At 35.4% G+C, this 60,948-nt stretch overlaps 1 protein-coding gene, 1 long non-coding RNA gene and 1 other non-coding gene across 3 annotated transcripts; 2 read left to right on the forward strand and 1 right to left on the reverse strand.

Annotated features, from left to right (window-relative positions):
• Positions 1-39,460: 39,460 nt before the first annotated feature.
• On the forward strand, positions 39,461-39,545 carry TRNAM-CAU. Its single transcript is given in 2 exon segments — positions 39,461-39,498; positions 39,510-39,545. It is a non-coding gene; the product is annotated as a tRNA-Met (tRNA).
• Positions 39,546-46,847: 7,302 nt separating this feature from the next.
• Positions 46,848-48,051, reverse strand: LOC121252934. The gene is made up of 2 exons (XR_005938306.1): positions 47,910-48,051; positions 46,848-47,835 (listed from the first exon to the last, which is right to left on the reverse strand). It is a non-coding gene; the product is annotated as an uncharacterized LOC121252934 (long non-coding RNA).
• Positions 47,215-49,013, forward strand: LOC121252933. Its single transcript, XM_041152789.1, has 2 exons — positions 47,215-47,359; positions 47,444-49,013. Exons 1-2 carry the CDS (start codon positions 47,324-47,326, stop codon positions 48,680-48,682), a joined length of 1,275 nt encoding a protein of 424 aa, XP_041008723.1. The 5' UTR covers positions 47,215-47,323; the 3' UTR covers positions 48,683-49,013.
• The last annotated feature ends 11,935 nt before the right edge of the window (positions 49,014-60,948 follow it).

A 60,948-nucleotide genomic window follows, 5' to 3' on the forward strand; every position in this document is an offset into this window, starting at 1 on the left:
TCACAATACACTATGGGGCGTCTATTGTTCAACACACATGATGCCACAAGTCAAAACATTAGGTATTTATACTTCATGCGGCAGAAACCCTAAAATTTCAGTAATAGTGATGTTCACTCGAGCAGCGTGTCAAGCCTACATCAATCAAACTTTTTTCCCGCAACTGCTCGAGCCATGTGTCGAGCGGCTCTTCGACCGAACTCTCTGACTTGCATATGCTCAAACTCACTGTCGAGCTGTCTTGAGCAAATTCTCTAACTTGCCTCCGCTCGAGCGGGGTGGACCGAACTCCACAATAATCAACATTTTCTGTATCCATTTCTTTTTATAATTAAATAAATCAACTAATATTAAATGGGAATGAAAGACCATTTTCTCAACCATGGCATCAAGTTGTTTAACCAATATCCTATATATGTACATGATTAGGTCCTCAGCTTATGTTCAATAATTTAACAACCTGCTCATTTAACAGACCGTGGCATATATATGTTAAAACAAAAAATACATTTCAGCAAACATGCACATGTAATGGACATAGGTGTGCACCAAAAAATATACTACATTTTTGGCATGCATAAGTGATCTTTATAATATATGTTAAAACAAAAAATACTTTTTCAGCATGGACAGTTGATAAGGACATAAACATGTAGCTAAAAATATAATTCATATACAAATTTGGAACATATATTAAGATATGTTCATCCCAATATAATCGAACCCAAAGCACAACTTCTCATATTTATAATTTAAATGTAACATTGTGATTATTAGGTTTCAATTTCCCACAACATTTGTAACTTTCTCTTAAATGAAATATACTCTATGTCATTCAAAAAAATCTTCTACCTTTGTTGCATTCAACCAAAATGTGAAGCAGAAAAAATAAAGGGACAAAACACCTTCCCTTAAAGCAAGCAACAAGGACACACCAACCCATATTTCATTGCAATTTAAATCACATACTAATAACACAACAACTTCAATCTTCTATCCCATAGATACATCCAACCACTAAAGATCTAGTTGTCTTCCCTCAACTTCAATAAACAGCTGAATGGAAACCCTGTTAACTAAATTAGTGCTTGTGTCTACTCAGAGAATTTGTTATAGTCTAATACTGGATTTGACAGGCCATATACCAATGTCTATAGAAATAATCAGCCCAATATATAGATGATGCAATTAAAAACTAACATTAATCATTTTAGCTTTATATCATGAGGTATTGATAGATACCTGTTTGGAAGTGTTGTGACCCTTGTAAAAGTTGATGTAACAAGTAACTCGGATGAAACAGGAAATCAGCCAACTCTTGTCCCCCTAACTGGCTCCAAGTGTGAAATTCAAGCCCATCTCATCAACATTTATGTCTTCCTATTTTTCAGTGTCAATCCATGATAACCATGCTTGGTCTATACTATTCATGCATTTACAAGTGCTAATAATAAAAGCCCACTTCAACCCACAAATACATACCAAAACCTCCCCCTATACACTAATATTTCTAACTATTACCTTCAAAATGTATCCTATCTCCTTGAATCCTAACAACGAAATTCTTGCACCCTCACCATATAACAATAAAAGCTGACAAGTGATCACAATTTTGAACCATCCCAACCATGCCTCTAGCAAGCCACTCACAAAAATATTTGATCTTCCTCGTAGCCAACAAAATGCTTTATCCAGTGACCTTCCAAAGCTAAAAAAAACCCCCAAAAGTGGTTAAATCGTAGCAAATTTAGATAGCTCAGGGAGTCTCCCTTAAAGACTCCACCTGAAATTGTTGCTGTGACATTGAATATGTCATCAACTTGTCGAATTCTGCTTCCTTTACTAATATTTCATTAACATTGGCCTTCAGTGCCTCAAACTGGGCCTTGTAAAATTGTGCATCTTCTGACAATACTCCTCCATTGTCATAAGCAAATGTTTTGACTGATGTTTTGGGAATCACCTTCTCGTCACAAACCCATTCTTCTTCTTTGACCATCGAGTTTCCTTAAAAAATTTCACCAAATTAGTACACTTTCACGCTAAAACATCCAATTAAAATATCATATATCAAATATATCAAATGTTTTGTGCTATCTTCATCCCTACGAATCATTATGATATTGAAAAATTTATTAAATGACATTACCGCAAAATTTTATTATCTTCTCTTCGAGTATTCAAACAAAAGACTTCTTGCCAACAGTATGGTTAGTCTGTTGTTGCTCTTTATTCGCCTTGTTCTGCAGTGACTGAGCCAACTCCAGAATAATGCATGCCATGAAAGTTAAACAAATTCCATGAATTAGTTTTATATATATCATGTACTTACAAATGCATTAAACAATTTACCACAGACCAGTTTAAGATGTAGTTACCTTGAACTCCTTGCTACCCATTGTATGCATAATTTTTTCCAAACCTCCACACCCACCATATTGGTGCCTTTTGCTTGAGCCATTTTATGACTTCCAAAATTTTGTACATTTTGTATAGATCGTAGTGAAAAGAATTGAATATCCTACGTAGTTGGTCGGTAACTGTCTTTCGATGGTTTGGCTTTTCCCATTGTAGGATAAAGTTAGCCTAAATGTCGTAGCAACTTGTGTCAATATATGCAAGAAAACTAATGAAGAAAATATCATCTAAAAAAATTACTAGTGATACTCAATCTTGCTTACATGAACACAACTACACAACTCCTCTTGCTCAACATCTGGTACATCATTCCAACTAGCATAACTCATGTCAGCATAATGTTTGATGATCCATGTCACTCTTCCATTGAATATGCTTGCATTCTAGCATGAAACCTTTGTGTCTCCATCTTTTATAAGCAAAGGAATCGGGCCAATCTTGCTAATCATATCAAATTTTTTCATCTTTGCCCGTCTACGGCCATGCTTCTTAGTCACTGAAACTAAATGTGGAGCTCAACCACAAATATGTCAATATTATATATGTATCTCAAAAACACCATTGCTACATAAGGGAAATTTTTTATAACATATTGTACTTTTAAAGATAAGCATATGTACCTTACTATCCATATGGTCTAGAAACTCTGTTTCAAGTACGACATCGGGTGGTTGGGTTGAGTCATCCGATGAGGACTCAGTGTCGTCTCTTAGTGTCGATACATTTTGTAGTGGTGATTGATCATCTTGTATAACTGGCATGTGCACTAAAACGTCCCTAAAGCTAACCCATCGTCCACGAACTCCTTTTCTTATACTTCAAACCATGTCTATTAATTGATTTAAAAAACCATGTCTATTAATTGATTTAAAAAACTAGGTTGCCCCTTTAACTCTTAATGCCATATTCATAAAGACATTATATCTATGTGGAAACATCAAATTCTATAGGCAAAATGATTTAAATAAATTCCCTACTAGCTTATAACCTGATCGAGCATGTCATACTTATGACATGATTGATTAACTAGGAAAACTTACATGAATTTGCCCTCTGTCCAAACTGCTCAACACCATAGGATATGACATATCATATATCCAATAAGGGCTGGGCTTTAACAAACAGATTGGGTAATGCTCTATCTTAAACATATTTATGCAACCCAAATAGTCAACGTTAAAACTGTAATAAGTAGCAGGAATATATCACACATTCATAGGGCAGAATCAATGTCAGATGGTTGTCATTCAACTTTATGATCCTTAGTGTGCTGTGATGTGTTATGGAATTTTAGGACATCATATCTTTTAAAATTCCATTTAAATAAAATGAGAATGCATCTGAAAAACCATTACAAAATTTTTGAAATGAAACAATGACATATATAATAGTGTATAGCCAGAGTTGAATAGAGCCCAAAGTTTCAGAGTAATGTCCCAACACTAGAAAGCTCAAGACTTGGGATTACATAACCATGTAATCTTTCCAAGCAGATATTGAACAATTGAAACTACTTTTATATGTGTTTTTCACCTAAGGAACTAAATAGTACCTAGGATTTCAAACAATCCTCCTTCAACAGGACCATGGGATTATCTCCCAACCCATTACTTTCATTTGGCGTAGACAGTTTTCCTAGGAACCCATGTAACAAGTTTGAGTAGATTAATATAGTTCGTGTTTATGGATTTCTCACACATTTTTGTGACCCACAAATGATGATTGTCTCTGCTAGAGTTTAAAAATACATTATAATGGCACTGACACGTGACATCCATGTCAAACCCACAAGAAAGATGAAGTTTCATTCCATAAACCTAGAAGAAAAAATGAAATATACTCATCCATAACACCATGTATCGAAATAGCTCAGCGGGCCATGCATTTAGTTATCATCAAACCATGGAAAAACCATAACAAAATCCATCAAACATCATGCATTAATAGATAGAAAAGTAGGTATGATTTTCAAAAAAAAAAAAACACAACTTTCCTTTACCGATCGATGAAGTTCGAACGCATCATCACTAGAGTGAAGCTTGGAATCATTTGTGGCTGGGTTTCTCTTTAGCAAAGGACGATTTCAGCTAAGGGTCAGGAAAGTAGCACTCTTAATGCCCTTTCATGTTGTTCCCTGGCACTTTAGCATAAATTATAAGTCCATTCCATATAAAGTAAAGAGTGTAGAAGGAAATTGGGCCAAAAATTACACATTTGACCTTACTTTTTTGCTCCCCACCCACCATTCTCATTTAAGTTTCCCGCCTAACTTCTGTGATGCATGTCATCCTCAGTGCAGCTCAATGGATTTTTGTAACCTATCTTAGTACACGGGCTCAATTCTTATAAATATTTTATATAATTAGTCCACCATGAAGATAAGTATTTAAAATAAATATTAAGCTTAATTACAAGTATTCCAATATTGAACTTTATTATTAAAGTTAAATTTATCAACACCTATCAACTTAGTGGTCATTTTGAAAATACCATCGAAGTAGGTAGACCAAAAATAATTTCAATGACTCTTTAAACGTAAATAATAATTTATATAATAACCACTTTAGGATGTAGTGTACCAATTAAATGACTCCTAACTGTTTTCCTGTTCACGTGTGATAGGTTGTCACAATATATGGTTAATAGAGGTTGTATGTTTGTGAAACACCATCATTGAAGTTGTTAGAAAAATAAAATACTTTTGACTCAATTATTACACTACTTGGTTGAGTAATTTGTTGCTTATTAAAAATACCACATAAATGAACCGCCCTTACATATATAGCTAGAGACATACCTTTTTGTACATTTACAAATTTGTTTTAAAAAGTTTGTTGAAAAAATATGTTAGAATTTATAAATTCTTTGTTGCACTTTTGCCAAACAAAAGTGCAACAACCAGCATTTGAGTTAACAGATTGGGCATGAACCTCCCTATAGTAGAACACCTGATTATCCAAACATTAATATTGTTAATCGTATGGTTATCGAATCTCCACGAACTTATATCCACCTAAGCTAAATATTTCATATATGAGAATCACAGGTTTTCAATTAGAATTTATAATCTCTCATTTAAAATGTCTACCATGCCAGCATAATCAATACATTAAGAACATGATTGAGATGCGGCAGGATAATAAAAAGTGACAATCGACTCTATTATCGATATTATCTCCAACCCTGTCAATGTTCAAAGCATCCCTAAACAAAATAATAAACTACCATCACTGGAAACATGATCAAATAATGACCATGTCTCCATTGGTAGTGACTAATTAATCTTCTTCAAACTGCAACAATAATTGTTCGAGCATCTTCTGTTTATCCTCCACAATCCTCAACTTGTGAAGCTGCAGCAAACCTTGGTCATCAATAGGGGCATGTAATAACTAGTAGAAATATAAACAAAGATCGGAGTCTTAAATCCAAATGAATCATTTATTGTTTATTGGGTCTGTGATTACCTATACAAACCCATGTACTTGTAAAACATGATATTTATACATCCTCCTAACTCAAATTTTAAAAATGTGCTATATATACTGGCATGATAGTAGATAAGTGCCTGAAATTTCATAAGTTTAAAAATCCCAATGATTTAGCGTAATTCGAAACTTTCTGAAAAACCATGTCTTCTAGTGCAAAACAACCACGATTGTCAGCTAAGGAACCCAAGGTCATTGCCATTGTCGTAATGACTCACAAATTGTAGTAGATAAGCATTTTGAATCAATTAGTTGAGGGATGTAAGATGGATATGTCATAGTGTATTAGATTACCTACACAATATGTTTCTCTTCCCTAGCAGCAAGTTCCCCACCACTTTCCTTTATAAATTCATTTCCTGAACATTTGGCTTTTTTAGGTGTTCACATGTTCCATTGCTCCTTCAAGTTGATGCAATAAACAATCTGCAAGCATTGGTCTGTCATCATAAGTTCATTTTCCTCTTAAGAGACATTGAATAAGGATGCTGCAAACTTCGGCATCATATGTATTGTAACTAAGTAATTAAAATATTGAACTTCATAGTGCTCCATGCTCTAGAAAGAGTTATAATATGTGCACTAAACTCAACAAGGCATTTGTAAGGGACATTTATAAGTCAAATAATTAGTTGCCCTTTAGTTGAGCTTTTGAAACGGAAACTAATAGATTTTTTTTAATATATAAAAAGAGTTACAATATGTGCACTAAATAAGGGACACCCATAGCAATGCATGACTATGCTACATAATGGCATAAGGGGCTAAATAATGTTTCATTGTAGTGCTATCTTATATGGGGAAGGTGAACTTAGGAACTTACTTTCAATGACTTATTCGATCAGTGTCATCCGAAGAACTTATGTCATCATCGGTCTCTACATCGATGTTGATATAGAGATCTTCATTTATGGAAGCAAGTGACACTATATCACTGCAATCAGATTCTGACTCCTCCAAAATACCGTTTTCATCATGCTAGTCATCAAGAATGTCATTACTACCCCAGAAATAATACAATAGCAAAAATGGTGTTGGGCTCAACGTCTGATGGTCCTTACAGTCATTGTTTACATCTCTGTAAATGTCAAAACATTGTTCCTCATTATATACATTGGGCTCACTGACTTCATCCCCATCAAAACTTGTTTGCAATTGTGTGACCTCATAGACATTTTTATATGTGATCTTCTGAACAACGTGCCAAGACGCAGACAATTTTGTGTCTTCAAGGTAAAAAGCTTGTGAAGCTTGGTATGCCAATACAAAGGGCTCATCCCTATACCAAGTTCGAGATATGTTGCACTTGTAACATGCTTACCAACATGTATCCCTCAAGTGGTATCACTAACATTAAACTAATTGCAAATAAACAACCATACACGCCTCCAACCCATGTACCACACCTCCAAGATGTCATTGAGAACGCCATAGAAATCCACCATAGTTCCCTGATGCTCACTAGTAACGTGGACACCACTATTTTGTATCCTACGATTCAGTTCCCTTTCCTTTGTATGAAATCATATACCGTTCATTATACACCCAGCATCTGAACCCACCCAAGGTTTAAGACTAGAAGCTATTACGTATAGATCATCAGCAACTTTGTCAGGGTGCCTCGCATGGAGCACTTGAATCTAAAATGATGACACCAAGAGAACATGACGAAATGCCAATGAGTAATATTATATTTCAGAGGAAAGAAGCTTAGTAAATAATAATTCACATGGGTTTAGTTACACATTTCCTAAACCATGATGGACATTCAGCTTCAATAGTTTCTTCTCTAGGTAGATAGTATGCAGTTACTGAGTGGGTGCACTTTTTGAGAAAAAAGTGGGAAGGCAGATCTCTCAGATGTTTGCACTCCTACATCAATGCTTTGATCCTCAATAGTGAATCTAGTTGGTACATCATGCAAATAGATCGATGATAATGTCAAGCATTTTACATGAATATATGCCTCCGTAATGGATCCTTCTAGCCAGGCTTTGTTTTTAACGTACGATTTAAATCTTCCAAAATACCTCTCAAACGGATACATCCATCAGTACTGAACTGGTACTGTGGGCAACAACTTGCGAGGTAAATGGAGAGCTAGGTGGACCATTACATCAAAGAAGTTCAGTGAAAAAATCTTTTCCATTTTGCAAAAGATGAGGAAAATGTCAGTCTCAAGACATTTCACTGTTTCTTTCTTACATGTTTGTGCACATAATTCCCTAAAAAATGTGTTCAATTAAATAAATACCCTCTAATTGCCGCTGACAGTAGCCTCTGCATGAATATGTGGGCATCATGACTTTTCAAACCCGATATTTTATGGTCATTAACACTAACACATCTCAAAATGTTAAACGCAAAACCATTAGAAAATTTGTCAGTTTTCAACCATGCATAAAATTTTTTCCTTTCATCCCCATGTAACATGAAATATGCATGAGGGATTATAACACGATCACCAACTTCGGTCAAATGTAAGTCTTTTCTTATACCGAATTCAGCCAAGTCTCATATGGCATTCATACCATCTTTTGTTTTACACAGAATATTCATCAAAGTATCCAACAAATTGTCATAAATGTTTTTTTCAATGTACATCACGTCGAAATTCTGTTTAAGTTTCAGAGATAACCAATAAGGTAGATCGAAGAAAATAACCTTCTTTGTCCAATTTAACTCCTCAAGATTGTGTTTTCTCCTCTTACTACATTTTCCAAAATCAACATGACCCATGGTATTTAATTGATGCATTATATCTTTTGCCAAAGGCTGTGTAGGTGGCATCTGGTGATCTTTTTTGTCATTAAATACATTTTTCTTGGTTCTTCATATATAACCTACTGGTAGGAAGCGGCGATGACCCATTTAACAATGCTTCTAACTATGTCTCAACCACAAAGATTCTATATCTAGATTACAAGAAGAACATGCCAATTTTTCCTTAGTGCTCCACCCAAAAAGGTTACCGTATGCAGAAAAATCATTTATTATTCACAATAAAGCCACGTGCAATTGAAGTCTATGACCAACCATAGCATCATACGTATCAACCTCATTTTCCCACAAATCAACTAGTTCATCAATTGAAGGGCGTAAGTAAACATCAATTTCATTTCCAGATGATTTAGTCTCAGAAATTAGCATAGACAACATGAAGAATGGATCTTTTATATATAACCATTGAGGCAAGTTATATAGAACTAGAATAACTGGCCATATGTTGTATGGTTTGCTCATATTAATGAATGAGTTGAATCCATCACTAGCAAAACCGAGCCTCACATTACGAGCATCCTCAACAAACTAACTATGCTCCATGTCAAATGAGGTCCATAGCTCAAAGTCTGCAGGATGCTGCAAAGTGTTTTCATCATAAACCCTTTCTCATTGATGCCACCTCGTGGATACTGTATTTTTCTTCGACATAAATTGTCTCTGCAACCTTTGCTTTAGTGGAAAATACCACATAACCTTTTGGGGAACTGCTCGTTTAGATGGTGCGGAGGACAACCATCTAGATGGCCCACATTTATGGCACTTTTGTTTGTTGGTATTTTCTTTCCAAAATTGTATGCAATCATTTGGGCATACATGTATTTTGATGTGTCTAAATCCGAACGCTCTCTCCAATGAACGTGTCTCATGGAATGGTCTGGTAAGATGGAGTCAGGAAAAGCTATATTCAAAAGTTGTAGCAGCATGTCAAATGACTTTACACTCCACCCCCAACAGATTTGATGTAGAGCAACTTCACAATGAATGAAAGTTTAGAAATTGTTGTGCAACCATCGTAAAGTGGACGTCGAGCATCTTCCAACAGCTGCTCAAAAGTGGTTGGTTTGGGTTCAACCGTACTAGTCCCCACTGTACGTGTAGCGAGGTCGTCATCAAGACCTACGGTGGTTGTCGCAAGAATGTGTCCCAACATATCGACAATGTCATCAATGTAACCATCGTCACCAATATCATTATCATCTTCATTCTCGCTTGTCAAACTCATGTATTCTTCCTCCCCATGAAATATCCACTTAGTGTAGCTTGGATCTATGCTTGTAATAAATAAATTTCATTCGACTTCTCTTATAGGTAGGAATAAATTATTACGACATCTACGACATGAACATTTGACATTGTTCTTTCCATGAGCATGAGCTCGAGCCATTGTGAGAAACTGCCTAACCTCTTCACCATATTCCCTTGACCTAAACCTATCGGCGACATGCATCCAAATTTTATCCATATGAAAATAATTTAATATCAGCAGTAGGTTTATTATCATAGACATCCGATGGAATCTCAAAATATATTAGAGTTAGTATACAAAAGATACAACACCTGAAAATAATTTTAATACCTTCCCTTAATCATTACATTAAATTGACGATATCACAGAGCTGTCATTAAGCATATTGAACAAGTTTTCATGTCGCCATGAAAAATGTGTACATTTGAGAAATATCAAGATGGGTTTGTTTGAAATGGATCTATAGGCAAGGCAATGGGAATAGTTCGAATAAGGAAGGACAAGCATTAAAGAGTATTCATTACTTCGTGCTCATCCTACCACCAATTAAAATTAATCTATAGTGCTAATCATTTTCAATGTGTATAATTATTGGGCCAAGATTTATATTCCCCCAACTTTGACGATTTTTCTAAACGAAGAAGTATCGGATCTTAATTGTTAGGTGGTGTAGAAGCATGCTTGGTATTAATTAGTAATGTAGTCATGCATTGGTTTTTAATTAGTCTCCATTCTACAATAATTGGAGACTTGTTATACCATCTTTACAAGATGAGGTTGTTATATATGTATATAGTTATAAGCTATGTACATTGTTAATTGGTAATAAATCTATGCCCATAAAGTGAAATATTAAGGTGTATTTTTTGACTTGTTTCTGTCCACATTCAAAAAATGGACAGTCCACATGGAAATTTCTGCAATATAGATGAAGGTCAGGCACTAAAGTAGATGCAACCAATAGTTTGTCTAGAACTATCTCTAATGTGAAAACAAGTTTTAGAAGCACATTTGCTCATCCATAACTGGTAAAGGCAGCAAATATTGTGAATAAAAAAAAAAATTGGAAGTAGAGGTAGGGCCTGAGGTAGATCGTTTCAGAAACTAGCCCTTTGCTTCGTTGGAAAAATATTTTGGTGTTTTCATATCAATGCCTCGTTATGTGATTAGATATTCTAGTTTCTCCAATGATATTTTTATAGACATCCGATCGTATATACGTTTGTTTGGAGTATGTAAAGAAAATATGTAGAGTATGTAAAGAAAATATGTAATACTAGAACATAATGTTAATACATTCCTTTAATCATTGTGATTTTATTAAAGGTAGCACACAACTGTATTATAATAATCATAGTGTTCAAATGATAAAGTCTATAAGTTGACAAGGTTGAATGTTTGGGAGTTTTTAAGTATCTATCCTTTCCAAACCAAGGAACTAAAAAGGCTGCAATTGGGTCTAACACACTAGCATTACAGCCAGCACTAATATCTAAATTCTCATCTACGACATGCATCGCTGGTTTATTCCATAGGTTGTAATACATTATGCTTCATGCAATATGTCGACCCAGTGAGAGGCTTGTACCTATGTGATTTTAATTGGCTTAAATCAATAATCACTTATATATTTTGCATATCCTAATTTAAATGCAAAAGAATTTTAAAGAACAAAAAGGAACAAAGAGCCAAAGTCATGGATCCATGTCTATGTCTACCCATTTTCAGATTCTTGATTTCCCAATGTACAAATCATCATGAGCAATTAACTTTAATATCCATCTAATCTCATACTAACCAAATACAATACAATATACAAAGTAAATTATAATGATAGTGGGCGAGAAAAATGGAGAGAAGGGGTTTGTGGGGACAGAGCTAAGTCACGACAAATCCGTGACAAAATACCTTGTTTTGTGGCACACGATTGTGGGGTAGAGTAAATCCCTGGAAGAACTGAAGATTGCTGGTCCAATCGGCAAGATGAAAAATAGAGAGAGAGAGAGGAGCAAAGGGTCAAACCATTACAAAGAGAGATAGAGAGAGAGAGAGAGAGATACTTACCGGCGACGACGACACGGCAACGGTGCGGCATGGGAAGGGGCTGCAGTGGTCACTTTGTGCAACAGAGAGACACAGACGTTGAAGTTAGAGGGGTTTTAGATTATCGAACTAGGGGAGAAGAAAAATTAGGGAGTATATAAATGGAACATTTATTGCGATGAAAACATTTGCTGCAACACAATTATCCCTTCAAACTTTATTGTGTCGATTTGTCATCGCCATCATGTACACATCAATCATCAAACAAATATTTTCGCATTGAATTTATAGCCAACGACAGAAGATTCGCTGCAATAAAAACCTATAACATCGTTGTTGTGGTCAACGTAAATAAATGGACTTGGTTAGCTACTTGCGTCAAACTATGCATCGATGAAGTAGAGAGGTTTACAACTCAACAATCTACGGATCCATATAATAAGATATTGTTTAGTGTTTACGATTAGATCTTGGGCTTAAAAGTGAGTTTCTAATTTAATTGGGCTCCAACTTAACATCTAATTTATAATGCACGAATGAACAGTTGCAGAATTTAGGGGTGGACAGCGGGACCCTGCACCCCGCTACCCTATGGGGGCGGGTGGTCCCTTCTGCATCTAGTGCCTCCATTGCCATTCGCCCGTCGAACGCCTAGTTTGTCACTAAAGGTAAGTTCCCCATTACCAATTCACATGCATGCCGATTATTTTTTTTTTTTTTTTTTTTTATTTTTTGAGTTATGGAGAATGGGAGTAAATTGAGGAGTTTGAGGATGACATTGTAAATTGTGTGCTGTGGAAGATTGAATTGTGCATGTGTTTTGATGTTTAAAATTTTTAGACTAATAATTTGAAATTATTTAAGGTTTCATATTAGAACCCTAAATTAGTTTAGGGTTTCAATCTGAGATCCTGAATTATGCTAAATTAATTTAGAGTTTCGAATTGGAACCCTAAATTAGTTTAGGGTTTTAATTCGAAATCCTTAATTATGTTAGGGATTTCAAGATCAAAATCCCTAAATAAATTTAGAGTTCCAGATTGAAACCCAAAATAAATTTAGGGGTTCCAATTTGAAACCCTTAATTAATTTAGGAGTTTTGATATTGAAACCCCAATCTGTTTTGGAGTTCAAAACCCCTATCTGTTTTGGGATTTTGATTTCGAAACTCCAGAAGGCGCATATTGGATCCATTCCGCAGTTCAATGTCTGCTACCACTGTGGATGCATTGATTTGCATACAGAATTGGATCAAAAGGACTCTAATTCATGTTCCAGATGTTCTTGACTTTAATGAGTCCGACGAGGAGGAAGGTGATGATCAGCTTGGATCTGGTAATCGTGGATTTCATTTTATTATTTTAATTTATTTATATTCATTTAATTTGTATTAATTTCAAATTTAATTATTGTAGCGATACATGAGACGACGTCTACGACTACCTCTGTTACAGTATGACTTCGTGTGTATTGGACCCACCATTGCCATTTGTCATTAGTTGTGCAATTTGTGTCTTAATTATTTTTTGTATTTATATAATTTTTGGTATCTAATTATTTTGCTTGTATTTTTTTTTAGTTTTTATAATCTCAATGTGATATGTCGAATCCTAATCTTAAGATCCCAATGATCTATTCTAATCCTGATCCCAATGACCCAATCTCAAATTTGGTTAGTACTTTTAATATTTGTAATTTTTACATTTCTAATATATGTTTTTATTTTTAATTTTGTTTCTTGTTTATAATTCTAATTTGTTTTCCTTTTAAATTATTAATGTTTCTGGTTTTATAATCTCGATTCTCACAGTCTCACAGCAATTAGCAGAGCTCATTAACATTTCTACCGTCATGACCACCCAAAATTCCATTGAAATGTTATTCTTTTGTTAATTTACTTAATTAGTTAATTGTAATGTTGCTACAATAGTACAATTTGTAATATTTTTAGATGAATTTGTGATTTTGTAATAGTTTTCTCTTAATTTGTATCATTGTAATAGTTTAGTTTTGATTATTAGTTAATAGTTATAACTTAGTAGTATATAATTTATATTATTGTAAACTATTTTTTGTTTTTATAATTTTTAATTTTTTCTTTAGTTAAATTTTGGGTCATTTTGGACCTAAAAACATGCTTCGGGCCAATGATCCATTTATGCAGACGGGAGTAAGGGCGGATGAATGGGGTGTCCACCCCCACATCCTGGTACCCGGAGGGAATACCCCGCCCCCAATTTGTGGGGCGGGTTCTAGGGAGTGCTACTCCGCCCCGTAGACTAGCATAATTTTCATTTCTTCAAGTCAAAAAGTCAACGTTAGGTAAATCCTCTCTGTGTTTGCACTGTGCAAGAACACAATTAAAAGTCATGTGCCCTAAGAGCATTGTCATTGAATTAGCCAAATGTTTTTTCATGTTCAAATTTAGTAAATATCATCCATATTTGCTCCACATTGAATTAGCTAAATTGTTTTCATCCAAACTATAAACTACAGTAAATCTATTCTTCTTTTCAAATATGAAAAAAACTATAGCAAGTCTAAAAGTATTTTTTGAGATTATTATATTATAGATATGAGATTTTTATTCATATGAGATTTTATCATCTATATACATATAAGATTATTATATTATAAATTGTTAGATTGTGAAAATGAAAATGAATATGATTGTTGGAGGTTATTGAAGATTATAAAAATAAAATATAAATTAATTGAAAAAATATAAATAATAAAAAATAATAAAATTTTATTATTATAGAGAGTGTGATGACTAATCTAATGTAGATTTCAAGTTTTGAATGATTAATTAAAAGTGAAAAAGTTATATATTAGTCAAAATTTGAAGAATAGAATGGTCAATCTAATACTAATGCTCTAAGGTTTTGTAGTGTGGAGACAACGTCCCATCGGCTGTAATAGGGTATTGACTATTACATATTATTTTTATTTTTATTTTCTTAATTTTTTTAATTTTTTTAGATTTTATTCTTCTTAAACTAATTAAATTCTTATATTCATTATACATACTCTACATATCTATTTAGTAATATAAAAAAGTTAAAAATTAAAAAATTATGTATAATGTATAGTGTGAAGATGATGAGTAGAATTTTTCTTTTTTCAAATGAAAGAATTATAACCATAAATAGATTTTATAAGAATAAATTTATAAATTGATATAATTTTATATGATATATTAGATTTTATTTTTATTAAAAAAATTTTATCTAAAATATTTTTCTTTTAAAAAAATTTAGTAGTTGACTTTCGAGCAACCTATCTATTGCGTGGTCCGTGCCAAGATTGTGTTCTTCTATCGAGGTGATTATTGAATTTCAGGCCAATATATTCTCCTAAAAGAAGATAAATATTTTATTTCGTACATTTGTTATTTATTATTAATACATTTATTTTTATTTTATTTTTATAATAGGGTATTAAACTATTAATATTTTATTTTTATAATTATAATTAAACTATTAATATTTTATTTTTATAATTATAATTACTTTCATTTCTAGCTTCCTCCCTATTGGCCATACATAGGAGGCAAACAGATGGCTCAATTTTAGCAGCTTACTTTTCAAACAATGCTTTTAAAGACAAGTGTTACAATAAAAAATGAATTATATAAAATAATTTTATAAATTGATTCGTAATTTTTATTTTATAATAAAAATAATTTTATAATCTTATAAATTATATTAATTTATAAAATTATTTTTATATAATTATTTTATAATTAAAATATTTTTACTTCTAAAAGGTTGACTCGCTGTACCACGTGCTCTCTCTCTCTCCTTTACTTTTTTTATTTTTTTATTTTAGATTGTAGTAGCGCTGCTCATTATTCAAAAATTTGTTTCTTTAGAGCATTAGCAATGATCAAGTCTAAAATTTAGCTAGAATCTTAACTTTTAGCTATAGTATCAATTTTTGGCTAAATGAATCTACATTGAACTAGCTATTTTAAAGTTAAAATAATACTATAATATTATATTTTTTTTTTCAAATACAATTCATATATTTCTTAAATCTTCATGATTTGTAGAAATAATGTGTCTACTCTATCAATATTCACAATCAGTAGAAATAATGTACATGCCATGCATGTTTTACCATTCAAAGAGAGAGGGAAGTGATGAAATAATAAAATATTACTTTCCATTGTGAATAGTAGCTAGCCATGTTTAGAGATGACTTAAGATTTATTATAACTCAAGTCTCTTTGGACTATTGGCTAGTCAAATGTGGAGGCATTTTCTCACATCTAGCTAAAGTTTGGACTTGCATTGGTATTTGACTAGTCCATTGTCAATGCTCTTATTACTGAGGTACTGCTAGTTAAACATTTATTTATTTATAATATTTTTTTAACACTCTTAGTTATTAAAAAAATACAACTATATTAATAATAGTTATCTCTTTAATAATTAAATAAAAAAATTAAAATAATAAAATAAAATACATAAACAGTAAGATTGAAGGGACAAACTATGAATTCATTTAGCATTTTGCTTTGTTTTCCTCCAAGCCAACCACATCTTTCACACCTTGTAATTTCAATACCCTTTTCCATTCAACCCAGCGATTATATATAGCCTACGTAGTACGTAGCCGAAGGACGTTATACGATCATGTGAATATGGTTTTTCTCCTAAGACGCTGAAAATTAAAGAAGAAGCTTCTTGTTATATTATAAAATAACTTAGACTTATATTGCAATCTTTATTTGAAGATTGTACCTAACATTGCTCTAAATTAAATTAAGGAGCAAATCTTGAACCAATATTTGCTATAACCTAAATTCTAGCGAGCCCGTAGTTTATCAAGCCGTAACCGACGACGTTTAGCGAAGTGTAACAATATTTATATAGCTATTTAATTACAATTCATTTAATAATTAATCATTTTGATATTAATTAATTTCACTTCATTAAATATATTGAAATGCTTTACTTAAATTTCTAATTTTAAATAGCTGTCTAGTCTTCTGATTAAAATATCGGATCTTACCCGATCATTAATCAAATCAAACCAATGGTTTATAAGTATCCTGTTACCAGCATGAGAAAAAGGGCAGGTTTAGGATATGTAGTCAAGAGAATTTTTCAGGCTAGACCAAAAGTAATTAAGTTGATAGTTTTCAAAATGTTCTTTCAAAACAATTTTAAACTTGCATATACAAATTAATCTTTAACTCTAAGGTTTTGTCTGGTTGTTGAACTAAACTCAACTTATCTCAAACTAATTATTAATGAGACCCACAACTTTTTCAACTTTTCATAAAGAAGTTAAATTTATCTCAACTTACTTCATATATTTAAACCTAAAAAGTTAAGGATATCAATCTCAACATAAAAAAGTTAAACACATCTCAATAAGATCTACAAAATATTACTATTCATAACTCAATTCATTCCAACATCTAAACGTAACCAAAGACAAAAAAAAAATAAAAAAAATAAAAAAATAAAAAAACCAAAATCATCTTGTAAAAGTAATGATCATATTAAGGCTATACAAGAAACCGATGAACCGACCGACTCAGACCGGCTGCCGGAGCTAGGAACCAGTCGGCCGTCGGTGGTAAATTAACAAAACCGGCGTCGGCCGATTCAATCCCGATTTTAACCAACAAAAAATCGATAAACCAGCCGACATCAGCAACCCTTTTTTTAATATATTTACTATTATTAAACGATGACGTTTCACTTAAATAAGTAAAACGGCGTCGTTTTGCTTCTTTAGTTTAAAAAAAATAAAGGGAACGGCGTCATTTGGCACGCCATTTCTACCTAAGGCTTATTCAAATTCCCTCCCTCTTCTTCTCTTCTCATTCGAGCCCTCAGCTGTCGCCCTCCATTCCACCCTCTAGCGGCAGCAGAGGCATCGTCAGCTGCAGCGGTAGCAGCCTAGCCTCCACAACGTCCACGTCCCTCCAGCGAATAGCGTTTGCGCGCTGCCAAACTAGCAAATTTTTTTTGTTTATTTCTATTTTCTTGATTATGTTGTTTACTATTTTCTTGGATTCTTAGATGATTACGATTTATCTAATTTCAGAATTGTTGTAATGCTGTATATTTTTAAATTTTGAGCTTGGATTGAAATTCTTAGATGATTAGAGATTATTCATTGAATGGCTACTTTGTTCAGTTGAACTGCAAGACACCGAGGCAACTGATTTACAACAAACCACCAAACCGACCGTGAACTGGCAGGCATGGTTGCCTTCTAGTTTTACGCCTTACACGGTCAGTTTGCTAATTTTCTTCCCCAAGACATCAATTTCAATCGATTTCAATTTTTGCACAAAACTGAACCAAGGGGGCGATTATTCACCCCTAGATCATGTAGTTAGTACTATACTTTATTACACAATTATAACACAGCTATCATCATCTACAAAATATTTCTCACTTGGACTAAATCACATTATTTTATAATCAACGGTTCAAAAGTACTAAAAAATCAATTTTCTAATTATAATTATATTAAAATTATATAAAATTTGTAATTCTATCGTTTTCTTAATTGACGAGGATATATACTAGTAGGGCTGTTCATCCGGGTTCCGACTCAGGAATCCGGGTATACCCGGACCGGAATCCAGATTTCAAATCCGGGCTGGGTTCTGGCCCAGATTAGTCCAGATCATACCTAGGCCAGAACCCGGATGAATCCGGATTTTAAATCCGGAACTCGGATTTAACCCCTTTTTTTTTATTATTAACAGACAACTACCATTCACGCTCTAATCTATGTTCTGCTGCTTTTGCTAACTTCAAACCAAAGAGTTCATGAAGATTGCTGAGATCAAAGAAAGACTCAGGCATTTTTTTTGTATTCAATCTTTGTGGATTTTTCGAGGAAATGGTTTTCAGGATTTTATTTGTGTAAAGCAAATCAAAGTCATTTCTGCTTGAGCTTTCTCCTTTTTCAGTCCATGGAGATGTGCTAGAATGTTATTGGAGCATATTTTTCTTTAAAATCCATGATTACCTATAAAATAAAACAACAGAGCAAAGCTATACCTTGGAAGAATGGAGGAACGTGAGAGAGACACACCACAACACCAGCCATTGGAGGCTGGGAATAAACCATCAACAGAATGAACGGGAGGCCTAACACACCAAGCGGTAAATATAGGATTCCAAAGGCCACCCAGTTACCCATTGTACGTGGAAAAAAGAATCGCAAGAAATGGATTTGACGTGGGACTCAAAACCTGCTAGATTAATCGGCTTGTAGATGGGCGGCGCCTCTGAGACCAATCAAGTCAACCCAGCCAAGCTTAAAATCGAAGCTAGGCCAGCTGACCATATGGACTTGACCTGGGCAAAACACAATGAAGAACCCAAAGGGACAAGTAACGATCGCCGATCGGTGAAGAACCAAGCAACGAGAGAAAACCCATGCACCTGGACTCGATTGGGGATGAAAATACAAAAAAACCAGTTGACAAAAGATTGTTGTGCACAGTGCTGTTGTGCTTGAGAGACGAGAGAGAGAGAGAGAGAGAGAGAGAGAGGTTGAGACTTGAGATTTGAGAGTTGCGACGCATGGGAGATACTTGAAGTGACGAAGTCCATAGGAGAAAACCTAAAAAGAATTTCTGTTTTGTTTAACGCTATCACTAGGCGTCGTGGACTCGTTTGATAGTCTGAAGTTTTTTTTAAAAACCCAAGTTCCGAGTTTCAAATCCCAGTACCGGGTTTTAAATCCGGTACCCGGCCCAGGTGAACCCGGGTTTAGTCATACAGGTACCGGCCCGGATTAAATCTGGGCTGGAACCCGGTTATCCTGGTTCCGGTAGAAGACTCTCCACCGTCATAGGATTAGGTGGGAAGCAACCTATGTGCAGTCACCACCCCTCCAAAGAGAGGAAAGTTGTAAGAAAAAATTTACACAACTTTTTACTATTCACACAATCTTTACATACCACATTTTTTTTAATTTGTATTATTTTTTTATTTTATCAAATATTTAATATATGAATAATGAATAGAAGAATTGAATTAGTTTAAAAAGAATAAACTCAAAAAAAAATTTTAAAAAAAATATGAAAAAATTTTAAAAATTTTAAAAATATAATGTGTAGAGGTTTGAGAGATTGTGTAGCATTCCTCAAGTTGTAATAGGGTTTGCCATCTTTCCATTAATATGTCCCTTTTCCCAATATTTTTTCCATAAGTCATTTTATCCCTCTCAAAAGCTCTTCTAAACTCACACTTCTAAAATAATAATAATAATAATAATAAATAAATAAATAAAATTCCCAAGACATTTTTGAGAAATCAGGTCTCTTTAAAGCAATGTATCTCATAAATGCATATTTAATGACTAAACTTTTGTTTTTTTATGTTATTATAAAAAAATTCTATTCATAATTTTTATATCTTACATATAACATATAATTTTTAAATGTGTGGCATATAGTCAATGAGTAAAAAAATTTAATTAATTTAGAAAAAATAAAATAAAATATAAATAAATATAAATATAATATATAGTGTATTGAGATAATGAGCAACAAAAACCATTAAAAAATACAACTTTTTTCTAATTTAGAGAGTGATAGAGGTGCTTACGTCAGCTCCACATCAGGCTTAGTAGAAGGGAGACAGGCTGATTATTAACTCAGTGCGGAGGCGGAGGGAAGGCACACGTGGGAGGTATTTATTGATGGAAGGGATGGGCCCCACATAAGAGTAGGAGGGGGAGGTTAACGTGTCACCATGAATATCGATGATGATGGTAGCCTGTCCACGTCACCCCTCAAGTGGAGAGGAGGAGAGTACTGCTGTACGGACTCTCATTGGCCCAACCGGGCGGGTCCCTTTCACAGTCTACTTGCTTACAAAAATAACAGTGGGTTTTTCACTTTCACTTTTCATTGCTCATCTGTCCACGTCTTGTTGGTTGAAATATATTCTTTGTATTTTCCAATTCTTCCGAAAATAAAGATTTTTTCTTTTTTAATTTACATGGCTGGCTGCTTCTCAGCTTATTTGCTTTAGTAATACATTATTCTGTCATTATTATCTTATTCTATTCGCTAGGTTTCAACCTTCATTAGTTCAAATTATTATAATAATAATTAAGTAATGATTTAATTTTACTGAATAATAATAGCAATTAAAGTGTTTTTTTCTAGGCGGAATTACCCTTTTTTTTTTTTTTTTTTGACAGTAGAATTACCCATCTTGATATCATGTTTAAATACCAGTGGCGTCACCAAGCCTTTTCGTTGATATATAAGCCCATTTTGATTTGAAAAATAATTTAGTCACAAAAAGATTATATAATAAATTTATAAATTAATATAATTTGATGTGGTACATCAAATTATAAAATTATTTTTATTATAAAGTAGTTCTCATGAATTTTATGAAGTTACGTCAATTTATAGATTTATTTTGTATAATCTCTTTATATATATAATAATTTTTTATTATTTTACCCAGAATTGAAGAAAGTCAACGACATCATGGTAAGAAGTGGATTATTTGAACTAAAAGGATTGATTTGTTCATCGTGTGTAGCAACAATAAATGATAACAAGCATGCCATGTTGAACAGAAGCATTAATAATGGTATTTTATACCACCTAAATCTAAGTTGGATAGACACAACCACAGGATTCTTATTTGTTTTTCAGTTTTTATTTTGTCATGATTTTTTCATCAATGCTGCCCAGTCGAGTCTCCTCCATCTGGTTCTAGGTATACTACAACTAACATGACTACACCGCCACCATCATCTTCTACCTCGGTCAATGGATGGCACCAGAAAACCGAAGGTTCCAAAAGACGTTCGTCATTTTTAATTATACTTACCGATCAATATCCATTTAAGGGGTTCACATGTAAAGACAGTAGGTGACAAAACTAGGATGAAGGCACGTCGATCTTCAAGCTAGCAAGCTCTAGAGTTGGGTTCTCAAGTAGAAACGAGGACATGAGCATGATTGATAAGCTGGGCCTCGGGCAGAAATGAAAATCTTTTGACATCAAAGAGAAGTATTGGGCCCAAAAATAAAACCCAAAGCTCCTTAGGGGCATAGTCCTTTTGACATCCAATGTCAATTTTTTTACCTTATGTCCATGCATGCACGGTTATCAAGGTATCAATTATATCTACGTCTCAATCCCAATTAGGGCACAATTTGATCCATAAATTAGTCATTTCCTTATCATATGATCATTTAAATTATCTACTTATCATGGTGCAGCCTAGTAATTAAAAAGGAGGTTTAGATAAGTTGTTTTGTGATATTCCATATGATCAGAATAAAGTTAGGTGGTGAATGAGATCTCACAATGTTTGGAAAAGAAAATTTCTTGTTCGTTATAAAGTTTCAATATGGCTCCAATTGTATTATTGACTAGTCATTTTAGAGTATAAGACATGTGATTTAGACCTTCTATTGAAATGTTACATTACTCATACATCTTTCGTTTCCCTTTATATTGAAGTTTTCCTAAATTAAAATTTATATATATATATATATATATATATATATATATATATAGTTTTGATATATGAGATTATGTATCTGGGATTTACTCTGCTACATCGTAAAGAAAAATCCAACTCTAAATAATTGAGCCATTAATTAAAGTCATGTTATATACAAGCTAATCTGTGAAAAGCACTGTTTATTTCAAAGATTGTTACACCTATAAAAAATAAAATAATATTTATTAAGTGAGGTGTCAAGTTTTTACCTTGTTTGTATCATTGATATGTTTTGGCGAGCAGCCAAAGCTCCTAACCCCTCGAGCTATTAATTAAAGAAAAAGTCTACTTAATATATTGCTCGGTTTGACCGTTTGGTTTTTTTTTTTTTTTTTGTACCAAATGATAAAAAAAAATGATTTTAGATATATTGATATATTTTTTTATTTTTTAAAAATATTTAAATATATTAAAAAATGTGAATAGAAAAATTAAAAAAAATTATTTTTACAATTAACGGTAACACCGAGCGGTCTTAATTAAAAAAAATCCTCAAGCTATTTTCATTCCTCAAAATATATAATGACAAAATAATTGTCGGAATTTAGTTTACGTCTCACTTACCTCCCTCTTTTTCTTCTGTTTCTTCCCCCCCTAGCTCGTGGCCATAGCTCTTCTTGTTTTATTATTCTCTTTTTTCTTCCTACTTCTCTCCCGTTTGGCTCGGCTCTGTTCCTCATTTATTCATTATTGCATAGTTTAGTTAATCTTTTTCTTTTTGCTTTTTTGTACATACAGCACATGCACGATTCGAGGGAGGGGGAAGAGACACGTCATCCACCATCTCTTTGTTCTTCTGTGTCGCCTTTTGATTCATTGTTTATAGACATTATCTATGCGGGAATAACATGCATGGAAAAAGAAAGAAATTGTTTTTAAAAAACAATAAAGGAAAAAAAATAATAATTATTGGGTCATGGCGAGTGAACCCAGCGAAAATCTTATATGGGTCCCAAAAAGAGGAGCCCGATAATGACCTTGTGAAGGGTATAATACAAGCCTCAAAATGGTTTTTAAAGTCCAATCTATCAAAGAGTCATCACTAAAAGATACAATAAAAGAGAGAGAGAGGGGACAAGAATGAAAAAGGATGTGACGGTGTCAGATGCAGGGGATGTCAGGAGAAGGTAAGAAATGGAGAGACGGTCAGACACACAAAGCAGATATCCCTCACCACAACCGAGGCGTACACGGGAAAATGTTCAGATAAAAGCAAGCGGCCAAACGACTCGAATGGGGCTTCTGGAACTTCTTCTTCAACCTTTGGACAGAGAGCTCTGGACAAAACATCTTCTTCAGCAAGTAGATTTTCAGCTCTCATTCTACAGTGAAAAATGAGAGGCTTTGAGAGATTGTAAACAAGTATATTATAGTGAAATATTCCCTCCCAAAACCCCATAGATGTAGGCCAAATGCCAAACCACGTAAATCTGTGTGTCCATCTCTTCTTATTTTCTCCGCATTTAAATATTGTTCACAGTCATAAACGTACGCACAAACACTGTACAGCCGCACCGAATCACTGCCGGAGGCTCCACACCTCACCGATCGAGGCCCAGCCCACTCAACGCGCCCGAGAATGGATCTTTCTCCCCTTCCAGACTGCGCCATTTTTGGGCGTTAACAAATCCGAAAACTGAAGCTGCTCTCTTACTCACCCCCTGTATGAAGTAGAGGATTCTGACTCTCTAAGTAGAACGGAGCAACTCGAAAATGAAATCAGAGATAGTGATGTTGGTGCTAGTGAATTTGGCTGGTATAACGGAGAGCGCCAACAAGGCCCTATTGCTAGGGGGTGTACAAAGAGGTCAGCAAAGTTCTGCACATCGACCCAACTAGGTTGCGTTCACTCACTCTGTTTCGATCCATAGTGCAGTCCTTTTTGTTACCCATTAGCTACGTACCTGGCTCTGCGCCATAATCGTGGCCATTGTTCTGAAAAACGATGACAAAAATGAAAGTAAATAAGAAAAGAACATCAAACAATCACACGATACAAGATTTACGTGGTTCGGCAACTTGTCTACGTCCACGGAACTGCAAATGATTTTATTTGTTGAGGAATCACAAGTACAATGTATGGGGTGACTATTGTGCACTTTCATACGGCTACGGTAACACAAAATAACATTTAAATAGGGTACATAGCAGAAACCCTAATTTCTTAAAATAAGTGATGTTCGCTCGAGTGGCGTGTCGAGCACACATAAAGCAAACTTGTTTATTGGTCATTTGCTCAAGGCATCTGTAAAGTGGCTCACAAGCGAACTCTCTGTCTGAACTCCGCTCGAGCACCATATCGAGCGAGTGTCGAGCAAGCTCTCCATATCAAATCCGCTCGAGCTCCCTGCCGAGAATATCACGCGCGAACTCTCTGTCTAGCGTCTCCGCTCGAGCGGACTAAACCAAACTCCATAATACTCAACAATTCTCCAACTTGGAGATTGGTACAACCATTGTATCACCTTCTTTCTCAAACATAATGTCCTCTATCTCTACAACTCATTACCCCTATCTTCATGCTAAAAGACCAGCTGAAGTTGTGCACAACTTAAGTTTCTCAAGTGTAACACCCTTTATCAACATATCAGCAGGGTTCTTGCTTCAACAAATTTTCTCAAGTAACAATTGGCCATCATCTAGTAATGATCGAATAAAATGATACTTGATCTGAATGTGCTTGGTCATAGAATGAAATGCTGGATTGTTAGCAAGGAATATGGCACTCTAACTATTATTGTAAAGAGTGTCATTCTGATTCTTCTTACCCAATTCCTCCAAGAAACCTTGTAACCAAATCATCTCATTTGAAGCTTCTAACACTGCAATATACTCAGCTTCTGTAGTAGACAAAGAAACTGTTTTCTGTAAATTAGAACCTCAAGATACGGCAGTACCATCCAGAGTATAAACAAAGTCTGTGGTACTCTTTCTACTATCAGTATATCCAGCCAAATCAGCATCAACATAGCCATACATCTCTAAGCTCTCTCCAGAGAAGCACAAGCACGTTTCTGATGAACCTTTTAGATACTTCAGAATCCACTTCACAGCATCCCAATGTTATTTGTCTGGGTTACTCATATATCTACTCACAACTCCCACTACAACTCCCAGTACATGGGCAATATCTATTCTTGTGCAAACTATAGCATAAATAAGTGAACCAATAGCTGAGGCATAAAGAACCTTACTCATATAGTCTTGTTCATTTTCTTACTTATGTGACTGATCCTTGCTGAGTCTGAAGTGACTGCCCAAAGGTGTGCCAACTGGTTTGGCCTTGTCCATATTGAACTTGTTAAGTACTTTTTTCAAATACTTAGCCTACGAGAGTCTCAATGTGCCCTTGACTCTGTCTCTGACAACTCTCATGCCAAAGATTTGTTTTGCAGCTTTCAAATCCTTTATTGCAAAGTGTTCAGATATCTGCATCTTCAGATTATTGATCTCATCAATGCTAAACCCTGCAATAACCGTATCATCCACATACAATAGCAGGATAATGTAAGAATTGTTAAAATGTCTAATATAGTAACAGTGATCTGCCTGACATCTTATGTACCCTAAGTTGCACATAAAACTGTCAAACTTTTTGTGCCACTGTTTTGGAGCATACTTTAGGCTATACAAGCTCTTCTTCAGTCTACAAACTAAACTCTCATTTCACTGTACTACAAACCCCTTAGGTTGATGCATGTAGATGTCTTCTTCGAGGTCTTCATGAAGGAAAGTTGTCTTCACATCTAACTACTCAAGATACAAAAATTCAGTAGCAACTATTGTTAATACTAACCTGATAGTTGTGATCTTTACCATATGAAAAAAGATCTCAGAGTAATCAATACCCTTTTTCTTCTGAAAGCCTTTTACAACAAGTCTAGCCTTGTACCTCTTATTACTATTAGGTTCAGTTTTTACCCGGTACACCCACTTGTTGTGCAATGCCTTATTCCCTGATAGAAGTTCTATCAATTTCCATGATGAATAACATAAATTATTTTTCGTAGAATCTTTCCCTTATTTTTTAACTTTCTTTCACCTCCATTTTTCTTCATTTTATTCAAGTTAAAGCAATATAGTTTTATATGGACAATAATACCACAATAATGACAAGTAGGAACAAACTTACCTTTGGACTTACCTTGGTTGTACTTCTTTGTCATTGATCTATCGTGTGAGGCTCTTGGAACATGAATTTTAGACACAGCTTTCTTTGGAGCTTCTTCATCTCGACTTCCTTTAATAAACATGATACATTTGATGAAGTGGTAACAAATGTTGAGGCTTTAAATTTCATACCTTAGGAAGTCATGTACCCCAAACCCATGCGATCATAACTAGATTTTTGACATATCAACATCTCATCTAATTTCTGAGTAGCAGTTTTTTGTTGGCACTCTTGAGAACTCTTCAATTGTTTGTGTAGTGCATCTTTTTGAGCCTTCAATCTTAATATCTCAACTTCAGAATTTTTCAGTGCTTCAGAAAGGTTATTCTTTTTATTCTCCACAGCTGTGAGTTTATTGTACAACTTTTGTTGAATTTTTTCAACTTAACCACTTCTTCACATAAATCATTATAAGCTTCATGTACACTCAACTCATGGTCAGCATCAACAATAGCTATATCTGAGTCACTATCATCAAATTCACTTTCAGATTTTATATGCACAATATCAGAAAAATCATTAATAACAGCAGAAAAAGCAACAAAAGAATTTTCATCATCAGATGATGAACTTGAATTTTCAGATTCTGAATTTTCATTAAGTGTGATATTTAATACTTTTCCTTTATTTTCCTTAAAGTTTAGACATTCAATTCTTATATGACTATAACCTGAGCATTCATAGCACTTCACTTCATCTTTTTCCTTAGATTTTTCTATATTCCATTTTTCAAAATATTTTTTCTTTACAGGAAATTTCTTACCTTGTTTTTGTTTTCCACTAGCTTTCTTGGTAAACAAAAAATTTCTGATTTTCCTTACAATGAGATATATAACCCCATCGTTCAAACTTTCTTTATCAGAAAAATCATCTTGATTATCATTTATTGTTTTTAAAACAATGGACTTACATTTTCTTATTTGAAGAATAGATGACTTATATGTTTGTAAGGAGCCGACCAATTCTTCAACTTTAATAGCATCCAAATCCTTACTTTTTTCTATAGCTGTAACCCTTGGACAAAATCTTTTAGGCAAGGACCTTAAAATCTTTCTCACGACCCTTGAATCCTTCATCTTCTTGCCAAGATTAAACCTGTAATTAACAATATCATTAAGTCTAGCATAAAAATCATTAAAGCTCTCATCTTCTAGCATTTTAATCTCCTCAAATTTAGAAGTTAACAACTGTAATTTTGAATTTTTTACAATTCTTATGCCTTCATGTGTAACCTTCAAAATGTCTCGTGCTTCTTTAGAAATCTCACACATTGAGATTCTTTTTAAATTTATCAGGAGATATGGCCATGAAGATAGCATTAAGTCATTTGCTATTCCAATTAGAGTTGGTGATCTCATCTCTTGTCCAAGCATAAATAGTTGTCTCGGGTTTAGTCCACCCTCGCTCAACTGTACACTATACACATTCATCCAAAGACTTGAGAAAAGCCCTCATACAAACTTTCCAATATGCATAGTTTTTCCTATCAAAGTATGGTGGAACATATAACGATGACGACATGATCTATAGGGACACGGATCACACTCGGATGAGTGAACCACGCTCTGATGCCAATTGAAATTACCCAAGTACCCTTGTAACGCAACGAGAATATCTACCAATTAACTAAACAAATTGGTTAGTCATCAAGCATGCAATTAATTTGATAATCAATCAAATACATAAAATAAACGAAGTGCGTAACACCAAAATTGGTATTGAAGGGAAACCCTTTAAGGAACTCTTTAAAGGTAAAACCCTACAGGACAGCCAAACCCAGAAAAATCAATTTTATTATTTGAAAATCAATTACAAGTAAAGTTCAATTACAAAATCTTTGTCAATTAACACTCTTACTTAACCAGACAAATGACCCATTTGTCTTCTATTGCTGTAGCAGCTAGAATCTCTAACGATCTTCAAACGTTGACTTTTCTCCTGGAACTCCAGTGGCTAAACTCGATCACCTCAACTCTGACACGAAGTATGCACGCACTCAAAAAGAGAGATAAAACACTATTTTCTCACACTCAAGTACCATTCTCTGAGAGAAACAACATAAAAATTCTCCAAGGAATTTTCTCACCAAAATATATGCACTGGAAAGTACTCTAGAAAATATGCAGATCTGAATCTCTACTGATCCTAGCCAATAGGATCCCTTAAATAAACAATCTGAAAATCAATTGCAATTGCAGTAGAATTCTGCCGACGGAACAAATCTTATAGGAGTTTGATCTGCAGTAGGACTATGCTGACAAAATTAGTCTGGTAGGAATTTGATCTGTAGTAGGACTCTGTTGACGGTCGCAAAGTCGTCTCCTAACGGAATGCTGACATTTCGCTATAACTCTTCACTGCAGTAACAAATTTCAGATCAACCTTTTCTCTGGATAAGTGTAGATTTCTCTGGAGGCAACAACATGGCAGCTGAGGGCTCCAACTCCTGAACAACCAATTACCTGAAGACGTAGCGGACTCTCATGCATCTCATGCATTGCGAGATGCATTACGCCTCAAATCACGACGTCAACGATCTTTCCTATTTCGGATTGATATGATTTCCGTCCATTTATGCTAGTTTATTTGTTTCCTTTCTGCAAGTTACCATTTATGCTAGTTTATTTGTTTCCTTCTGCAAGTTATTTCCATACAGAATGTCCATTTTCTTTTCATGAGTTTTATATATTCGGTTATCAATGTAATGAGAAGACAATGTCATTTTTCTGAAGAATGAAGTTACAAAGTATTATTTTCCAGCAATTCTCATCTATTTGGAAGACACGGTTCTTCCATTTACTCTGTTATGCAAACTTCTACTCTGTTCTTTAATTTTCCCGTCTTCTGCTACACCATAATTGGCATCAGGGCAAGGCTTTACCTGGCTTGATGGCGAGAGACAATACCCGCGAAGAGGAACATGGCATGCAGGCTGTTTGGGCAGCCGTTAATGCTCAAGACCAGAGGAACCAACAGTGTTTCAAAGGAATTGAGCGTATGCTACAAGAAATTCAGACAGCCATCACAGTCATTCGTGTTGGAGAAAACAAAAATGGAGATGGTGAAGACCCAAACCATCCAAGAGGAGATCACAACTCTGCACATCGACAGAGGAACCAAGCACCGAATGACTCCTCTAGTGACGAGGAGGTGGAGGGGTTCGTTCGTGGAAACCACGAGGCCAGGAAGGCTCCAGAAAACAACAATAATTTCATAATCAAGATTGATTTGCCTTGTTTCAACGGGCACCTGCATGTTGAGAGTTTTCTAGATTGGATGCTAGAGGTAGAAAATTTCTTTGATTATATGCAGATTCCCGAAGCACAGCAAGTAAAGTTAGTTGCCTATAAACTGCGTGGTGGTGCGTTAACTTGGTGGGAACAAATGCAAAACAACAGGAGGCGACAAGGCAAGCAACCAGTGAGAGTTTGGCCCAAAATGAAGCGATTGATGAGGGCTAGATTTCTTCCACCTGACTACAAGCAAATTTTATACCAATAATACCAAAACTACAAGCAAGGAGCGCGGACCGTGAGTGATTATACAGAAGAATTTTATTGATTGAATACTCGTAATAATCTATCCGAAACTGAAGGACAACAGATTGCAAGATACACAGGGGGCTTGCGCATGGCCATACAAGACAAGGTAGCACTACACACTGCATGGTCTCTATCGGAGGCAGTGAATCTTGCTATGAAGATCGAGATGCAGCTGGCCAGACTCCCACTGAGGATTCAAAATCCACCTCAAGCGAAGCCTGTGACGCAACCATCGCAGCCCAACGATACACGCCCACCACCATTCAGCAAGTTCCAAAAAGGGGAGAGTAGCACTCAACAAGCCAAAGCTCCGGTTAACAACCCCTACACACAGCCTATGACAGGAAAATGCTTCCGGTGCAATCAACCTGGACATCGATCTAATGAATGTCCCACACGCCGTTCAATTCACGTAATCGAAGAAGGCGATGAAGAACCAAAAGGGGGAGATAGTAGCGATGATGATGTCGACGAAGAATTGGTTGAAGGCGACGAAGGAGAACCGATAAGCTGTGTCATTCAACGGGTCCTGCTGTCACCAAAGGTAGAAGAGAAAAACCAAAGGCACTCTATCTTTAAGACGCGTTGCACTGTCAAAAACAAAATATGCAATGTAATTATAGATAGTGGGAGTTGCGGAAATATAGTGTCCAAGGCTTTTGTGAAGCCACTCAAATTGAAGACTGACAAACACCCACGACCGTATAAGATTAGCTGGATTCGAAAAGGGGCTGAAACCAGTGTTAACAGTGTTTGACGTGTCTTATTTTCCATCGGGAAGCACTACCAAGATGAGGTCGAGTGCGATGTTGTGGACATGGATGCCTGCCACATCCTATTGGGGCGACCATGGCAGTTTGACATAGATGCCACCTACAGGGGACGTGATAACATATATTCTTTTTGGTGGAAGGATAGGAAAGTTGTACTAATGCCTGCTAGAGATAAGATTTCTAAATCACACTAGGCTGAAGAAAAAAACACCTTTCTCACCCTTAGTGGAGCTCGATTTTTAGAGAAAGCCAAAGATACTGGAGAAATATGGACCTTGGTAGTAAAAGGAAAAGAACCGGATGTAGACCTCGCAGTACCCCCTCAAGTCCAATATATTCTGACAGAATTTGCAGACATCACGCCCCAAGACTCGCCAAATGAACTACCTCCTATGTGAGACGTCCAACACCATATTGATTTAATTCCTGGAGCCAGCCTACCCAACCTGCCACATTACCTGATGAGCCCAGCAGAACATGGGATTTTACAAGGTCAAGTAGAGTCACTTTTACGCAAAGGATTGATCCAAGAAAGAATGAGTCCCTGCGCGATACCTGCATTAATCACACCAAAAAAAGATGAAAGCTGGCGGATGTGCGTAGACAGTCGTGCCATAACAAGATAACGGTAAAATACCATTTCCCCATTCCTCGACTAACTAACTTGTTAGACATGCTTGCAGGGTCTAAAATTTTTTCAAAGGTTGATTTGCGGAGTGGGTACCACCAAATACGAATTCGGCCCGACGATGAATGGAAGACAGCTTTCAAAACCAAAGAAGGCCTATATGAGTGGCTAGTGATGCCGTTTGGTCTCTCTAACGTGCCAAGCACTTTTATGCGCATCATGCACCAAGTCCTCAAGCCGTTCATCGGAAAATTCGTTGTGGTCTATTTTGACGATATTCTCATTTACAGCCACGGTGAGAGTGATCATTTGGGCCATCTCAAAGAAGTTTTATCCACCCTCTCCCAGCATAAGTTGCTCATCAACCTGAAGAAGTGTCACTTTTTGAGTAGCAGTTTATTGTTTCTCGGGTTCGTGGTGAGTGCCAACGGGATACACATGGATGGAGAAAAAGTGTGTACGATCTGTGAGTGGCCAACCCCGACCACTGTCCTTCAAGCCCACAGCTTCCACGGCTTGGCTACTTTCTACCGTAGGTTTATAAGGAATTTTAGTTCCTTGGCAGCCCCAATTACAGAGTGCATGAAGAATGGACGTTTTGATTGGGGTCAGGAACAAGAGGAAAGTTTCAACACTCTTAAAGAAAAATTGTCAACAGCTCCTGTGTTAGCCCTCCCCTGCTTCGACAAGCTTTTTGAAGTTGAGTGTGATGCATCTATTGTTGGCATAGGCGCTGTCCTAGTCCAAGAGGGTCGACCAGTGGAATTTTTCAGTGAAAAACTAAATGAAGCATGGCGCAAATGGACCACATACGAGCTGGAGTTCTATTCGGTCATAAGGGCTTTGAAGCACTGGGAACCCTATCTCATTCAACGTGAGTTCATCCTTTACAGCGACCATCATGCTCTAAAGTTTATCTATACCCAGAATAGCTTGAACCGAATACACGCAAGATGGATTGGTTTTATGCAGAAATTCACTATGGTGCTCAAGCACAAGTCCGGACAACAGAACCGAGTAGCCGACGCTCTCAGTCAACGTGCATCCGCGCTCACCATTATGAGGACTGAGATCATTGGTTTTGAACAGCTTAAAGATTTATATGCCGATGATGAAGACTTTGCTAAACTCTGGAAGTAGTGCAATTCAGGACAGCCCAAGTCAGATTTTCATGTACAAGACGGCTATCTCTTCCGGGGAAATCAACTTTACATCCCTCGCACATCACTACGGGAACATGTCCTACGTGAGCTGCATGGGGGTGGGCTAGGAGAACATGTAGGCCAAGACAAGACCATCTCATTAGTATCCGAGAGGTATTTTTGGCCACAGCTACAAAGGGATGTGGGAAAGTTCATTCAGAGATGTCCTGTTTGCCAAGTGAAGAAAGGCCAAACTCAAAATACAGGGTTGTTCACGCCCCTACCAGTCCCTCAAAACATTTGGGAGGATTTGAGCATGGATTTTGTACTGGAGTTGCCGCGAACTCAACGAGGAGCTGATTCCATCTTTGTGGTAGTGGACAGATTTTCCAAGATGGCACACTTTATTCCTTGCCGAAAGACATCAGATGCATCTAGCGTTGCATACCTGTTCTTCAAAGAAGTGGTTCGTCTACACGGCGTCCCGAAAACCATCACCTCCTACAGGGACACCAAATTCCTTAGCCACTTTTGGATCACATTGTGGAGGAAGTTCGGGACTTCGCTTAAATATAGCAGCACTTGTCACCCACAAACGGACGGCCAAACTGAAATGGCCAACAGGACGCTTGGCAATATGTTGCGCTGCGTGTATGGAGACAAACCGAAGCAGTGGGACGTGAGCCTTCCTCAGGTGGAATTCACTTTCAACAGCATGAAGAACAGGTCAACTGGAAAGAGCCTGTTTGAAGTAGTTTATACGACTCCCCCACAATATGCTCTTGATCTGGTTTCCCTCCCAAAGACTCCAGGAGTCAATGTCACAGCTGAGAATTTGGCAGAGAAAATTTAAGAGGTCCGAAATGAGGTCCGCAACAATTTAGAGAAGGCTAACATGAATTACAAGAGAGCAGCGGATAAGCACCGGCGAGCCAAAGTATTTCAAGAAGGCGACTTAGTGATGATCCACTTGCGTAAGAATCGTTTTCCAGCAGGCACCTATGGCAAACTTCTAGATAAGAAGTATGGTCCTTGTCGCATTTTTAAAAAAATTAATGATAATGCGTACGTCGTCGAGCTCCCAAAAAATATGTCAATCTCCCCTACCTTCAACGTGGCTGATTTGTTTGAGTATCATCCCCCCGATGAACAACTCAATGAGGACTCCAACTCCGAGACGAGTTTTTTTCTAAGTGGCGGGGAACTGATGCAGGACATGGACATGGGAGGCAACAACATGGCAGCTGAGGGCTCCAACTCCTGACCAACCAATTACCTGAAGACGTAGCGGATTCTCATGCATCTCATGCATTATGCCTCAAATCACGACGTCAACGATCTTTCCTATTTCGGATCGATATGATTTCCATCCATTTATGCTAGTTTATTTGTTTCCTTTCTGCAAGTTTCCATTTATGCTAGTTTATTTGTTTCCTTCTATAAGTTATTTCCTTATAGAATGTCCATTTTCCTTTCATGAGTTTTATATATTCGGCTATCAATGTAATGAGAAGACAATGTCATTTATCTGAAGAATAAAGTTACGAAGTATTATTTTTCAGCAATTCTCATCTATTTGGAAGACAGTTCTTCCATTTACTCTGTTCTGCAAACTTCTACTCTATTCTTTAATTTTCCCGTCTTTCGCTACGCCAATAAACTTTGAAATATATGAGATTTTTAAACAAACTTCAAGGGTGACCCTTAATAGGCAACACTGACAAAGACTTCTCACTTGTTTTTTAGCATTATCTGTGGCAGAGTCTAACATCTTTGATCATTTGGTTTCTTGCCATAGGTAGCAGTCTCCAGAAGTTTAAATGGAATTGGACTTGCCATAGTCAAACCTGTCATTCAGTCCCTTGTTGCAGACTCAACCGATGAGAGCAACCATGTTTTGGCTTTTGGATGGCTACAACAAGCAGGAAACCTGGGATCCTTCATTGGCGGGCTGTGTGCTGTACTCTTTGCCTCAACATCTGTCATGGGTATACCTGGTTGGAGATTTGCTTTTCATCTTGTTGGAATCACAATTGTCGTGGTTGTCATATTAGTCCGCCTATTTGCAAATGATCCTCATTTTTCGAAGAGAGTACAGTTAAAAATCGAGGTCCTAAGCCGTTTTGGTCGGATGTAAAGGACCTACTTAATGAAGCAAAATTGGTTGTTAGAATCCCATCGTTCCAGGTGATTGTGGCTCAGGGTGTTTCTGGTTCATTTGCCGGGTCAGCTTGGTCGTTTGCCCCCATGTGGTTGGAACTCATTGGTTTCTCCCATGGAAAAACAGCATTCCTTCGGACGATACAAATAATTGGTGTTTCATTTGGGGGTCTGTTTGGTGGAAGGATGGGGGATATAGTATTTACTCAATACTGGAAGAACAATTTTTTCACAGATAACCACGGGTGTGGTCCTTCAACAACTATTTTACTGCTTAGTATTGCCTGATGATCCATTCACGGCATTCATGCATGGACTGGTCTTGTTCATTATCGGATTTTGCACATCCTGGGCAGCTCCAGCAACTAACAAGTACGGATACTTGTTGATTATGTACTGCATAGTACAACCTCTTTTTCACATTTTGTAGTATTTTGGAATGTTTATGATGGTGTATGTTAGCAGGTAATTTTCCATCGCAAGAGCAGAAGTCTCGCATTGTGCAAACATGCAGAGATTTAATTCTTGATCTGGGTCACTTCATGCTAAAATGTTGAAAGTTAGGACCGCATCTAGATCCCCGTGGCATGAATGTGCTTCAGTAGGACCATATCTGATCTGGAGTGATTACTTTAGTTTTAATAACCAAATCCTGTTTAAAGGTTCACTATCAGTTTGTGTTTGCAAAAGGATAGGCATAAATAGGGGCATTGTCTAGTTTAGAGTAGATTGAATTGATGTTAGTCATGGAGATACAAATAGCTTTGCAGCCGAATGCAATTATCAACATGACTGTTCCGCTTCTTTCACCTTTGCTTTCACAGTTTTCCTTGGTATGGCTTTCCTCTCGAGGAAAATGATTACTTGCACAGACAGAAAACTTGTACGAATTTAACATTCAAGTTGAAACATGTTCTTCACTGGACTTATTTGCATTGCTGAGAGGTGCTGACAAGTTATTATCAGGATTGCCCTGAAAAAAATATAAACTAATGAGATCATATTTTCAAGTGATGCATATGTAACTAAGCAATTTCAACGTAAATTAATGAAGATACATTTAACACACCTCACTAATATTGTCATTGATATGTAAATGGTGTGCAGTCCAATATTTGCAGAGAGAGTCCCTGCGAAGTCTCGTACAAGTATCTATGATTGGATGAATCATTTGAGTTCATGCTAGCATCATTTGGCCCTGATGTAGTCGGCATATTGCCTGGCTCAGCATATTTATGTTATAAACCAAATGTGAAAGGATCTTCCAACTCTGTAGGGATTGAAACAGATAGAGAGAATGCAGCATCACTTGCCAAGGCACTCTTCATAGTAATTAGCATTCCATCAGCAATTTGTTGCTTCATCTACTCATTCCTCTATTGCTAGTACCCAAGAGACCGTGAACGTGCAAGAATGGAGGCACTGATCATGTCAGAAATGCAAGCACTGAAAGCAGATAATTCTCCTTCAAGTGAAATTGACATTGATTATGAAGGGAAGAAGAGCCTTGATTTAAATGATATTGATGACAAGTTATCTCTGCTTTCTCATCAGGTAACGATCACAAGTACAGAAGAAAAATGTTCCTGTCAAGTGGAATCTGAAGTATGTAAAACTTCTTACTCTGAAACAACTTTTAAATGATAAACAAGATTCATTTACTTGCTTTGTCCAAACTTGGTATCTGCTTATAAGTTAAAAGCTAATCGATTTTTCTATACCATATTATTTTTCAGACGCTCAAGCTCATGATTTTATTGTGAGCTGAGCAGGTATTCTTAGGTACCAAGTCTTTTTAGTCTTGATCATATATTCTTTCTGTAAACCTCTTAGGTACCTAGTAATTTGGTCTTATCTTGATGGAGTCGAAATATATTGAATGGAAAGTGCATTAGAATTGTGTAGGCATCGACTTGCAACAAAAAAAATGCTTTGATTTCATTTCATTTCAACCGTCATTACGAATGGAAGGATCCGTGGTTTATGCCTGGGTGCAACTGAAATCTCACAACTCGCCATGCACTACCTTGTAGATATGTACTATGTTGCTTTATGAAGGGCTGTCAATTTCAACACCATGATTTTGTTGAGGATGACTAAACAAGAAAACATGACTCATGCATATACATATTACATACGGAAATACGCCCCCAAAAGGGAATTGAATCCAGTCAAAGAAGTACTCACTCATTTTTTGCTAAACTCCATTAAAACAGACCCCTCTTTAGGACACAATAACCCGTATTTAGAGCTTGTCTTCTGAGTGAAATATAAGACGGACCGTTGTTTTCCCCTATATCGTCAACATTTAAACATTCACCAGCTACCATCTATATATTTTGTGATTCGGGTTGGGCCGATTTTTTGCACTGTTTGCTATTAGAGGAAGCGCCAACAGAAAGTTTGCTCGATGTTTGTGCGACAGATAGCTCGAGTGAAACTCAGGCAAAGAGTTTGCTCGAGACTCGCTCGACATATCGCTCGAGCAAATATCGGACTAAAAGTTCGTTCAAGCACTCTCAACACTTTGGTTGAGCGAATAACGCATAAAAGTAAAAATTAGAATTGTCACTGTATAACGCTATAAATATGTACTTAATGAATAGTATATGACTTTAGAGTGTTCTAAACAATGAGATTTCGCCCCAAAATATATTTTGTGATACTTCAATATAATAAAATTCATTGCAGCTTTATGGACGTAGGCACGTTGCCGAACTGCATTAATTTTGTGTCATGTAATTGATTTGCTTGTGTTTGCTTTTGTTTCGTCTATCATCGTTTTCACAACAGATGTGATTTCAACCGGTAACTTGCATCCAAGCTTTGTGCTGCTTCTCCACATCGATCTAAATTTTAAAGTGAGATTATTGCATTACCAACAAATGTTATCATGCTAAACCTCATTTTCATATCTAAATGTTTTGTCATCAGGTGAGGATAGCAAATTAGGATGTCCGTATCAATAGGTAAATGCATCTACACCTCATTGTCATATCTAAATGTTTTCATGGTTTGGAACGCGTGCAAGATAATTAATCTCCAGGAGAAATCACTATCATGAAAAGCAACTAGTTGGGATAATGGGATAAGTATATGTCACACATTTAATACTTGATATAAGGATAAATGCAAGGAAATCACAAGCCAATCAGGGCTTATGGTTCAAAATGACTAGTTTTTTTTTTTCCTCAAACAAGCATATCATAGAAAAAATAAACGGTTAGAAGATACAAGATTCAATAGGGTGGGAGCCCCCAACAATCCTCCCAAACCAGAAAATACAACACATGAAAAATAAAATAAATAAGGATCTGGGGTCAATGACTTAGCTCCCACCCATTTCCAACAAAGAGAAGCCGCTTGAAATGGTTTTGACACAGTTTGATAAATAGACTATAAAACTACGACTGAAAGCTGCGGGGGATTGTTGTGTGCTGTATTTTGTTGGTCTGCATTGGCTTGAGGAGACTTTCACTACCTCTTCCTCTTGATCCTTGTTAGGAAAAGTGGGAACCTAGGAAAATAGCAACTCGAAGATGAGTCGAATCGTCGGCATATGACCGTCATTGGTTGTGGAGGCGTGTGTGAAGATAAAGGTCAGATCTAAGAGATAAGCTGCTAATCCCGAAGGTACCACGCGTGGCGGCGATAGACTCCTATTGGCGCCACGGCGCATGAGTCTCACGCTTGGTGTGAGACGTACATGCTGCACTTTTAATCAATTTTCTTCTTCTGTCCAAAGGATTGGCGGCTGGAGAATCTGGTGGTGGGGCACGTGATGGTCATAGGAGGCCGAAAGGCAGCAGATCGACACATCTCGGTGCTATAGACAAAAAATAAGTATAAAACTAGAAAAAAAATGATGGACAGATCTGGGTGACCCGAACAGGGGGAGAGTGGGTGAAGCCCACCCCACCTATGGTCGAAGAATGGAAGATTATTCTTATTAAGGCTGGAGAGAAATATCACTTGGGGAGAGAGAGAAAACCAGGATGAATCCAAATGATTGCTCAAAATGACTAGTTAATATTAAAATTGGAGCGTACTGAAATTATTATAAAAGGGCAAGAACTTCTCCTTTCTAATCAATGTAAAATCTCATTTATCATTTTCCTATATTCAATCTAGGGCATTGCATTCATAGCTTTCTTATACCAAATCACTGGATATTATTACATACTTCCGAAGTGTAAGTAGGGAGGAAATTATTTCCAATTCAACTCATATTTATTCCACACTAAATTATGGTATTATAATAAAATCTAATATTAAATTAAACTATTGAGTTTTTTCAAATTGATATGGTGATTCAGATTCTCACGTCGACGTTATTCTCAAGTGCTCAAAGCAATGTGTCAAGTGTCTGATGGCTTGATGACTTATGACCCAGTTCTTCAATTGGAGAACCTGGGTTCAAAATCCTCAAAACCCTTGTAAAAAATAAATAAATAAAAAATGGTGCTCAGATCAATGTTCTTGTCTACTATATATACTGAATCATGATTCAAAATTATTGTGGAGAAGAATAAAATCGTCCGGGGGTGGTGGCGCAGTTGGCTAGCGCGTAGGTCTCATAGCTTCTGAGTTATCCTGAGGTCGAGAGTTCGAGCCTCTCTCACCCCAATTTTTAACACCATTTTCCATTTTCTTTCGTTTGGCTTCATGACTTCATCACAGTTATCAGAATGAATAGATCCAAAGGCAAAACATCATCAATTTTCTTTCTCCTTTAATTTAAAACCATTTTCTTTCGTTTGGCTTCATGACTTCATCACAGTTCTCAGAATGAATAGATCCAAAGGCAAAACATCATCAATTTTCTTTCTCCTTTAATTTTAGTCCAGGAAGGACCCATAAAAAACCCTGTTTTTCTAACTCTGGTCATGAACAAGTAAGAGCTCATTTACTCCAAACAGGTGTAGGAACTTTCTTCACTGGTATGTCCCCCCCTGCTATGGAATCTACTCAATTTATTCATGACCACACTTTCGGAGAATCAACAGCAAATATAGGTTTTTTTTTTTTTTTTAACTTTGTTTTTTTGCTTAAAATATGAGCAAGTTGTTCCTACAGGAAATTAAACATTATAAAATTGTTGCTAAATAACATTCCTACACAACTTGACATGTGAAGGATAGACAATAGAGGCCTTGCCTTTTGTTCTAACTGACCGATATTGCATTTATTATTAAATGCATTCATGGTGTTTTCATAATGAGTAAACAAGTCTGCCTTTATCTGAAGCTCTATTATATTCACCATTGTTGCATCTCTTTTGTTTGGTTTATAAAATGTACTTGGAGGATAACTTGCATCTTGTGATATCTCTACCTCCCCAAATCAGACGATTTAAGGTCATTGCAGGAAATGTTAAGAGGATGAAGATATTGTCATCAGAAAGTTTTCATATGAACAGAAACTGGTTGATCAAGCTCTTGCTTGATCCAAAGATTAAGAACCAATAGGACCCATTTTAGTTCATGAAAAGTGGACTAAATCCCAGATACAGAACCAAATGGGATTCGGGTGTTCAATTCATTATTCCATTTCGAGTTCATAAATAAAAGAGTAGGACTTAGGAGAGAGAGCTGCATTATCTACGTTTCATTTCATTGTTTGCTCTACATGTTTACTCTTTCCGCTGATCTTCTCAACCTGTACACATTACAAAACATGACCCATTTTAGCACATGAAAAGGGGGACCAGGTCCTCATTAAAGTTATCACTAAAGTTACACGCTTTGAAATAAAGAGATGTATAAGTATGCATCTTTTCCTTCGCGGCCTTTTCGTCTCCTCCCATCACTCCATGTGCTTCTCCGACACAACAAAAATCCTCATCCTTTGGTTTCAAAGCTTGGTATGAAACTGCATGGTTTTGAATTGGGATAGAATTAGGAGTGAAAGCGCAGGCAACAAGAAAATTTAAGGCCGGACTACATGCATAACGACTGCTTAATTTGTTTGTGCCTTGGCGTTGGAGAGCAGAAGACAATATCCCTTGTCCCAATCCTAATTAATAAAGGTTCGTATTCAAAGTTGTTTCCTATCATTTTCAAAGAGATGAACCATATTAGCAATCAATAAAGTCATATTCATTGCCATCCATTGGTTCAATTTGCCATCAAGAGCTTGAGGCTCGAATTAAACCCATCAATCACACACTCAGCTCTCAAGTATACATCTTTCGAGCCTACGTTTCAACCTCTGAATCATAAAATAGACAGCCAAGCATCTTGTGATAGTTAGTATAGATCATCTTTCATTTTATATAGACAAGCTAATTCAAATTGAAAAGTTATAAATTTAACATATTGATTCAATCGCACTCTCTTTGATTTTTATCTTAGTAAAATCTTCTGTAATTTCGTAAACGTAAGGATGTTGCTTAACTATGTAAACCTTGTGTCACGTGTTATTGATGATTCCACTTTCATTTTACTTTTCTCGAATCATTCCTAATACTATGAGTCCACACAAATACGGTAAAGTACTGTGGTATCAAATTAGCAGAGGGTGAGAGAATCTATGTACTTTTGTGACATGCAAACGACCTCGTGACAAGCTGAGAAAGATACAATTCTATTATTTTATTTTTTTTCAACTAAAATAAAACAATGTATATTATTAGGCTCATGATTGAGAGCCGAAAAGTTGAGGGTATGATAATTTCAATCTTAAATTACTAAGAAACCCAAAATGGAGGACAAGTAACACCAACTTTTCATTTTTCCCGAGGGCAATGATGGACAATATGTACTACTAGTCTTACCACATTGTGTGGTCTGTGCTGGACAGTTTGCTCTAGAAAACAGTGTTACTTACATATCTGTGCCTTCCTATCATATTCCTCCATATATGGTCCGTCTCAATGGGAACACGTACAACCAACGAATGGTTGGTTTGGTTAAAGATCCAAAAGTGTCTCTTATCATTGCAGTAAAAGTAACCTTTTAACATTTGGATCGGAATATATTACAAGATGATTCATTGAAGTCAAGAGAACCCAAAAGGCAATTTTATATGGAGTATGCTTTGCATTAGAGGATTTGAATCACATCTGTAGTCATCTGAATAAAATTTTGAAAATTGGGATGTGGATCCTAGATTTCAAATTACCACGATGAGAGTATTATAACCAGAATCCTAGAGAGAGTGGCGGTGGGTGTAACTTCATCAGAAGGGCTGACGGTGAATGGCTGAACCGAGTGTTACGTAGGGTACCTACACAAAGCTTTGGATCCCCACTCTGCGGGTCCCACCAGGGTCTTTCAGAGATGCAACGTGGGCTCCTATAGGGATTAGCCTGTCTTGGGCCTACCAAACAGATCAACTTTTGCTATTATTTTTACCTAATGGAAAAGCAAAATTCAGAAAAGGAAGAGAACTGGGGAGTGGGTACACCCAAAGTCCAGGGATATCAAATTAAGAGTTCAAGTCAAATGGCATTTTTAATGTCACAATGGCTCATGATGCTTGGTTAGTTGCAATCTCAATGCTGATTTCCACTATATATTTTTTTCCATACAGTCAATACATTTAAATAGATTTAATAAGATTATTATAGATATAAAAAATATTGACATTAAACCTAAAGAAGAAGATTACGCCTTAATTGTTGTGTTCGTTACCTATATCGTTTGATAACTTTCTAAATTTAATATTATATGGTAAAGATACTATTTTCTTGGCAGATGTGAAATCTGCTTTGAGTTATAAGGAATTGAGAACTAAATTGAACTTGAAGGGTACGGATAATCAAGCCAGTGCTTTGTTTGTTAAGGGTTCCTTTAGCAGGAGTAGATCCAGTGATTTTGCTTTGTTAGGGGTTCAGAGAAGAACAAGGGTAAATCTAGAGGCATTCACACTCAAAGTTTAATAAAAAAAAATGTTATATGACATTACTGTCATAAATTTGGTTATTATAAGAATGAGTGTCCTAGACTGAAAAATAATGAGGGTACTAGTTCTTCTAATGCCGTTAGCGTTGCTGACGATAAGTCTAACGGCTCAAATATTGTCTTAGCAATTAGCAGCTCTAACAATCGCTTTGGTGACAAGTGGGTCGTGGACTCAGCTTGTATTTTTCATGTATCCCAAAAGATACTGGTTCACCTCCCATGAGCCAATCAACAATCGCTTTGTTCTGATAGGGAATGATATGACTTGTAAAATTGTTAGAATTGGTTCATTTAAGATTAAGATGTTTGATGGAATTGTCAGAATTTTGTCTAACGTTTGACATATCTCATATTTGAAGAAAAATCTTATTTCTTTGGGCACTCTAAATTCTCTGGATTTCTGGTACACAGGTGAAGCTAGAGTCATTGGAGTCATTTAGGGCTCCATAATTGTAATGAAATAAGATAAGACTAGTGGTCTTTATTTCCTTCAAGGCAGTACAATGACAAGTGCAGCTGCAGTATCTGTTTTAGATGATCCAAACACAGAAATTACCCAACTGTGGCACATGTTTTGGGTCATATGAGTGAAAATGGGATGTCTATTCTGAGTAAGCAGGATCTGTTGTGTAATCAAAAAATATGGAAACTTGATTTTTGTGAGTATTGTGTTTTTGAAAAATAGTGTAGGGTGCAGTTTACTACAGGAGTTCACAGAACCAAAAGTAATGTGGACTATATTCATTCTAATCTTTGGGTCCATCTTTTGTTCCATCAAAAGGTGGAGCTCAGTATTTACTCACATTTATTAATGATTACTCCAGAAAGGTTTGAATTTATTTTCTGAAACAAAAAAGCGGTATATTTGCTAACTTTAATTAGTGAAAGGTTTTGATTGAAAATCAGACAGGCAAGAAGGTAGAGCGACTTCGAATTGATAATGTTATGTAATTTTGCGAAAGTGAGTTTGATGAGTTCTGCAAAGATGAAGGTATTGTCAGGCACCGCACAGTTAGACACACTCCACAACAATATGGAATAGCTAAACGGATGAATAGGACTCTCTTGGAGAGAGTCCACAGTATGCTTTCAAATGTCAACTTATCTAAAGATTTCTGGGCTGAAGTAGTCAACACAGCTTGTTATTTGGTTAACCACTCTCTAGCCACAGCTATTGAATTGAAGACTCCAAATGAGGTATGGTCTAGTACTCCTGTTGATGATTCAAATTTAAAAAAAATTGTTGTTCTGCATATTTTCATGTTAATAAAGGAAAACTTGAGCCAAGGATAAAGGATGGCATATTCTTTGGATATGCCAGTGAGGCAAAAGGATTCAAGTTTTAGTGTACTAATCCTAAATCACCCAAGTTTGTAATTAGCAAGAATGTTATATTTTATGAACAATCCATGCTTAATCTGAGAAATGAGTTTACTATGTCTACAAGTAAAAAGCAGGATAATAGTAATAAGGTGGAGTTGTAGGTTAAAACTTCACAAGGGGTGTCAGGTGGCACTCAAGATCACACTATTGCTAATGAGCATGATTCTAATTCTGATATTGGCGCATAGGGTGAGCAAGACTACAGTATAGCTATTGGTAGATAGATTGATGAGGTAGATCAGGCTACCTCAGAGATATGCTCATGTAGACATGGCGATGTATGCACTTACTACAGCAGAGGACATTGATGGTCAAGAGTCTTCCAGATATTCATAAGTTGTCAAGAGTAAGGAGTCTGTAGAGTGGTGCACAGAGATGACTAAAGAGATTGAGTCTCTTCACAAGAACCAAACCTGGGATTTGGTTGGTTGCAAATGGGTCTTCAAGAGAAAAAAAGAAAAAGAAAATAGGGTGTTACAGATGTAAAGTACAAGGCACGCTTAGTTGAAAATGGCTACAGTTAGAGAGAATGTGTGGATTTCAGTGAAGTTTTTTCTCTAGTTGTGAAACACAATTCAATCTGCGTGTTACTTGCATTGGTTGCTTTGTATGATCTAGAAATACAAAAGCTTGATGTTAAAACAGTTTTCTTCATGGTGAGCTTGAGGAGACCATTTATATGCATCAACTAGAGGTGTTGAAGGTAAAGAAGATCGTGTGTGCAAATTGAAGAAAACATTGTATGGTTTGAAGTAGTCTCCGAGGCAATGGTATAAACATTTTGCTATGTTTATGATTAATCATGGTTATTTGAGAAATACATATGATAGTTGTGTTTTTATCACAGATATGGATCTTTCATTTATTTGCTACTTTATGGTGATGATATGCTTATTGCTACCAAAGGCATGTCTAATGTTAGCTTGTTGAAAACTAGACTTAGTGACGAGTTTGAAATGAAAGACTTAGGCATTGCAAAGAAGGTTTTGGGGATGGAGATTCACAAAAATAGAAAGCTGGAAAGTTGTACTTGTTCGAAAGAAAGTACATTGAGAAAGTTCTTAAGAGATTTGGAATGTCCAATTCCAAACTAGTAAGTACACCACTTGCTACGCATTTTAAACTTTCAGCATCTCTATCTCCTCAGACTGACGAGGCGAAACGGTTCATGTCTAATGTTCCATGTTCCAGTGCAGTGGGTAATATTATGTATGCAATGGTCTGTACTCGTTCAGACATTTCATAGGCAATAAGCATCGTTAGCAGATATATGTCTAATCCGGGTAAAGTTCATTGGCAGACTGTGAAATGGATACCCAGGTATTTGAAAGGAATCTTGAATTTTGGCTTAGTCTTTGATAGAGAAACTGATTCAGTTCCAAAGTTGTTGGTTATGTTGATTCTGATTATACTGGGAACTTAGACAAAAGAAGATCATTGACAGGGTATGTTTTCACTTTGTGTGGTTCAGCTATTAGTTGGAAAGCAATGCTACAATCCACTGTTGTTTTATCAACTACAGAAGCATAATACATGGTGGCGGCAAAAGTAGTGAAAGAGGACATTTTGTTGAAAGATTTGATCAGTGATTTGGGACTATAGCAAGATGGGATTTCTGTGTTTTGTGACAGCCATAGCGCAATACATTTAACCAAAAATCAAATATATCATGAGAGAACCAAGCATATTGATTTCAAGTATCATTTTCTTCAAGAGGTTGTTACAGAGGGTGTGATAGAAATTCAGAAGATTGCTACACTAAAAATCCAGCAGATATGATGATGAAGCCAGTTCCAGTATACAAGTTCAACCTTTGTTTAGATTTGATTAGTGTTCGGGGTCTGTGATTCCCTTAAGGGATTTGATGAAGGGGGTAGGCTCTTGGTTTAATGGATTTTGTTTAGGCTTGACGGAATTCAAGCGAAGGTGGAGATTTGTTGAGTGTGACTTGATTCTAGTTGAAAAAACACCACTCAAAGTTATTCGCTCGAGCGGTGGTCTTGCTACTCGAGTGAAGCTTCAAATAGATTGTTGGATTGATAGTTGCTCAACAGTCAGCTTGAGCAGGACCCTTATAGAGAGTTCGCTCAACACTCAGCTCGAGCGAGATCCAGGTAGAGTGTTCACCCGACACTTACTCAACACTCAACTCGAGCGAGCGTCAGCCCTAATGTTTGCTCGAGCCTCGCTCAACATGCTACTTAAGTGAATGTTTGTAACCTAGGGCTCCGTGCCATCTCAAAATAAATACATATTATTTTCACTATATTGTAACTTTTGAGCAGCCAGAATACAGAGAGAGAGATCCTTTTGTGAAATTTCTGAGAGTTCATTAGGTATATTGGGGCTTTAGGATTGAGGATTTTATGATTCATTTCCTATACTCCACCTTTGTTGATAGTGAATTCTTTGAGACCAACATCGCCAGTGGACGTAAGTTTACTCTGAGCTGAACCACTTAAATCTTGATATTATGTGTGTGTGATTATCATTATTTCTTTTGTTTTGCTTCTACTATTTCACTTTAACTTAACTGTTGATAATCAGTTAATACCAACACCATATACACATGAGAGCTTTTAGAATTGATTCTGGCATTTCATCTTTTCGATTAAGCTTTTATAAGAGAGTAATGATATACATACAATTCTATATATATACAAGTATATTTAAAATTTATAGTATTTCTGTGAATTGATGTTACTTTGACATATATAGAATAATTGATTACATAGAAATAACATTTGCACGAAGCTCAATAGATAAGTTTTGATTACATTATTGCTTAGAACTCGCACAGAAAGAGAGGCAGTGAACTGGCAGCAACACGGGGCCGGTAAAACCGCGTAGGTAAAGGTTGGGGATTCTGCAGTACCTACTTGCACCATGTGACCCATTTCATATTCTTTAAAGTTCAACAGTGACAGTGTTTTCGCATTAAATTCTCCTCCCATCTCATTGCTTTCCTTTGTCTACTATAAATGCACCAGTGTTAATTTCCACCTCTCTCTCTCTCTCTCTCTCTCCTATAATAATTCTGGATCCAATCGAAAGTCTGTTTGATCTTTGAAGCACCCCTAACAGAAAACTTCAAGGCAATATACCTCGGTTTCAGAAATGGCTCCACTTATAACGTACTTCAGTCTCAGAAAGGTACTTCTGCTTTATCTTGTGTTGTTCCTCTTTACTTCTATTCTCTATTGTGCCTGCTCAGAATCCCAGCTTCCGAGCAAACAGTTGCTTGGTAGAAGAAGAATGTTAGAAAAAGAAGCACAAGACCCGCCGAAAAAGAAACCCACCAGCCTATCCACCAAGAACCAGACCAAGCTCATCAAGCCTAGTTTATCCACGAAAAACCAAACCAAACTCGATTTGTCCGGCAAAAACCAAACCAAGCTCACCAAATCTACGAATTCTACCAAAGCAGCTTCCACTTCCAGTGTTTTTTCTAAGATTGAGCTCAAGAAGCTGAATTCCACCTCCAAGATCAAAAAGCTAAATTCCACATCGAAAGCCACAAACTCTACCAAACCTACCTCATTTTCCTCGAAGAAATCCTCGGATCTGCTAAAACTAGGCACACCCAAGAACAAAACAACCAAACCCACCTCCACCAAAGACATCCAGACCTACCTAGACAAGAAACTCAATGAGCATGAATCCAAAAAACCGAACAAGATACAGAAAGCGGATAAAAAGGTACCTATCCAGCAGAAGATAACGAAACAAGCACAATCCAGCTGGATTGACCAAGAAGATGATCAAGATGATCTGTTTTCAGGATTCACAGATTTAACAGATTTGCCCAACAAGTTCCAGCAGACTTTGATTCCGGACCTCGAGAAATTCTCGACCACCTCCAAAGCTTACCTCACCAAAGCCAATAAAGAAATCACAAAAGGTTTCAAGCCCATTGTCGGCAACAAATATGCACCCACCATTGCCACCGTAGTTTCTTGTGCTTTCATACTCATCCCTTTGCTTTTAGTCTCTCTTGTTTTCAATAGGTTTAAAGCTTATTTCTCTCTCCAAAAGCTCCTAATCTTCATCCAAATATACCTCTCCATCTACTTCACCATTCTTTGCCTCTCCGCCCTAGTCACGGGGCTCGAGCCCCTGAAGTTCTTCTACGCTACTTCGCAGTCCACATACGTTTGTCTGCAGGTCCTTCAAACGCTTGGGTACGTGCTTTATCTGCTTCTGCTCCTGATGTATCTGATCCTCGTGTTCTCGACGGAATCCGGGCTGGGCTCGAAGTTTCTCGGACTGGCCCAGATCTTTATGGGCTTCGCAGTTGGGCTTCACTACTACATGTCGGTGTTTCACAGAGTGGTGCTACACCAGCCACCCCAAACCAACTGGAAGGTTCACGGGATATACGCCACGTGTTTCCTTGTCACTTGTCTGCTTGCCAACGCCGACAGAAGAAAGAAGTCCTACTTGGAAGAAGGTGGTGAGGAGGGAAAGAAGAGCTAGTCTCTCTCATTTCATTTCTGTTTTATTTTTTATAAGAATTTTACTCATAATATCTTAAAAGTAATATTGGTATAACACTGTTAACGTGACAAACAATCAAACCAATCATTAATATAACCTGTATTTAATATCTGTCACGTCAATAATGTTATACAATATTAGATTTTGAGTATTACGATAAGTGTTAGACATTATTATTATTATTATTATTATTATTTTTCAATCCTATCCTTGCTGGAATGATACCATTGGGCAAGCAACCATGGTGTTAATGTAATAACTTTGAGTAGGTACAAGGAAGTGGATATATTAGCTACTTGCTTTGATGTAATTTGTGTACCTTATTATCATCTCAACAAAATTCTACATCCTCATTTTGTTTTGAAGGCGACCCCACGTACGGTCAGCCCAAGCAATCCCTTCTAATTTGTTTTGCAAAATCTTATCACATGCAATCAAATCAAAAAGTAATGTTATGTACCGTCATAAAATTCATAAACGTCGCAAAATTATTTTAAAAAAAAATAAAATTTATTATTAAAAATTTAATTTTTTTCATATAAATTTCATATTTAATCCTATTTTTTTAAAAAATTGTACAACATTTATACACGACTGCAGGTATCATTTTTCCAAATCAAAACACCTTCTATCGGCACACCATTATCTCTTATTTCTAAGAATATATTGGAAATCTACGATGATATTTACTACTGTCTTTACTATTGAGACTTGAGATTTCAATTTTATAAATTTCAGAAGACATGATTTGCACCCTGCATGAGAAAATCAAAACCTTCTTATTTCCTACATTTCTTGACAAGGAAAAAAAAGAACTAATGCTATTCTATAAACCATGTATTTTATCAAGCGTAATTCAAACATTAATATATTAAACAGAAAAAAAAAATCCAAAATGAAGAAAATAAAACCAAAATATTATTAAACCCATAAAAAATTCAACAAAAAATATAAATTAAGAAAACATCAAAGAAGAAAATTACAAAAAAAGACCATGGCATGTTGCTCTCCGAGTGATCCTTACCCCTACTAGAAATTACTATGAAATAACTACTTATCTCAAAGGAAAATACTCTAGCAATAAAGTGATTACACAAAAGCAATCCCACAAGTTGACATGATCTGATATGATTCGTCAGATTGTAAAGTTACTTTTATTATAAAGTAGATTTAACGGATCAGATAAAACTATATCAGTTTGTAAGATTATTTTTGTGTAATTCATTTTATAGGTGTAGCAATCATCTATCTCAAAACTTAAATTGATAGAAACTTGGGAAGGGAATCCTTCTCCTTTTGCCTCACATGGTGGGGATTGTGGAAGGGAGAAATGAGGGAGAATCCCATTGTCCACCCCCCCTCCCTCCCCCTAGGATCCCATCCCATCTTTCAAGCGAACCTCTTGATGCAGGAGGATCCAAGTCCAATTATGAGTATTTCTAGGATTTGGGCAAGAGGTGGTAGATGTGGGCGAGGAGCGACTTATCTTTCGGTTGGGCAATGAGACTTATCTCTTAGTTAGTTGGGCGAGGAGAAGCGGCGACATCCATATTTTAACTATAATTTTGAATACATGTATCAAAATTGCGCATATGACTCCAATTGGAAAAGCTCTCTTTGGCACGCACGTCATGGTCACCATGTTTCTCCTGGTGGGCCCTTTGTCGACCCCAAAATAAGTCGTTTTTACCTCTGAAACGTCAACTTTAGTCAACTCTTTTATTTTTGGTTAATTTTCGTTTATAGTAATGTCTATCAATGATACTTATCATCTCACACCACACACTTTACATATTATAAACTTATTTTTCATTTTTTTAATTTTAATTTTATTTTATTTTTCTTAAACTAATTAAACTATTCTACTTATCATCCATACACCACATACTTGTTATAAAAAAATTGAAAAAAGAATTAAAATAGATAAAGTGTATAGTGTGTGAGGATGATAAATAGAATTATTCTTATTTTTATTAAAGATTTTATTCCAGATTCTTAGGCCCGGTTTGTATTCGCAAGTAATCTCAACTCGTTTCAACTCATCTCAACTCATCTCACTACTATTTATTATTATTCATCAACTTTAACTCACAAATCTCACTACTATTCACAACTCATCTCATTACTATTCACAACTCATCTCAACTCATCTTTGAATCCAAACAATACCTTAATCTATATTTTAATCATAGTTATCTTATTCTTTATTCTATTATTTGACCTTAATTACAATTTTATTATTTTTTATTAGTTATTTAAGCCCAACTTGTAGGCATAAGAAAGAATGATTGATTTTTTTTATAATAAAACCTTAATCTCAAAGTTATAACTATTTGCAATTCTTCTTAATTTAATAATCTTTTATTCTGGCGTCACCTCTCCCCACTCTTGAGAATTTGGATGGTGTGGGGCAATAGCCACCTGGATTATAGTGGTAAGTGAATTATCTCGAAGTTTTGATTTTTACATTTTTTTTTTTTCTTCATTTGGTTTCTATTGTATTTTTCGTACTTGCAACCTTTTTGGTAATTTTTGAAATTATTGTATTGCACATGTGTTATACGATCGACCACATTAACACTAGTATATATTATTCGAGACAGAAATTCATGAGACTACAATACTGATTTTCAGATTGGAAGAACTCCAATCTCACATTCTTGTAAATGAGAACTCTGTAATTCATATTTTATTATGAATGCATATGGTTTTGATATGTTTTTTTTTTTTTTTTTTAGAAATACGAAAAAGAAAAGAGAAAGAAAAAAAATGTGAAAATATATATATATATATATATATATATATATACACACACGCGATACGTGTATGACTTAAACTTATATTTAAGCATTATTTAAGTTAATAAATTGTGAAAATACGTTAGTGAGGTTATTTGAGTGATTCTGGAATAGTCGGGTCTCAACCGACGGGTTCGGAGTTGGTGTTGTCGGTGGCTGTGGTAACCTTTGTTAGTTTTTAAGCATATGGGGACAGATGCTATGCGTGCTACCTAGGCCAAATGGTTTTTTTTTTTTTTTTTTTTTAAACATTTTTTAAATATTTTTAAAAATAAAAAAAATACATTAAGATACTAATAATAATTTTTTTAATTATTAAATCAAATAATAACAAATATATAAACAGTAAAATGAAAAGATAAAATCATCTACATAATATCATTTTCATCTGATTAATTCAAGCCGACAATCCAAAGGTGGTAACTCGAGTTAGGTCAATTCTTTCACTTCTTTAAATTTATTCCATTGAAAGCTAAATCTGTGATTTTCAGCTTTTTTTGGCCTTATTCTATTTTCACATGGCTCTTGTTCTGGAACGCACTTCCTTGGAAAAAAGCAGTTGGTTTTTTGTTGACTTCAACGTCTTTTCTTTTCTTTTTTCTTTTTTTTTTTAGCTTTGAAAAGCAGGAAAGACTCTATTAGAGCGTTCACATGATGGGCCTTCCTATATTATTTTAGTAAAAAAACACCTAATTTCTATTTTAATTACACATTTTTTAAACCTCATACATCCTACCCTTTATTTTTTCTCTATTTTATTAAAATAATCTTTGTTTATTCTTGTTTTAACATTTTTTTTCAAATTTTTTCAAACAAAAGTTATTTCTTCTCTTCATCTTTTTAACTATTTATCTCTAACGATTAATTTTTTAAAATTTTAAATTATTTATTTCTCACAAAAATAATGTTTTCGGCATCTATAATTTTCTATTAATGATAAACTCATTTTTTTGAGATTTTAACACATTTTCTCCAAAATTTTGGCTAAAAAGTCTTATAGGAGGGAGGACTCCAATACTGTAAAGACGGTAACTCCCTGTTCTTCTTTCTTTTTTTTTTTTTTCTTTCTTAGGAAGTTAATTTCAATAAACTAAAAAAGTGATACATGAGGAGGGGTGGAGTTCCCCAACAATCATCCCAAAAAGCAATAGAAAACAATGCAAAGTGGTGAATGAGTTTATTTAGGATTAATTTCTTGGTCTCTATCTATATCTTACGAGAGGACGCCGTCTTATAAAAAGACAGATGTATGTTCGCAAAAAAGCGAATGATGGAACCATCACTGGAGACAGTGGAACCTCTGCTAGAAGCGGTAAAGGTGGCAGGTGCACTGTCACGTATTGTCTGGAGATGATTTTTGGAGAGATTCACAATCCCTCTTACAAGATCACTAGTTAGAAAAAGCGGTAACATAGGGTAGCAGCCGAAATCTAAGTTGAGTCGCCGGGGACAGGTCAACACAGGCAGTGGCGACGCGTGCAGGACAAGCACCACCTTAGGAGGTGGATGGACGAGCAGATTTGAAGAATCTGAGGCCTCTGAAGCCGGTGGAGCCGCGCGTGGCCGCCAATGCCACTCTAGGACGCGGCTACGACTAGAAAACCCACTCGGCAGGGACCCCGCGTGCACCAAACACGCCGGACATAAACGTATTTTTCTTCCACGGACATGAAGATCGGCAACCAAAGAGGCTGAACCGACGTCGCATGTTGGGTGGAGGTTGTCGGAAAGCAATAGATCGGCGAGGATCGGCCCTAAAGAGGGAAAACCAAGGAAAAACCTAGGGGCAAAAGGCAAATAGAAAAACATAAAAATAAAAAAGCCTTTGGGGCTAGTTAGGGAAGGAGGTGATCGGAGCCTAAGCTCCGAACCCCCTCCGCCCAGTGAAATGGATGGAAAGCTCGATGGAATTTCAGAGAGAAAGAAGAGAAGGAGAGAGACAGTGGTCTTTGTTGAGGGCCCTGAGCCTACCTATTCGATCATAAGAATGGATATCTTTGTAACTTCACACAACGAGGAATATATAGTTACAAAAGTTCATCCTAGTGTAAGATTACATTTGGATGTTTAGCTGAGTTGAATTTTTTATGAATAATAGTGAGTTAAATGGTGGAGTGAGTTTTGTAGAGCCCACCTAAGATGAGTTTAGATGTGTTTGAATGTTAAAATGAGTTTAGATGTATTTATGAAAAGTTGAAAAAGAAAAGTTGAAAAATATTGTAGGTCCCACGTGTAAAGAGATGTTGAGTTGAAAAAAGTTGTGGGTTCCATGTGTAAAAATGTTTAGAGTTGAAATGAGTTTAGTGATTTGAGAGTTGAGTGTTTGGATGTTAGATTCAGCTTAAACTTAGATTGAATCCAAATTCCAAACGGGACCTAAACAGTTGATCCTAGTTAGGGGGGCGAGGACTCCAATATCGTAAAAAGAAATCATTCCCAACTTAAATTTTTGAAAAAAATGTATTTATAAACTCTTTTATTTGCATGCTCAACATATAATAATTACTTATGTGTAAACATTCCTTATTAGTTACAATAAAAATTATTAATATTTTGTTTTTTATAAAAATATAATGGGTTTCATAATAAGTAGTAATGTGTCTACATATCAATTTATATGTAACAAAACTCGAATTTTTGTGATCCGTTCTACTACTTTTGTGTAAAGACATTAGTAGGATTTACTACAATTATAGTAAAATGTTAAAATACAAATATTGTTTTATAGTAAGTTTCTATATCAATGGTATGTTTAATATATCAATAAGTAAACTTACAAATAGATTTTTTTCTATTTCATAATTATGTATACAGTTGGTAATTAGGCATGGAGTGGTGGATTAAGATGATGAATGAAGTAGTTATCTTGATTTACTCTCCATCAGTTAAATATCTTCATATTAGTTGTTTAATTCCATTTCAGTTTAATGGAGTTCGATCCAATTCTGTACTTGTTTTTAAAGAGTTGATGTAGAAAAGTTTGTTTAGCTTATAAAGGATGGTAAACAGAAAGAGGAAGGTCAGTTTGCTGTTAAGGCAGACAGCCAGATTTTGAGGTCCAATGCGTTTTCTTAATTCCCTAATTCCTAATAAACAAATGGGAAAGTTTGGCATTTTCAAAGATAGGGTCAGTTTTATATATATATATATATATATATATATATATATATATATATATATATATTGGTGTTTTATTTTTCTCTGTCTCGAATAATATGCCACCGTCGAAATTGAAGCGGTGTTTTATTGGTGTTTTATTTTTTTATACTTCATGATTAAAAAAGTATTTTTTAATAATATTGTAATTTTTTTTAAATATTTAAAAGTGTAAAAATGTATGTAAAAAAAAGAAAAAAAGAACACATAAAATACATTAATTGGAGCCCTAACGGTGGCTTTAGTGTTATTTTCTTTTTTTATTTCAAAAATGACAACCTTCTACCACTTGCGTTTTGATTTTAAGGTTTTTTTTTTTTTTTTTTAAGCATTGATGAACTTTTCAAAAACTTTATCATTGTCATTTTTTATTAGAGAATAACTGACCCAAAATATATATATTATTCATCATCCGATAATGTTGCTGTTAAATAATATATCATGTGATGATGATAGGATTTTGGTTAGAAAAAGAAAAATTTTATTGATCATCTTTACATACCATACATCATATTTTTTTCTCTTACTAAATATGTGTATATGGATAATGAATAAAAGAATTCAATAAGTTTAAGAAAAATAAAATTAAAAAAAAATTAAAAAAAATTAAAAAAAAAAGGTACAGTGTTTGGTGTATGAGGATGATGAGTAGTAAAACTCTAAAGATTAGTCAATAATAGTCGGATATTCCCACTATTAATACATAAAAAGGCATTAACCCGGATCAATTATTACCTACTCTTCAATTTTTACTTTAATTTATTTTGATTTATTTTCCCGGTCAGACCAACATTTGTATAGGTTCTATTTAGGATGGCAGACAGGCCGAAAACAGTTTTATTACCGATTTCTAATAGATGGGTCCAATTACTGCTTTATGGTTAGGGCAGGGCAGCCCAATTATAATGGGTCAAGGCCCTGAACAGCTGAACTCATGTTCCGTCTTAGATTCAAAACTAGTATGCCGTCGTTTTTTTTTTTTTTTTTTTATGTAATTTCTTCAGAGCATTGAAATGCCATTCTCTTTAATTTTCTTGAAGTTATTCTTAGCCGATATTGGTCCACATTTGTCTCCCAAGTGCAGCAGTGCTTGTCTTCGAAATTACTCCCCACGCACATTAATTCACCTTCGTCTGTCCCCTCAGAACCTCGATCGATCGTATAAATGATCATCACCGTGTATTAATTGCAGTGCTCTATGTTTTGCATATATGCATGCATGCAGGGACGTTTCAACTGCGCGCTTACTGAGTTCTGAAATGAAAGGGACTGCTTGAGCTGCATGCCCAAACTCCTGAAGCTTGGTTTTCAAACGCTAGAAACAAAGACATTATACGTTATATATTGGTCTTGGAGTACAAAAAACAGTCTGCTTCATGCAATCTCTGGAAAACAGACATTGATCATCGCTTTAAACGCCATTAATTGTACGTATTGTGTGTCGTTTTTCTCAAAATATTACTCATGACTTGGAAGTGTAGTATCAGATCAAAAACACGCTAAAAAAATAATTTTCTGAAAAACAAGATCAAGATGGAATGGCACATAATAATGGAAGTTCATGACCCAAAGGATTATATGGGACCATTTAAAGGTTGGCGGCCGGTGCATATGCTGACAATCATTTGATAAAATGGGAAAAAATCATGTGATTCAGATAATTGAAGGATTTGAGCTCACAACCCCTAATTTTGTTCTCAAATAATATTCAAGGTGTATAATGTATTTATATAATTTAATAGAGATCATATATATCATATGAATATTTCATATTATATATGTTAGTAGTGCGTCAAAAAGATACACGACAGTAATCAGTGCAAACCCAAGTTCATGATGATCAGGTGCCTAACATGCATCTTTCCTCTTCGTCACATTATTAAAAACGTATCATCATATATATTATGGTTTATATCATAATACATGAATTTCTTTTGAAAAATATTTATGCATAAAAATATCACAAGACCTCGTATATAGATGCACTTTAAAATATATATATATATATATATTTATGACTAAGTATTTACGAAAATGATCATTTACTATGAGAATGAGTGAGAGCGATATCGTAAATATAATAAAGTATATTAAATCAAGGTGAAGTGGCTCCTGTGGATCAGCTTAGCTTTGAGAAGAAACAGCAAGACCATCAATGTAATGTAGATCACATGTAAACAGGTAATAAGACTGAGGTGCTTTAATAACTCATGTTTGATCAATTATATGGCTTAGAATAAATTATTAGAGTGAGGCACTGTATGGCATCTACGTACGTACAATATTTATTATTAATTGTGTGCATGTCTTGTTTAATGTACTTGTAGATGGGTTATTAGCAAACTTATTTAAGATAATGTATTGGTTATTAGTCAATATCAAAGTGCTTTTGTTGCTAGCAAACTTATTTAAGATAATGTATTGGTTATTAGTCAATATCAAAGTGCTTTTGTTGCTAATAGACTTATTTCAGATAATATATTGGTAGCCTATGAGACACTACATTCTATGTTTACTAGGATGAAAGGTAGAGAGGGTTACATGGCCTTGAAGTTAGATATGAGTAAATCTTATGATCGAATGAAGTGACCTTTTATTGAAGTTGTTTTGCTTAAGATGGGTTTTCCTTGTAGATGGGTCAGTAGTGTTATGATGTGTCTCAAATATGTCTCATATTCTGTGCTAATAAATGGGATTCCAAGCCAGAAGTTCTTTCCTTCAAGAGGACTGAGACAATGGGATCTTATTTGTCCTTATATCTTTATCCTTTGTGCTGAAGTGCTCAGTTCTTCTTTGACTAATATTGGACGTAATGGTGTTATTAATGGAGTTTCTATTGGCAGAGATGGTTTTAGATTGAATCATTTGTTTTTGCTATGATAGTCTGATATTTTGTAAAGCCTCAATAAAAGAATGGTGGTGTTTGCATACATTACTGCATAAATATGAGATGGCCTCAGGACAAAAGTTGAACAGAGACAGGACGACACTATTTTTCAGTAACAATACCAGAGAAGAAACACAAAACTATTTGAGTAATATGCTTGGGGTGCCAGCTGTTAGATGTTATAAGAAATACGTAGGCTTTTTGTCATGATTGGGAAGGGTAAAATTAGATCCTTTAATTATATCATGGACAGAGTCTGGCTAATGATCAGTAATTGGAAACTTAAGTGGTTGTCACAAACAGGTAAGGATGTGCTTATCAAGGCAGTGTACATGCCATCCCCACATATTGCATGTCGGTGTTTCAACTCCCAAAAGGTATACTGTAAGGTATAACTAAGATGATATAGAACTTTTGGTGGAGTCATAAGCAGTAGGATAATAAAATTCACTGGATCAGTTGGTTTGTTTCGAGTAAGACAAAAGTGATTGGTGGATTGGGCTTCAAGGGTTTTGAGTGTCTTAATAAGGCCCTTCTTGCTAAACAAGTGTGGAGATTAGTTCAAAATCCTTCTTCTCTTGTAGCAACTGTGATGTAGAAGAAATACTATAGAAATGGAGATTTTTTGACTTCTAGATTGGGTTCTCAACCTTCATATCCTTGGAGGTCAATTCAAGGTGCTAAGAGTTTATTGCAAGAATGTATGATCTGGATAATTGGTAATGGGAGGTCAGTTTCTATATGGAATGATAGATGGCTTCCTAAACCTTAGACTTTTAAAGTTCAGACTCCTCTTATAAATCTGCCCATCTCAACAAAAGTTCATGACTTAATTGATGCTGATAATTGGAGGTGGCATTCTGATATGGTGAGAAATAGCTTTGCTAGTGATGTTGATATTATACTACAAATCCCTCTTGGTATGATGATTAGTGAAGACAAGCAGATATAGCAATGTATGCAATCAGGAAGTTTCTCTGTGAAAAGTGCTTATCACTTGTAAAAGATGCTGATTGATAGGAATATAGGTGAACCTTCTAAAAAATCAACTTGAGACATGTTTTGGAAACAACTATGGACTCTATCTATTCCAAAGGTAGTTAAGGTCTTTATTTGGAAGGCATGTCATAATGACTTGCCAACTAGAGCAAATTTAGTGAGAAAAATGGTGATTGAATTTGATATGTGTCCTATCTGTGGATTGTTTCCTAAAGATGTGATTCATGCTCTTTAGAACTGTGGAGCAGCAGGATATTTGTGAAATCTTGGTTGTCATAAAATACATAAAATGAGTGGGTGGGGTTTGGACTTTCTATCACTTACGGAACACATGTATGCTGTTTTAGAGCCAAATGAATTTGTTGAAATGACAATCATTTTAAGAAGAATTTGGCTTAGAATGAATGTTGTGATATATGAGCAGTCTTTCCTCCATCTTACAACCCTTGTTTGTCAAACTAGGGAGCCGTTGCAAGAGTTTCAAAGTGCTCAAATTGAAAGGATATCCCAATGTAGTATCAGACAAGCAGAACAGCAAGGGTGGAGGCCACCCAAGAGACCATGGGTTAAGGTTAATTGAGATGTTGCAGTTGACAATGTTCATTCACAGATAGGTGTTGGGGTTGTAGTCGGGGATGTACATGGAGAGGTCTTAGCAGTGTTGAGAGAACCAATGATGTTCAGTGCTGATTCCACTTCAGTTAAACCTAGAGCAGCATTGAGTGCTTTTGTTTTCTATTGTGAACTTGGCTTTGATCGATTGATATTGGAAGGAGATACTAAGATTGTGGTTGATGCAGTAAATAAGCCACAGGAGAATTTCACACGGTATGGGCATACTGTGGAGGAAATTAAGCAAGTTATAAATAGTTTAGAAGCTTGGCAGATCTACTATATTAAAAGGACTTCTAATCAAGTTGCACATGTTCTTGCAAAACATGCTTTATTATGTAGTTCTAAGTGTGTAGATATGGGATTTGTACCTAATTGTATTAGTGAGATTGTATTGTCTGATTTGGTTATTCAATAATGAAAGTGGATGTGCTTTTACTGTTAAAAAAAATGTACTTGTACTATTATAAGGTGTTTATGGATATCTCAAAATCTAAATCTTAATATTCGGATAAGAATTTTAAAAGATCTAATCGATCAACTCTAGCATTAGAAGAAAATAAACTGAGGGGATGTTTAGAAATAATTTATATCTCAATCCATCTTATCTCATTTATTTTCATTTCCAAATATCATTCAAACATAAATACTTTCAAAATAATCATTACAATTTTTTCAAACTAATTATTACAAATTTCTCAAATTACCAAGCAAAAAATAAAAAACAATTCAACTTTTTTAAACCACAAAACAAAAAAAAATATTAAAAAAATTATTATAACAATATTTTAACTTTAGAATATTTTTTATTCAAGTTTTTCTCTCTCATTTCTCAAAATTCGATAAATACTTAATTCAAACAATCTTACAAGTATTAACAAACTATCTTATTGCTATTCATAAGATTTTCATATCATCTTATTTCCGAAACATTTCCTAAATGGCTAAATGTTTTCCGACAGCCTTAATTCCTGTTACATTGTAGGCATTGCTATTCTGTCCTCAATATTTTTCCCTTTTGCAAGTTTGTTATTAATTTGTAATAATCATGCGGGATTATGCAAAGGTCTTAGCTAGGTTGTGGACATTTATTTATGGTTCCCGGTACTTCCATGATCTCAAGTTGTCGTGAGCACGTGAAGAGCCATGCATGTAGTCTGGATATGCGGTCCGAATCTGATTACTTGGATCCAAAATAGTCATGTCTACATGCATGCTGAAGATAAGTACGTATTGTATATAATAAGATTAATTACTATAATTATTTAAAAGAAAAATTCCACGTGAAAGCCTTACACTATGCATTTTTACTTAATCAATATGTGATTTATCATTTACTTATAAAAAAAAATATATATATGTGATTTATCATTTTTTTCTTTTCAATTTTAAATTTTAAATATATGTATTTAAATAGATTGATAAAAATAATAAATTACATCTAGGAGTGTAAATTTAAATTGAGAAATCGAAAAACCGGTCCGGACTGGACCGAACCAAACCGGTTGGTTCGGTTTTGAATTAATCTGCTCCAGAACCAGTTCCTATATTATAAAAACCGGTCGAATCCAGTCCGATTTCGATTCCTTAGTTTCCAAGATCGGACTGGACCGAACCGGACCGGTTGGAAAAAAAATATAAATTAATTTTATATATTATACAAAATATTTATATATATAAGTTTTATATATAATATATAATTATATATTAAATTTTTATATATAATATATATAATTATATATCATATATGAAATAATTTCATATTATATTTTATAAATTATAACATAAAATGT

Source organism: Juglans microcarpa x Juglans regia, chromosome 2S (genome assembly GCF_004785595.1).
Source record: "Juglans microcarpa x Juglans regia isolate MS1-56 chromosome 2S, Jm3101_v1.0, whole genome shotgun sequence".
NCBI classification, from domain to species: domain Eukaryota; kingdom Viridiplantae; phylum Streptophyta; class Magnoliopsida; order Fagales; family Juglandaceae; genus Juglans; species Juglans microcarpa x Juglans regia.

Bases quoted from the DNA above. Each gene is read 5' to 3' on its own strand.
- LOC121252933 (XM_041152789.1), top strand. From the start codon at position 47,324: ATGGCTCCACTTATAACGTACTTCAGTCTCAGAAAG. The intron at 47,360-47,443 runs GTACTTCTGCTT...CCGAGCAAACAG, and splicing joins CGTACTTCAGTCTCAGAAAG to TTGCTTGGTAGAAGAAGAAT.